The 63,093-nt window shown below is 51.0% G+C and overlaps 2 protein-coding genes across 3 annotated transcripts; both read left to right on the top strand.

Moving 5' to 3' along the window:
- The first annotated feature begins 3,539 nt into the window (after positions 1–3,539).
- Positions 3,540–16,988, top strand: LRRC15 (leucine rich repeat containing 15). Of its 2 annotated transcripts, none has more exons than XM_007195169.2 (2): positions 3,540–3,616; positions 11,376–16,988. In XM_007195169.2, exon 2 carries the CDS (start codon positions 11,381–11,383, stop codon positions 13,106–13,108), a length of 1,728 nt encoding a protein of 575 aa, XP_007195231.1. In that variant the 5' UTR covers positions 3,540–3,616; positions 11,376–11,380; the 3' UTR covers positions 13,109–16,988. The 2 variants fall into 2 exon arrangements, with proteins under 2 accessions (XP_007195231.1, XP_057402177.1); XM_057546194.1 differs by lacking the exon at positions 3,540–3,616 and adding an exon at positions 7,502–7,566.
- Positions 16,989–18,057: 1,069 nt separating this feature from the next.
- Positions 18,058–28,539, top strand: CPN2 (carboxypeptidase N subunit 2). The gene is made up of 2 exons (XM_007195170.3): positions 18,058–18,146; positions 26,605–28,539. Exons 1-2 carry the CDS (start codon positions 18,063–18,065, stop codon positions 28,255–28,257), a joined length of 1,737 nt encoding a protein of 578 aa, XP_007195232.2. The 5' UTR covers positions 18,058–18,062; the 3' UTR covers positions 28,258–28,539.
- The last annotated feature ends 34,554 nt before the right edge of the window (positions 28,540–63,093 follow it).

Genomic DNA, 63,093 nt, shown 5'->3' with positions numbered 1-63,093 from the left:
TGACGCTGGTTTACATGTTTTGAGTTTTGATATCTACTGCTCCACCAATTTATATTCCCGTTAACAGTGTGTGAGACCACCAGCATCCTTGCCAAGCCTGGGTGTCTCCATCCTTTTTATTCTGCCAATCTACCAGAGGACCTCATTGTGCAGTACTGACAGCCCCATCCTGGAAGTAGACCAAGTGGGTCATAACTTCACCTCTTGATGGTGAGGCGGAGCGGCTTCCTCCCCAGCAGGGTGGCTGGTATGGCTTGCAGTTCCCTGGATTCTGTGCTTATTCACCAAACTAGAGAAACATGCGTGGGTGGGAGTGCTGAGTTCTCTGAACCCCGAGGCAACCTGGTCCTTCTGGTTCTCCCAGAGGGGCTGGAAAGTGAACCCTGAGGTTTACAGGACCTGCGGGTAGTGAATCAGGCTTTTACCTTCACCAATAATAGATTTCACTTCTGGGGATTGAGTGGGGTCATTTTGCTTTCTCTGTAGCAGAGAGTATGCTTCTCCATGAAAGAGAGGGGCTCAGTGAGCGGAAGCTCTGAGGTCCTATAGCTGGATCCCGACAGACGCTCTTATTTTTAAATTTTTTTAATTGAAGTATAGTTGATTTACAATATTGTGTTACTTTCAATTGTATATAGCAAAGTGATTCGGTTATACACATATATATGTATATATCTATATTCTCTTCTTTTCCAATTCTTTTCCATTATCGGTGAGTACAAGATATTGAATATAGTTCCCTGTGCTATACAATAAATCTTTACACTCTTAATCTGGGGAATGGTCCTTCCTGCACGGCCTGGTTACTGTATTGAAACCCGTGTCTTTTCATGAGGACCAAAGAAAATGATAGAAGTGCTTTGAAAACTGCAAGCACCCAAGGGTCCTCCATGAAACCTGGAAACCCTGTGGTACTGCACGTCCTGCAGCGTGACTCTGACTGTGCCTCTCTCCTCCTCCAAGACCTTCGGTGGCTCCCTTCTGCCTGCAGAGGGACATCCCACTCCTCAGGGACGCATCCCAGCCCTCCCTGCTGGGTCTGTCACACACCCTGGGCTCTAGCCACACACAGTGTTTGGTTGTGAGCTCTCTCGCCTTCTTGCTCTGACTCCGTGATTGTCCTTAACTGCCCCCTCATTTCCAGATCCTGTTCATCTTTTTTTTTTTTTTAATTTAAAAAATTTATTTCTTTCTTTATTTTGGCTGCGCCACTTGGCTTGCAGGATCTTATTTCCCCAACCAGGGATTGAACCTGGGCCACGGCAGTGAAAGTGCCGAGTCCTAACCACTGGACCGCCAGGGAATTCCCCCTGCTCATCTTTTCAAGCCACCTTTTACATGAAACTCAAGCCCTATCCCTTCAAACGCACCCACAGGTATCAACCTTACCCCAAGGAAGCTTCTGTCAGTGACTTCACTCCCCTCGTCCCCGCCTAATCCTTCCTCTCCACCAATCCCAACACAACCGCACTTCTAGCTACAGTATTATGTGTGTCCGAGCACACAATGTGGTGGAAATAGCATACAATCCACAGTCTAGGATTTGAATCCTAGTTCTGCCACTTAGTGTGTGATCTTGGGGAAATTAGTTAACTGCCCAGGGCCTCAGTTTTTCTATCTGTAAAGTGGGGGCAATTACTCCCACTCGCAGGATTATTTGGTAATCAGTGGTTCTCAGTTGTGTGTGTGTGTGTGTGTGTGGGCGTGTGTTGACTCCCCAGGGGACATTTGGCCCTGTGTAGAGACATTTTTGGTTGTCACAACTTGGAAGGGATGCTACTGGCATCTAGTGGGTAGAGGCCAGGGATGCTCTAAGTACCCTATGATGTATAGGACAGCTCCCTACGACAAAGAATCCTCTGGTCCCAAATGTCAATAGTGGTGAGGCTGAGAAAGCCGGTGTAGATGAAGTAAAGTAATAAGGTGCTGTGCGCTTTCTGGCTCACAGTAGGTGCTTCACGAACAGCCTTTCTTTCTTCCTGCCCGCTGAGTGTCAGCTCTTTACGGGCAGGAAACGTATCTGATTAATCCCTGTGTTGTCTGGAGCTCCCAGCATAAGGCCTAGCACAGGGCAGCTGAATATCAGGATTGGGAAGGAAGGAAAGAAGGTAAAGAGGGAATATTCTTATTCTTTCAGGCTCTGTGGAAAGGCAGTTGAAGACCCGAATGTGGGGATATGGAGGCTCCAGGGGAGTAAGAGGGAGGGAGTTTTCCACGTGGACTATTATTTGGAAGGAAGGCTGGTGGCTAAAGAGATGGGCTGGGAGCTTGGTGGAGACCCCCTCCAAGTACCCTGCCCCTTTTGTGCCCGCATCACTTAATGGACAGGGCACTTTTTGTTTCTGCCTCTGAATCATGGGGCCACGGTGAGGAGGAATGTGGCATGATTCAGGCTGAAGGGCTTGACCATGGCAAGCTCCCCAAATGACTATTTCAGTAATAACACTATGCACTTTTATGTTTTCCTTTCATCACAGCTCTCAAAGCACAGTGCAAACATTAATTAAGGCTTTCAGCATGCCATGAGGCACTGTGTGTAAACATTAGTCTCCCCACTTGGCTGAGAGGGTAAACTGAGCCAGGGGAGGGCAGGTGGCTTAATCCAGTGTGGCTCATACCTTGTTGAGGGCTCCACCTTGGAGAAGTTGGGGTTTAACAGCCTCCCTGCCCCTCCAACTATGACTTCTTTCTCTCCTTCCCAGGCCCTCTCGGTGATACCATGAGTAGAAATGGTTTCTTATTTCCTACTGGGGCAGCAGGACGACAGCTCCAATGCAGAGGTGCAGGGCATAGGGAGCTCCGCATTCTGATATATCCCTTCACTGCCATGTGTCACCACTTCTGGGAGGGGGCAGTGAGGGGACAGAGCATGATGTCAGAAGGCAATCGAAACATCATTTTTATGGACTTCCCTGGCAGTCCAGTGGTTAAGACTCCAGGCTTCCTTTGGAGGGGGCACAGGTTCGATCCCTGGTGGTGGAACTAAGATCCCACATGCCCCGTGGCACGGCCAAAAATTTTAAAAAATAAATAAATAAAATAAAAGAAACATTGTTTTTAGGAGGGACACTGGGGGTAACTTTATCTTTCCTCGGAATTTTTCCAAAACCTTAACAACAGGTGAAGCGGGTTAAGCAAATAAGAGGGTTCCTTGTATTGTTCCTGCAAATGTTCTGTAAATTTGAAATTGCTTCCGAACTGAAAGTTTAAAAGGAAAAGAACGGATGTCTTTTCTACAACCGCAGCGGCCAATGCAGCGGAGAGAGTCCAAAAGAAACACTGGAGGAAAAGAGACAAGAGGAAAATGTGTTCTTAAAAAAGAAAAAAAAAAAAAGTCCAAAAAACTGGCAGAAGGAAACCCCTTCCGCTGAGCGCACAGGCTTGCCTCCTTGGGTGACGCCGCACCTCTGTCCTCGCACGTCGGGGCGCTGCAGTGGCGCGCGTGCCCCTCCCCACCACCGCGCCGACACTGCCCCTGGCGGTGACTCACGCCGGGCATCCTTTAAATACGGGGAGGGCCCGGCGAGCCGCACTCATGCAGCAGCCGTGAGCCGTCCCACGTCCTCCTCTCTGGCTCCCTCTGGTTGACGGCGGCCGGGCGGGCGCTGTGCTGCTGGTAAGTAGGAGGGCTGGCCTCCTGCCTCCTCCCTCCCTCCCACCGGCCTGGAAGGACCCGGCTAGCCTCCCTCTCCTTTTCTGCTGACCCCGCTCCCCCGGGAAGAGCGTCCAGAAGGGGCAGGGCTGGCGCGGTGCCTGGGGATGCTCTCAGAACGCGGCCGGTGGAGCCTGCGCTGGAGGGGCACGTGGCCGAGCTCACGCTGCCCAGGTGCCTGGGGCCACAGCCCCTCTCTGCAGATCCCTGACCAGCCTCTTACTCTTTTTGTCCTGACCCGTCCTGGATGTCGACCTGGGACGCTGAGAAGATGTTTTAGACTGGCAAAAAGTTGACTTTGAAAGTTGACTGAATATCACACCAGTTACCCACCAAGTTTACCTCTTTCGGGATACTAGCTCCACTGGGAGAAGAGTTTCTCTTTTTAAGATCCAGGTTATTTGAACCCAAGTCCTCTTCCCCAGCACTTAATATGGTGGCCAACAGCAGCCTGTCCTGTATCTGGGTCTGTTGAGGACCAATGGGGGTATCCCAGGTGACAGAGCTGTCCTCTTTTCATAGACTGACTTGTAGTTGCTACAAAAGTGGCTTCAGCAGATGTGCTGGCGCCTGGTTTGGATTTCCAATTTGGAATTCAGCTGTGGACTCAGGGTTTTCCAGATTCTAAGTTTGTGTGTGGCTTAGGCGACTTCATTCTGGCAGCTTTCCCCTCTTGCCTTGGCCACTAATGGCTTTGGGTAGGGAGAGTCAGGGCTAGAGATGGATTTGTGATGAGGCTGGTTTGCATTTAAAATTGTGACTGTTGTACCTTTACCAGATTCTCTGCTCAAATGTAGAGGCAGGAGCGGGGCCAAGGAACCACCTGTGGAAAACCAGAACTTTTCTAGAGCTTCCCACCGTGCCAAGTGTGAGAGAGCCAGTCTACCTCCAGGGCCAAATGTGTGACCTCAGGGCAGGCTGCGACTCTCTCTTGGATGACACATCATTCAGACTGAAGGTGCTAGATGCCTGTCTGTCTCGCTCTGGCTTCTCCTTTAGGATTATATCACCATATCAACCAGTGTTGGTGCCACTGGCTCTGTAATTTAGAAATTCTGTAATGGCTGTCACTTCTTATACTTTGAATCGATTGAACATCTGGGGTACATTCAGGGCCAGACAGTCCTATTTGCCTGTGGTCTTGAGTCAGCTGGGCGGGCTCTGCAGGGATGAGACAAGAATGTGAGAGAGGTCGGGGTGCGGGGAAGGCTTCTGAACAGACCCTGCAGAAAGTCAGGGCACGGAAGGCTCTCCCAGGGCTGGGGACACTACCTGGGTTTGCTCAGTAAATGGAGGGGGGGCGGGGCTGCCAGTGGAAGTAGATCCAGATGTGGAGAAATAAGGAGAGCTGGGAGAGAAGCTGTTCTAGCTCGGTCCTGCCAGCAAACACTCCCGGGGCTGTGACTACACGTGGCAGTTTTCCTCCCTAAATCCTGACCGCGAAAGACTGACTGCAGCTTCTGGTTTCACTGCCTCCCTGGGCTTTGGGGACACAGGATTTACAAACTTCTGTCAAGATGCTTTGATGAGGGGCTGGTCCATTTTATCTCAGTTGGGCCCCCCAGGTGTTACCCTGAGAAGGGGGCTGTAGCCCATGGCTTTTAAAATAAAAGCCCCAAGTGGAAGCGTCTCCCTGCTCGGTTGGCAAGTTTGTCAGTATGTCCTGCCACTTCTGGCAAGCTAATTACAGCCCTGCTCTGGCCTCTACCAGAAGCCCTACCTCCCCTAACCCCAGGGCTGGAAAGGACTTGTTTCCTCGTACTCATTTCCTTTTCTAAACAAATGGACTGAACTTTGACCTTGATGGGCCGTGAGAGATGGGGTCAGTGACTGAGCCAGGTGGCGGATAAGCGTGTGGCTGCTCTTCCCTTGGGGCTCCAGGATGTGTCTGGGGTGGAGCCCTGAGCCGGGCTGTGTGTTGAGACAATGGGATCACCCCCTTCCGGTTGAACAACCTCTTCTGTTCTTCCATCCACTCCTCCAAGCCACTCAGGTGAAACTGAGCAAACACGAGCATCAGAGCAGCCTTGAGGAAGAACATCCCTCAAACCATGCAGCCTGGGAGTTGGGAGAGGCACTTGACCTTGGCTAATCATGCTGGGCAGCTGGAGGGTGGATTGTAGATGAGCCTGAGATCATTTTAGAATGGAGGGAGAGAAGCCACCTCTTCCCCGCATCCAGGCACAGCTGGACACGTGGTTGACGAGGTCCTAAAGCCTCATGGTAAGGTTCAGGGGGGTAACCAAGCTCTATGGTTAGGTAGAGCCCTGATCTGGGTGTCTGGAATCTTCCACTGACTGTGTGAGCCCAGGCAAGGCCCCTCCTCCCTCTGGGCCCCTTAGTTTTCCCATCTACAAAATGACCAGATGGTTTGACCAGATGGGCTCAAAAGGCCTTGGCATCTCTGATGCCCTGGGCTCTAAGTTCTGCTTCTGGGAGCAGCCTCTACTGCTGGGTTCAACTTAGCACAGACCCCAGATTTCTGACAGGGACGGAGAAAGGGCCACTGAAGGACATATCGACAGAGGGGGCTGGACCCTGTCTATGGCCCGACCTTCAGCCTCCCCAATCCAGGGTTCAGTCTCTCTGTCTTGGCAGTAAATGACATAGGTCAGGAGCATGGGGTCCCAGCTGGTCTAGGCCTCAAGTGGTGCTTCCGACTGTGGGCTGTGGGACCCTGCATCAGAGTCACTTGGGGAGTTTGTTAAATGTGCAGGGTCCTGGGCCGTTCCCCCTACCCCCCAGACCTAGGGATCAGGAGCTCTGTGGGTGGAGCCTCCAGAGATTCTGATTTTACTCAACAAGATGAACAATAATTGTAAGTAACATTTATCGGGTGCTCATTTTGGGCCAAGAACAAGCCTAAGTGCTTTACATGCATTAACTCGTATAATCCTCATCACTGCAGTGCTGTGAGTTCGGTTCTATTAAGCGAGTTTCCCAGGCACTTCCAGGCGACATTTATGTACTGATCTGGGGAACACAGTGGTTACCCCCTTCAAGCGAGACGGGGAGGTCAGGATACAGTGAGCCTCTCATTCAGACAGTGGCTTCAGACCCGCTGGACCGCGCAGAGAGGAGCGGCTTGATTGAGGCTGACGCCGGCTGTGTACAGAGGAGACAACACAGCCCCGTGCCTGGCATCTCCCTCGGTGGACGGGGCAACGTCTCAACGCTGATGAGGCCATGTTTTGGGAGACCTCTGTGCGGGGAGGGCACGGGTCAGGGAGGGAGATTTCCTGTCTGGGCCTCAGTTTCCCCAGGTGCGCTGGGAGGGGGCCTCCCTAAGGCCCCCCTCTCAGCTCCGTGATCCATGAAATGGCTCTTGGCCATGTGAAGATGCGCAAGTTAACAAGTGGGGTTGCCCTGCCTGGAAAACTTTTGAAGCAAGGTTCAAAGCAAGCAAGGGCCTGAAAAGATGGATACGATGTCCTCAAGCCTCCACGTGAAGGTGGCACTGCTGGTGGTTCCACGTGACCTATAGGGGATGGTGGGAATGGCGGGGCTTCAGGCCAAATCTCCTCTCTGTCTCTGGTAAGAGATCAGAGCTGCCAAGGGCCCCTGGGAGTCTTCACAGTAGGGCAAACTGAGGTCTGCAGAATTTACCTAAACTCCGCTCCAACTTAGAGTTAAGACAGAGTAGCGCATCCGTCTCCGAGGTTCTTTCCAAAAGCTTTGCTCCATGGCATTGAAATAAGAAGGCGTCTCCTCCCAGGGAACCTCGTGTTTCGGGAATGTGATGATGGTATTAAACCCAAAAGTCCCAACCCACCAACCAACAAAGCTCAGGGCTTCGGGGCTAATTATGTGTTTGCCCATGAGTCATAGAGGCTGTTTTTGCTAGAGAGACCAGAGCCAGAGCGCCTGGTCCAAGCGCTTCCACTCCTGGGGAGGGACCACGTCAGAGTGCCCAGGTGAGCTGTCTGTCTGTCCTTCCGTGTGTCTGCGGGCTCAGTGAATTCCCTGGGCCAGCGACAGACGCGACGCTGCCCCCCCGCCCAGGACAGGGGCTGGACCAAGTCGCTGCAGTGACTAAGGACGCGTTTGGCTGCCTGGAGGAGGAGGGTGTAATTAGGGCAGCTTTGTGGGTCTTTAACTGGTGTTTGTCATGGCTGCCAAGCGGCACAGGGCAGCGTGGATTATTAGTCCACTGCGTGCTGGGCTCCTGAGGGCCTCAGGCTGCCGCGGACGCCGGCCACACTTGCTGGAAATCCAAGCGCCCGGCTGGTTGTCCACCCTGCTTCTGCGGCCCCGCCCTCCCCTGAGGGCTCTGCAGCTGGGATTGGGGTAGGCTCCCTGGAGGTCCTTTGCAGCAGTCAGTGCCAGCCGTGGCGGTAACAAGTGCTGGAAAGTAGGAAAGCAGTGCATGTGGTGCTGGAGTGGGCTCTGCAGACACGAGGATTCATAAAAGGGAAAATCTGCAAATTCTTGCAATATTCGTTAAGCTGAGTGTGGTTCGTTTTAAACAACAGTGGCTCTGTTCCCATAAGGGAGTTATCTTTTTCCTCCTCTTCCCAAGCCATGAGGCACCACCCCTGGCCGTGGGCCCTTCCTGGGGCTGGCTTGATGCCGCCTCCCCAGCTGGGGAGTGCGAACTCAGAGAGGTCTGAGATGGGTCTTCAGAGGGTTCCTTGGCCCACACCCTCATTTATAGATGGGGAAACTAGACAGAGACTGCCCTGGGCTTTTCAGGTTATGGGCACTTTAATTTAGTACCTAATACTTGGGCTACAACACCGTTTTGAAGCATCCTGGGCAGAGGAGTATACGTAGAAATTAAGTGCTAGATGGCTCATCACCAGGAGTGATGCTTCACCTTTTGTAAGTCAGTCCAGGGGGTAGATCTCTCTCACACATATATCAAGGGGATGGGCAAACACCCACAACTGTCTGCGTGGACCCCCTGGGAGCACAGGCACAATTGTCCTGGTTGATGGATCTCATATCCTTGCCCTGGGACTCAGCCTTAGAATCCTATAGTCTTGGTGATGGACAGCTGTCATCTAGTCCAATACTCTACCAGGTGTAGAATCTTCTCTCCAGCTTCCTTACCATGTTTCTGCTTAGTTTCTGCTTGAACACTTTCAGGGATGGGGAGCTTACTGCCTTATGAGGTTGTCCATTCTGACTCAGACAAGCTGTCTTTGGTGATGAACTAAAATGCACGACCCCATAGCTTCTGTGTACTAGTTTCGACCTCGAGAGCCACACTAAGGCTGTTTTCTTTATCCCAGGGCAGCCCTTCACGTACACTAAGAAAGTGCTTGCAGGCTTATCACATCTTCTCTTCGTTCCGCTATTCATCCACAGTTCCTTCAATGGATGCTCAGATGGTCTGGTTTCTGCATCCCCTCACCATCCTCTTACTCTTCTCTAGAAGGCCTTCAATAGACCAGTTTGTCTTTGGCCTTCTTGCAGTTCAGGGTGAAACTGAGAACAGCATTATAGATGTGGACTGATGAGGGCAGTGTAGAGCAATACTATCACCTCCTTTGTTCCATACTTAATACTTCTATTAATGCAGTCTAAGATCACATTAGCTTTTGTGAGCAGTCTTCTTTCTCTGCTACCATCAATAAAAAGCCCTAATATCTAAGGGTGGTTGTTAAGTCACTTTTTCAGTGCCTCCTTTCTAAGCTGTTCATTTTCTGCTCTCAAGTTTTGGATCCAACATTTATCTATACAAGTTCATTCTTTCAGATGCGTCCATAGCTTAATCTGGCCCCCTTCCTTTGAATCTAGACCCCATTGTCAAGTTGTTATTTTTCTTTCATTTCTCCACAGTTCTACATACTTATTTGAGTCTTTGATGGAAGGTACAGCAGGTCAGGGCTTGGATGGGCTGTAACTAGGGCAACAATCAAGGCCTGGGTGGGTGGGGGTTGAACTTGGGTTCTGTCCTCAGAGTAAGCTTGTTGGGGGCAGGGGAGGGGTGCATTGAATTGAGGCCAGGTTGGGAAGCCTGGATTATTCTGAGTTATGGGCCAGACTCAGGACTCCATGAGTTCAGGGGAACAAAGAAAGGCCAGAGAAATACCTTCTCCACCCAGCCAGTTTATGCCTTATAGGCCATCATTTGAAATTCCTTCTTCTGACTCAGGACTTCTGCTCATTAAAAGGACAGACACTGCAGTAACACTCACAGTTCTTATCCAGGAATCTGGAGATGCTGGCTTTAAGCTCTGAGCTTCAGCTTCCCTGCTTCCTGCATTCCCCCAAAATGATGGGCATACATGAACAGCAGTTCTTAACCCTTTGGGAGTTAGAGACCCCTTTGAATCTCAGATGGAAGTTACAGATGTTCTACACATACACAGAAATCCATAGTCCCTTGACTAAGAATGCCAAGATTAAAAGCACCTTGAGGCCTTCCTGCCTCCAAGAGTCTACAAGGGCCATGTCGTAGGGGAGCTTGGCACTTGCTCACACGTTTGCACAGAACACCCTCACAGCCTTTCTTCAATTTGCTCCTCACAACGGCCTCAGGAGGGGGCAGATGTTATCACTCTCACTTAACAGATGAGGAAGCTGAGCCTGGAGGCCTCAAGCTTCATTCGAGTCAAACAGCTGATTTGTGGTCCTTAAATATTCACGTAGGGCCCAGTCCCCATGCCCCCCATCTCCACTTTCTATTTGTATGGACCTGATCTCAAACACCAAACCTTCCATGACTTTGACTCCATTCCCAGATCAGCACCATGTCTGCGAGAGCGTCTGGGCCTACCAACTTTCAGCTCAAAGTAAATCCTAAGTTTTCTGGGACTTACTCAAGGCCACCCAATGTTTCTTTTGGAAACTGGGACTGGTACCCAGAAGGCAGACCCCAGACGTTCGGCCGACCCACAGCAGCCCCTTCCAGAGAGACAGGAAGTGGTGTGGATAGTTTCCTTTTATTGGGAAGGTGGTTTGGATTAAACCTAGATGAAGCCCCTGTGAAAGGGTTAACACAGGGGCAGGTTGGTGGTGGTGGCGATGGGGCAGTGCTGGTCGGTGTGCGGCGGGGCCCAGGGAGAGGGAAGGCTGAGCTTCCCTGCCGTCTTTTCCACCAGGTCGCAGTGTGGCCCTGCTCTGCTGGCTTCTGCTGCTCCTCCCCACAGGCGTTCATGTCTGTGGCCTCCGCATCTTCCCCTAGGTTCAGGCCCTGTTTATTTGCTCTCATTTCCTATCTTTTCCTCCTGAGGAAGCCACGTTCAACTAGCAAGTCCAGGTGCTCTGAGAGACACAGAGATGGATAAGATACTGCTCCTGACTTAAAGAACTCACAGGGACGGGACACGAACATCCCTGCCCTTGCAAAGCCTGTTGACTAGTGAAGGAGACAGACGGGGACACAGTGAATGCCATGTGTGGCTGCTGTGGCTTAGGCCATAATGGAAGTTGGGAAAATCACCTGCACGGGAGGGTAACTAAAGCTGACTCATGGAATCCTGGAAAGCTTCCTAGGGGTGACTGGCTGTGAGCTAGACTTAGAAGTGTGGGGAAGATTTGGATGAGGATGAAGAGCCCTCCAAGTGGGGCGAATTGCTTGGGCAAAGGCATGGAAATAGGAAGGCCTGGGGGAAAACGAAGAGGCTGCAGACCAGACCACAGGTAGCATGAGATGGGTATGTGGTGATGGGGTTCAAAGGCAAGCCAGTGTTTGGCACCCAAGGTTGACGTTGGCTTAAAAACAGCTGAAGCATCAGTGAGGCGGTCCTGACTCGTGCCCTTTCTCTCCTTGCAGAGGCCATGCCGCTGAGACATTATCTCCTTTTGCTGGTGGGCTGCCAAGCCTGGGCTGTGGGCTGGGCCTACCATGGCTGCCCTAGAGAGTGCACCTGCTCCAGGGCCTCCCAGGTGGAGTGCACGGGGGCGCGCATCATGGTGGTACCCACCCCGCTGCCCTGGAACGCCATGAGCCTGCAGATCCTCAACACGCACATCACCGAGCTCAACGAATCCCCGTTCCTCAACATCTCGGCCCTGATCGCCCTGCGGATTGAGAAGAATGAGCTGTCCCACATCGCGCCCAGTGCCTTCCGTAATCTGGGCTCGCTGCGCTACCTCAGCCTCGCCAACAACAAGCTTCAGGTTCTGCCCGTCAGCCTCTTCCAGGGCCTGGACAACCTAGAGTCGCTCCTCTTGTCCAGCAACCAGCTGGTGCAGATCCAGCCGACTCACTTCACCCACTTCAGCAACCTCAAGGAACTGCAGCTGCATGGCAACCACCTGGAATTTATCCCTGACGGAGTCTTCGACCACCTGGTGGGCCTCATCAAGCTCAATCTGGGCAAGAATAGCCTCACCCACCTCTCACCCAGGGTCTTCCAGCACCTGAACAACCTCCAGGTCCTCCGGCTGTACGAGAACAGGATTTCAGACCTCCCCATGGGCTGTTTTGACGGGCTTGGCAACCTCCAGGAGCTGGCCCTGCAGCAGAACCAGATTAGTATGCTGTCTCCTGGCCTCTTCCACAACAACCGTAACCTCCAGAAGCTCTATCTGTCCAACAACCACATCTCCCAGCTGCCCTCCGGCATCTTCATGCAGCTGCCCCAGCTCAACCGGCTCACGCTGTTCGGGAATTCCCTGAAGGAGCTCTCTCCGGGCATCTTTGGACCCATGCACAACCTGCGTGAGCTTTGGCTCTATGACAACCACATCACCTCCCTCCCGGACAATGTCTTCAGCAGCCTCCGCCAGTTGCAGGTCCTGGGCCTCAGCCACAACCAGATCAGCTACATCTCTCCGGATGCCTTCAATGGGCTGGTGGAGATGCGAGAGCTGTCCCTCCACACCAATGTGCTGCAGGAGCTGGACGGGAGTGTCTTCCGCATGTTGGCCAATCTGCAGAACATCTCCCTGCAGAACAACCGCCTCAGACAGCTGCCAGGCAATATCTTCGCCAATGCCAATGCCCTCATGACCATCCAGCTGCAGAACAACCAGCTGGAGAACCTGCCCTTGGGCATCTTCGATCACCTGGGGAAGCTGTGTGAGCTGCGGCTCTATGACAACCCCTGGAGGTGTGACTCAGACATCCTTCCGCTCCACAATTGGCTCCTACTCAACAAGGCCAGGCTGGGGACAGACACGCTCCCGGTGTGTTTCAGCCCAGCCAGTGTCCGAGGCCAGTCCCTCATCATCATCGACGTCAATGTTGTTGTCTCCAGTGTCCAGGGTCCAGTGGTGCCCACCCAACCAAATACACCCAGCTACTCTGACACCACCTGCATCTCCTCCACCACTGAATTCACCAGCACTATGCAGGACTACACCAGTCTGACCACCATCGGGACCACCGATAACAATAAGACACGGAGCAAAACCACTACCCAGAGCGGGCTGGCCATTGCTGCCATTGTGATTGGCATCATTGCCCTGGCCTGCTCCCTGGCTGCCTGCATCTGCTGCTGCTGCTGCAAGAAGAGGAGCCATGCAGTCCTGATGCAAATGAAGGCACCCAACGAGTGTTAAGAGAGGCAGGCTGGAGCCAGGGCTGGGGAACGGCGGGACCCCAGAGGATCCGGGATTTCATTGTTCTGCCTCCACCCCTGGGTCCACAGAGCCATCCCCTGCTCCCCCTCTCTCCGGTCCCCGAGAGAAAGGTGCCCCCACCTTTTCCTGACCTGCCTGGTTCTCCTGTAGAAGAGGTTCTTGCAGAGCCTTCTTACCAACAGGGAGACCTGACCCACTGTGGCAAAAACCCTGCGGTGTTCCCAATTCACATCCCTGGGCTTCTCTCAAGAAAGCCCCTCCTCTAAAACCTCACCAGCGCTCCTCCAAAAACCACCTTCCCTGTGTCTGCACCCCTGCCAACCTCTATAGACGCGATTATTACACACCTGCCACTTTGTGGGAATAATTCTCCACTGGGACAGCCCCGCTCCCAAGTATTATGTAAGTTGATTCCCCTTCTTTGCTCCTCTTGTTTGTGACATGGCTCTACCCTGTCCCCTCAATGAAAGGTCTCCCTTCACTTCCTACTCCTGAAGGCAAGGTGACTTCTCTCCTCGAAGAAGGCTTCAAACCGTTTAGCTATCTCTTAAGAACTGCCAAGTGCCCTGGCTTTCAGGATGCTATGAAAGAGAGAAGCGAAAAATGAGGCTGCTCAGGTCCTGGAGGCCGGACTATCATCAGCATCTCTTGTGATTTTTATCTGGAAAAGGAAGAAAGGCACCGCTGCAACAAGTTTAGCCGCTTAGAGAATGATATTTCTGAACTGCAAACTTTGCTTTGAAAATTTTAGTCCTTTAAGGAATAAAATCATGTAGAATTTGTCACCCCCCAAAAAAACTTGAAAATCAGCTTATTGGTACTGGATGGAGAAAGCAACTTGGTGCCTGGGGGTCCTTGTGTTCACCCCCAGGATTTTTCTCTTTTAACTTTTTATGGAAGTGTAATATGCATACAGAAAAGCAGGAGCATGATAGTGTATAGTTTGATGGATTTTCACAAACTTTACACACCTGTGTAATCAGCACCCAAATCAAGAAACAAGACATCGCCAGGATCCTCCATCCTGAGCTTTTACTGGAGAAGACTGGGGCTTGTGGAGGTGGCATGAACTTACCTGGGAACTGGCTCCCCATGGGTCAGGATGAGCCCCTCACTGTCCTCCACCTGCAGCCAGCCCTTGCAAAGGCCCAGCTGCCAGGGTTGGAGGAGGAGATGTAGGTACACTCTGGCCTGGATGGGAAATTGTATTAAATCCCAGACCTTGAAGCACCAGGCTTGGCCATGTCAGAGGCATCTCAACTAGAGAGGCCCATGCAACCACACACTCTACCCTGCCAACAAGCTGTCTGTTGCTCATTGGAGGCTCTTCTGCCTGGGCCTTTTATGGGCATGATATGCCTATATCTGTTTTTAATTTTCACTCTCCATTTGGGAAAGTGAAATAGCTCAGAGATGAGATCCTTTAATTGGACAGCCAAGTGTAATGGAACCCAGCAATCCCTCTGGTTGTGGTAAAATTCTCCATCGACATTACGGTCAGCTAGACACTGAACTTCAGCATTCTCATCCACAGCAGGCAACATGGGTACACAGATAGGTCACACTGGGTCAGGGCCCTCTGTGGAGCCTCTCCCTGCCTGTGGTCTGGTTATAAGAGTTGAGTTGTTTGGTCCAGAGTTGCAGTCACATGAATACCTGCCCTCGCCATCCTTCCTGCTACATATATATTCACACTGGTAAAGAAAGTACACTCAGGACAATGCATGTCTTTCTCTGGACAACTGGTATACCAGTTTAGAAGTAGAAACAGTGAAATGGAGAATTTCAGGTGTCTGTGTCTGCCCAGGAAAGAGCTGCATCCAACACTACAGGGACTTGGAAATCTGCGATCAATCCTGACTGGCCTTTACTAGTTCCCTCTGCCCCACGAGACAAATAAGAAATCCCCTTGGGCCTTAACAGCATGATGCTGAAAGGTCCCAACAAAACGAGTGTGTAAGAACTTGTGCATTTTGTAGCTTTTCACTCTCTGTCACAGGGAATCTGGGAGAGATGGGGCCTGTTAAGGCAAAAGACATAGTATCCCCAAGGTAAATTTGGGTCTCCAAAATGTTTTCAAATTATTTATAGCACCTGGCAGACATGTATCAAGGCTTGCCAGGGTCCAAAAGGACGTGAGTCCAGAACTTGGGTCATGGGCATCATTCCACTGATGGTGGCCTGCCATATTGATCCTGGGGCCCAAAGGGGCAGCTTGGCTTGGTCTCCTCCAGACAGGAAGCACGGTTTGGCACTGCATTCCTCAAGATGCTCCTTGTAAGTAGGCTCCAGTGTCTCCTTGTGCAAGGGTACAAGTGGGCCAGAGATGGCAGAGAGGTGAGGAAGGAGTCCTCGTCATCCAGTGTGTACTGCCAAGCTGAACCCAGAACCCCTGGGTATTGATGGCATTGGCCATGACCTTGGAATATCTTCCTCACTGGCCCAGGATATCACACATGTCTCCAGGCCAAAGGCTGGCCTGAGGGCAGCTGTCCTCAGATGACTCCCCAGAGGAGCACCCTGGGTGGGGGTGGTGGACCCTTTACCTGACCTTCTGAGCTTGCCTGTTCCTTTCTCCCACCAGAGTGGACTGGAAGAGCCATTGGGCCTCCTCTTCCTTGGCAGGCGTTTTGGTCTTTCTGAACCACGTTGTCTGGTCAGGGAGCTGCCAGAAAATGTGGGTGGAGTTTCCTTTCCAACAGGATGATGCATTTGCTCACTTCTTGGGGCTGGAGTGAGCTGCTTGGTCCCCCAAAAGTTGAGTTCACTTTCACCCTTTGCTCACTGGCTTCTAGTTCCCCTTGCCAGTACTCCATTTGGAGTGGAGGGTCAATGTTGGAGGAAAGATAATAAAAGCCCGCTAGAATCACTGTTTTTCAAAAATGCTTACTGTGCATGGATACCCTTCAAAGCACTTAAGAGCCATTTTCTTTTTAACCCTCACAGCACCCCTGCGCATGAGTAGTACATGTGAGAGGGTCTAAAACCACTTGTCTTCCACAACATTATTCAATAGGCTGTGGGTTTACCTTCTCTCTTTAAGCTTTGTACAAGACCTCATGGCCTGTCCTGGGCTTTCATTGTTAAACCAAAGAAAACGGGGGTCACTGTCCTGTTGCTCCGCAGTCTTAGCCATTGGAACCTCACCTGCTACTGTGTGGATCCAAAGCTTTGTGAATACAGGAAAAAATTAAACTCCTCCACCCTTTAAAGAAAAACTGGCTTCTCTCAAGGGAACTGTTGGGCTGAGTGTATATTGTTCCTCCTCGTTAGAATTTAAAGGCACAACACCCTTCTCAGAACTCTTCCTGGGCAACAATGCAATTGTCACAGATGTCTGTGTAGTGCAGTGATGGGAATCATTTCCAAACTCAGGAAGCTTGTGGCGAGCAGACAGCTAGAGACAACTAGATAACTAGAGTTGTTAAAGAGACACTGGAGGTAGCCCGGCCTTTAGCTATGAATCACTCAAAGAATTCAGCCTACAGATCCCACAGTCGGAACTGAATTGGGGCTGCTGGGGAGCCAGTGGTGGTGGTCTTGGGGAGCAGGTCTTCGCTGTGGTTCAGAGAGGCATGGGGCAGACACTCCTCCAGGCCAAACTCCTCCCAGTCTGAGCTCTCTCCTTGACCTAAGGAGAGATTGTTCTCACAAACCTGTTGCCTTCGTGCTGCCTTCAAAAGTAGATCAGTTTTGCCTGGCTTAAAGAATCATTGCAAATAGTCCCAGGTGCTTGGTGATGCATTTAGAGCTTTCTAGGCCCCCGAGGTTTTATAGAGTGTGAGCCCTGGTGGGCAAGGTTGGGGGTCTGTCTTTGCTGGATGCTGCTTGTAACAGATTTGGTGTGCAGAATCAGCAATAAATGGTATACACAAGACACGTGTGATACTGTGGGCGCCTTGGCTGGGGGATCTCACTGTTGATTCTATACTTGTCACACGAATGCAAGGCTGACCTGGACAGCCCCCCACAGAGACCAATTCCAGGCTGGGAAAGGTCTTTGGAAAGTGAGCGGGGACCAAAATGATGTCTATAGGTCACTGTGACCAGAAGGGGCCTTAAGAATAGGTTCAACCCATTTTATAGATGAAGAAAGTAAGATTGGGACAGGAAATGTCCCAATCTTATTTCCCCTAGTCACCTAGTGAACTAGTGGCTGAGCTTGCAAGACAACCAGGCTTCCAGACTCCCAGGCTGGAGTTTCTTCTATGTCTCAGAAAGGCAGTGAAGTTCACTCAGCATTCATTAAAGTGCCTGCACGCATGCATGTGCGCGTGTGCGCGCACACACACACACACACACACACACACATACACACACTCTTCACTTTGTTCTGAAGCCCCTGGATGAACACCTTCAGGGCTGTTCACTCCCTCCTCAAGCAACTGCTTTCATCTTTGGATAATCCCAGTGGTTAAAGCTCTCCATATTGGGCCAAAATTCACCTCCCTATATCATTTCCTCCTCTTAACTCAGAAAGGGTTTACAAACTTAAATAAGCATTAAATAAAGAAACAAACACAAAAGGACAGCAAACCCACAACCCTCTTAGAATTTCTCCTGGCACTGAGAGCCCACTGGTGCGTGTGGCCGGCTGTCCAGCTGCGGTCAGTCTGGCCTTGCACTGGAGGGGATGTGGGTGTGCAGCCCTGATCCCAGTCCTCAGCCCAGAGCAACTTACTGGAAACTTTCTAGGGCCTAGTGGCTGCCCTTAGGGTCCTAAAGTTGCCAAGACCATAACCTTAGCTGGATTTTGGCCCCAACGTGGATCCGTCCATGGGAACAGTTCAGGGTCATTTTGTAATCTTCAGAGGCCTTGCCTAGATTCTCTTCTGCTGTCCTGTGACCCTGGTGACATTCCGGGAACGCTCAGGCCACGTGAGGGGAGGAACCACTGCCTGGAACTTTGATCAGCACCAGGACTGCTGGGTTCATGCTGACCACTGACCACACCAGAAGCCCTTCTGCTCCTGAGGAAGAGCCAGGGCAGCTGGTCCCCAACCGTGAGCCCCTCGCGGTAGGTTTCCTGGGGTCACTACAGGGCTCTGGGGGTCTGTGGGGATGTGGGAGGAATCTGGCCTGGGATCCCAGCTTGGGGGCAGGAGATGGGCTGGCCACTTGTCCCAGGTTTCAGAGCATGTCCCCAACTCCATGTAGGCTGCACCTTCCGTGTCCCCTCGCCCGGTCAGGAGAAGCCCCTGAGGTACTCAGCCAGGGTGGTGCTGGGCTGGGGCTGGAGGCAGGTCACGGTGTGGGATTCTGAGATGAAGGTGACCCAGTCCCTGGGCACAGACAACTTCTAGTGGATGGTGGGGATAAAGTAGTGTGACCATATGTCTAGGTTTTCCTGGTCCCACCCTTGTTTATGCCTGTCATCCTGGCATAATTATCAAGAGTTCTCCTTTTATTCTCAGAAGTGTCCTGGTTTCGATGATAAAGTAGGAATAAAACATGTATGTGGCTACGTTTTAGCAAACATTTATTATTTGCCAGGCACTGCATTAAGTGCTTTATTATTTACCGTCTAATTTAGCATATTTATCATCCAACTGAGTGCTAATTTTAACACTAAGGGATGGGGTTATAACCAGGTATTGGGAAACTGAGGCTTACAGAGGGAGTGACCTGCCCAATCCCACACAGCTAGTAGATAGCGGTGTCAGAATTTAAACCCAGGGTACAGCAATGACAGCGCCCTAATCCATGAAGCAGGATGAAGGATAAGACCCTGGATACAGGCTCACGAGAGCCACAGATACATTCTGTTCAATTCGGCACCCAGGGCCTGAGCACCTCTCTGGCTCAGCCCTGGGCCAGGTGCTGGGGTGCATGGCCAGGTAAGAGATGCTGCGGTCACAAGACCGCCACCTCCCAGGGGCTCCTAGTCAGGTGGTGCAACTGACTAGAAGGCAGAGCAGAAGGGCCCACATGTTCAACAGAAGACAAGTACCTGCAGGATCCAAAAGAGGCGCAGTCCAGGAAGGCTTCCTGGGGGACGTGTGACTTGTGCTGGCCTGGAGGGTAGGGAGAATGGTAGCAACAGGGAAAGGTCAGCAAGGGCATTCTAGTGGAGGGGGCTGCCTGAGAGAGGGCTAGAGGTGGGGCCCATGGGGAGCATTTGGAGAAAGGACAGTGCCCGGTTCACAACCTCCTCTTATTTCAGAATGTTAGTGCCCTTCAGGACGCTATGACAGTGGATAAAGTTTCCTTGAGCCTCTGCAATGTAATTGCAAGGAAGGAAAGGAATCAAGGAAGCCCCTATTAGGTACTCGGAACTGTGCTGTGTGTTTTACATGATCTAAAAAATGTTTTAAATTTTTAAATTTTTTTGGCTGCTCTGTGCAGCATGTGGGATCTTAGTTCCCTGACCAGGGATCGAACCTGTGCCCCCTACATCGGAATAACAGATTCCTAACCACTGGACTGCCAGGGAATTCCCTATATTATTTTTATAATAACTTTCAACCTTATTACAACAGTGACACCTATTTATTATTTTTAAAAGTTGAAAATACATTATTAAGCCAAAGGAAAAAATTAAAATCACCTGCAATTAATTCTATTCTTCAGAGATAACCACTGCAAATGTTTTGTGTACCGTCTGAAGCTCTCTAGGGGACCATCAAAGTCACTTCAGTGACATAAACTCAGGTGTGGGTTGAAAAGAGCTTATTACGAATAACAAAACACGTTCCTCTCATCACTCAGGATATTCCAAGGGTTTTTGGAGCTCTGTGCCAGGAACCAGGAAGACCAAATATAAATTTATTATATCAGAGTATCATAAACCCACAGCCAGTTATTTCATTTAATTGCCACGATGACCCTAATGCATGATAATGCGGGTGTTATTATTATTATTATTATTATCATGATTGTTCTCAAGCTACAAATGTGGAAACTGGGACTCTGAGGGATTACTTCACTGCTTGGGATGCCCTGGGCAGCAGGGTGGGGAGGGCAGGCTGGCTGGGGAGGGGGCCAGCCCAGGTCCCACTGCCTCAGCCACTTGGCTTATTTCCCTGATTGAGAGGAAAGGAGACTGGGGTCCTGGAGACTTGGGTGAGGCAGTCAGGGGCTCCAGATAAGCCTTGGAAGCCCCTCTTCCTGCTCCCAGATGTACTAGAGCCCGAGGGGCAAAATCCAGCCACGTTGGTGAGACAGATCCTGATGTGGATACCCCAGGTCCAGGGACAAGTCCCCTGGGGGTGTCGGGCCGGGCTCTGGGCTCCCGTCACCCTCTGGAAGGAGTGAGGGTTGGCTCTGTAGTGGATGACAGATGGGCTGTGGTACAGAAATGTACCAATCCAAAAGTAATCTGAGAAGAGGAAAGAGTCCATTCACAATCAGTCACCCCTTCCACCCTCCTCCACAAAAAGCCAGGCTTCCTTGGCTTGCTGAAGGCATGGAACATTTTTGTGGGCATTTGCTGGTCTCTGCACAAATGCAGAGGTGGTTTCTCAGATGACAAGCTGGAATCTTCTGGCTGCCGCCCCACTGTCCCCTCTGCTGCCATCCTTCACAGTACCTAGGTGGGGATGTTCCCGGTCTCCAGAGCCTGTGGTGACCTGCTCTGGAGGGTGGCTCAGGGAAGAGGCCCAAGTCCAGGGCATCCTGGCCACATCAGAATCTGAGCTCCACTAAACCAAGGACAAAACAATGACCCGTTTCCCTTGGCCAGAAGAGCCAGAAAGTGCTGTAGCGAGACATCCGGCTGGCCCATAAATGAGATGTTTGAATGAGCTCACCAGTTTTTCCTTAGCTGACTCCTGTGATTACTTTACAACAGAGCTGGGGCTGGCCTGGGCTGATGTAGCTGAGTGCTCTCTGTGTACACGGCTCTGGGTTTGGAGCTTTCAACTAATTTTCTCATTCAACCCTCGGAACCACCCCTTGAGGAAGGTAGTATTGAAACTTGCTGTTTTGAAGATGAGGAAATCAAAGCACGGAGAGGTTAAGTAATTCAGCCAAAGCCACACAGCTAGTAAGGGATGGAGACAAGATTTGAACCCAGACTGTCTGACACCACAGCACAAACTCTTAGCCATTCTAGAGTGATGTGAGAGTAAGTCTTGGGCTGGGAGCGGAACATTTGGAAATTATCAGTGTTCCACACCCTCACTGTGAGTACCATCTACCACTTCCTTTGCCCCAGTAGACTGGGGCAAGAGGGTCTTGCCCTGAACTTTAGAGGCTCTGTTCTGGCTCCCCTCTCACCATGACACCCCCAAGGGGTGAGAAGTTTGCATGATCAAAGGGACATGCCCATATGGAGGCTGTGTCCCCATTTCAAATCCTGATTCAGGTACCCAGGACCCAGGGCTTGTGTGGCATGCCTCCCGAGGTCCATCTTCTCTAGGCTGACCCCGTCACAGAATTGCATTCCCTTAGGCTTGTGAGGTGCTGGGACACAGCCGTGGGTGGAATCTCTACTCACAGTACCGGAGAGAGTCCAGTGGGAAGAGAAGGGGACAGGCGGTAGGCAAGGTCCCTGTGTATGTTCACCTTGGGTCCTGAAAACGTGAGGATGGGTCTTCCTGTTCCAGAAGCCTTGTGGTGTCGCTGCAAGCACCTTGCTGACAGCTCAGGCCATCAGGACGGATCCTAGCCCCACACATCTTAGTCGTGTGCCCTTGGACCCATTGCTGTAGCTCTGGGACCCCCAGTTTCCCTGTTCTGGAAATTTCTCGATGTGCTCTGAGGATCAAGATGCAGGTGTGAGAGCTTTGGGAGCTGGCAGGTGGGTCTCGCCCCCTAGCTCAGCCCCCCACATCAGAGAAGCTTCTCCTACCTCTCCCACCGGCCACTGCCTGAGCCTAAGCTGATTTCTCTACACTTGATTTTCTGTGCCGCTGATGCCATAGTTTTGACTCAAGTCCTGAATTCTCCAGTTACATACCTTTGTTGGAAAATTCTAAAGTATATTATTTCTTTTTTTTCTGTATAACTATAATTTTTTTAATTAGTTATCTATTTTACACATATTAGTGTATATATGTAAGTCCCAATCTCCCAATTTATCCCACCACCACCCCCTGCCCCTGCTTTCCCCCCTTGGTGTCCCTACGTTTGTTCTCTACATCTGTGTCTCTATTTCTGCCTTGCAAACCAGTTCATCTGTACCATTTTTCTAGATTCCACATATATGAGTTAATATACGATATTTGTCTTTCTCCTTCTGACTTACTTCACTTACTTCACTCTGTATGACAGTCTCTAGGTCCATCCACATCTCTACAAATGACCCAATTTCATTCCTTTTTATGACTGAGTAATATTCCATTGTATATATGTACCATATCTTCTTTATCCATTCGTCTGTCGATGGGCATTTAGGTTGCTTCCATGACCTGGCTATTGTAAATAGTGCTGCAATGAACATTGGGGTGCATGTGTCTTTTTGAATTATGTTTTTCTCTGTGTATATGCTGGGTCATATGGTAGTACTATTTTTAGTTTTTTAAGGAACCACCATACTGTTCTCCATAGTGGCTGTATCAGTTTACATTCCCACCAACAGTGCGAGAAGTTTCCCTTTTCTCCACACCCTCTTCAGCATTTGTTGTTTGTAGATTTTCTGATGATGCCCATTCTAACTGGTGTGAGGTGATACCTCATGGTAGTTTTGATTAGCATTTCTCTAATAATTAGTGACTTTGAGCAGCTTTTCATGTGCCTCTTGGCTATCTGTATGTCTTCTTCGGATAAATGTCTATTTAGGTCTTCTGCCCATTTTTTGATTAGGTTGTTTGCTTTTTTAATATTGAGCTGCGTGAGCTGTTTATATATTTTGGAGATTAATCCTTTGTCCGTTGATTCATTTGCAAATATTTTCTCCCATTCTGAGGGTTGTCTTTTTGTCTTGTTTATAGTTTCCTTTGCTGTGCAAAAGCTTTGAAGTTTCATTAGGTCCCATTTGTTTATTTTTGTTTTTATTTCCATTTCTCTAGGAGGTGGGTCAAAGAAGATCTTGCTGTGATTTATGTTAAAGAGTGTCCTTCCTATGTTTTCCTCCAAGAGTTTTATAGTGTCTGGTCTTACATTTAGGTCTTTAATCCATTTTGAGTTTATTTTTGTGTATGGTGTTAGGGAGTGTTCTAATTTCATTCTTTTACATGTAGCTGCCCAGTTTTCCCAGCACCACTTATTGAAGAGACTGTCTTTTCTCCATTGTATATCCTTGCCTCCTTTGTCATAGATTAGTTGATCATAGGTGTGTGGGTTTATGTCTGGGCTTTCTATCCTGTTCCATTGATCTATATTTCTGTTTTTGTGCCAGTACCATATTGTCTTGATTACTGTAGCTTTGTAGTATAGTCTGCAGTCAGGGAGTCTGATTCCTCCAGCTCTGTTTTTTTCCCTAAGATTGCTTTGGCTATTCGGAGTCTTTTGTGTCTCCATGCAAATTTTAAGATTTTTTGTTCTAGTTCTGTATAAAATGCCATTGGTAATATGACAGGGATTGCATTGAATCTATAGATTGCTTCTAACGCATATTATTTCCAAGTGACAGTGGGTTAGAAGTTAGAGGTACGGCAGGGGCGGGTGAGGCACAGTGTCCCCATGAGGCTTTTCCTTTCACCTGTGCCTCTTGCTTTGGTCCCAGCTCTCCCAGCAGGAGTGATCAAGGAAACCAGGAGATCTGGGTTCTAACCCAGGCCCCACTGCAGACACCTGGGGACCTGGCCTCGCCCTCTCAATGAGGCTGGCCAGATGGTCCCTAGGGTCCTCATGTCCCTTCTAGTGGGATTTCTTCTGGAAACTGCCTTTGAGAACCAAGGACCAAAGGGGTTAGCAGGAAGGGGACTGGCATGTTGATAATATTATGGCACTTTACAAATAGGAATTGCTCCTCTCTTACTCTCGGTGGGGGAAGGAGGAGGGAGGGCTCAAGGCCATGTTCACACCTGGCTACGGTCATTCACTCCGGGCTGGAATCATTCCAGGGAAGGGCAGCTCTGCCTCTCAAGCTGCTCATCTCAGCCATGGACGGTTCAGTTCAACAGACCCTATCATGAATCAACACGAGCGTAGAGAGGACCACACCCCTCTTCTCACAGAAAGGACAGCTGTGAGAACCCGTCAACTGGAGGACGATGCCAGGTGCTAAGATAGAGAAACATATCAGGAGTCAGAGAAGGCTTCTGTCAGGATGCCCAGGGGTTTCGTGTAGGAGCCTAGGGACAGCCCAGGTAGCAGGTATGGGTGGGACCATGGCTACGTCATCCTTCTTCAGCCAGGCCCTCTTCTTCTTATCTGTATTCTGTGCATGCAATATCAAGAGAATAAAGTCTCACACTAAAGCTGAACTCTGTAATGCTGGTCTATGGGGTGGCAGGACCAGGAGGCTTGTCCCTTTCCCTAGTGTGTCCTGAGTGGCAGCAAGCGCCATCACTGTTATAGACCTTCCCAACCATGGTGTATAATCCACCTCCTGTGGCTTACCTATGTGGCCATCAGAGGAGCCTCAAGGGAGAGGCAGTGCTTTTTCAGGGAGAAATTGTTCCTTCTCTATTGATTAGGCAGAAAAGTTCCTGGAAAAACTGAGAGTTATTGAGTGTCTGAATGGGAAGAGGGTACAGGGGGTTTTTGTAAGCACTGTGCTTGCATGTGGAGCCTTTTGGCTGAAGCTGAATCTTGCGATGGAAGAAGCAGCCAGCAGAGAGCAGCAGAGAGGCAGGCAGTAAAGGGTGCTTGGGGCCAAGATTCCCCAACAGGGAGCCAGCTGAGTTCTTGCTGAGGACAGGTAAATTGAGAAAAATTACGATTATATTGCATGAGAATTTTCTCTTTCTTTCTGCCTTTCCTTCTTTCTGTCTGCTTTCTTTTTTTGAAGCTAAATATATTCTAGCTAAAGGGCATTTTGTTCTTCTTACTTTTTTGATGTTCAAATAATCTTTTCTGTAATGATGGTGGTTTGCGACCTTTAACAATGGTTAACATAGCTTATTAATTGCTCACACTATGTCAGACACTGTTCTAAAACCTTTACCTGTATTTACTCATTTAATCCTCCAATTACCCCAACATGGTTAGCACTAATATTATCCTCATTTTACAGATACGAAAATTGAAGCACATGCCCAAGGTCACATAGCTAGAACGTGATGGAGCTGGTATTCCAACTCACGGAACTTGAACCACTAGAAGCCATGTAAATGATGATGTGGGTGGGAGCAGTAGAGACGTGGGGGGTACAGACCCCCTAATGGGACAATTAAGGCCCCGTTGATCTCGTCATGTGGGAATGTGAACCCAATGCCCCTAAATCATCCTGAAATCTGGAAACATTTAATGTGCTATTTCTCAGTTTCTACATGCTGGCTAGTGGTTCAGACATAAAAAAGACTGAGTGGGGCTTCCCTGGTGGCGCAGTGGTTGAGAATCTGCCTGCTAATGCAGGGGACACGGGTTCGAGCCCTGCTCTGGGAAGATCCCACATGCTGCGGAGCAACTAGGCCTGTGAGCCACAAGTACTGAGCCTGCGCGTCTGGAGCCTGTGCTCCGCAACAAGAGAGGCCACGATAATGAGAGGCCCGCGAACCACGATGAAGAGTGGCCCCCGCTTGCCGCAACTAGAGAAAGCCCTAGCACAGAAAAGAAGACCCAACATAGCAATCAATCAATCAATCAATCAATCAATAAATCTTTAAAAAAAAAAAAAAGACTGAGTGGTAAGTAAAATGTGCTTCTAAGCTGTGTCACCAATTCGTGACCTGTGGTAGATGCTGGCGTTTAAAAAAAATTAATATTTAGTGAACTAAAAATTTGGTCCCCTTCCCTTATTTAAAACAAAAACCTACAGGTCTGTGGAATCCCCTCATCTGGGACCTGCCTGTCCACACAGTGTTGGAAAGTTCCATGGGCTCCAGGCTGGTGATAGGGGTGGCCGGCAGGAGGGGAGCATTTTGGTAGCAGCACTGAAGAGAAGGCGGACTCACTTCAAGATAAGAGCCCGTCTTGTCCCTGTGGCTGCTCTCAGCCTCAGCGGTGCAAAGAGCTGAGGGTAAGATCTCCTCATAATTAGGCTCTGCAATGTGCTGAGATTTGAAAACTCAGGAAGAGTTACGGTTAAAAAATTTCCAACTCAGGAATAATCTGCCCATATTTTACGTACTATCTTAAAAATTCCACAGTACCCATGGTCTCCTTTTATACCCCTGTTCCATGCCTTTTGGTCTCGGTCCCACCTCTTTCTCCAATCTGGAAAGAACACGTCAAGTCCACGAGACCAGGGTCTTGGTCCTGCCACTAACCTGCGGGGTGGGACTGTGGATTGGCCACGAGACACCCTTGCTGTCAGAAGGTTAGAACTCTGGTCCTATCGACCTTGCAAGACTGCTGTGAGGTGGTATGAAAACAACAATTAAAAACATAAACTAGCTTCCCATCTCCTGGCTCTCTGACCAGTGTGCTGGTCACCGGGCTGCCTGCCTTTGACGAAGGTGCCACTTCTGTTTTCTCTTCCCGCTCAGATCCAGGAGATGCTGTCCAGAGCCTGGCTACGCTGGGCCTGCCTCCTGCTCCTGGCCACGCTTACCCAGTCCTGCCCCAAGGGGTGTGACTGCTTCACCCGGGAGGTGTTTTGCTCCGATGAGGAGCTGGCCGCCATCCCGCTGGACATCCCGCCGCACGCCACAGACATCATCTTCGTGGAGACCTCGTTCACCATGGTGGGAGCCAGGACCTTCAGTGGCAGCCCCAACCTGACCAAGGTGGTCTTCCTCAACACCCAGGTGTGCCAGTTCGGGCCGGATGCCTTCGGGGGGCTGCCGGGGCTCCAGGACCTGGAGATCACTGGCGGTGCCTTCTCCAACCTCAGCACTGACATCTTCTCCAACCTGACCTCGCTGGGCAAGTTCACCCTCAACTTCAACATGCTGGAGGCTCTGCCCGAGGGCCTCTTCCAGCACATGGATGCCCTGGAGTCCCTCCAGCTGCAGGGCAATCGGCTCCAGACCCTGCCCGTGAGGCTCTTCCAGCCTCTGAGACGTCTGAAGACCCTCAACCTCGCTCAGAACCTCCTGGCTCAGCTGCCCGAGGAACTGTTCGCCCCCCTCTGCAGCCTGCAGACCCTGAGGCTCAGCAACAACGCACTGGCCGGCCTGCCCCGAGGGCTGTTCAGCCACCTGGGCGGCCTGCAGGAACTCTTCCTGGACGGCAACTCCATCTCTGAGCTGCCCTCGCAAGCATTCGCGGGGCTCTCCCGCCTGGAGAAGCTATGGCTGCAGCGCAACACCATCGGCCACCTGCCCCGGTCCATCTTCTCCTCCCTGGGCAAACTGACCTTCCTGAGCTTGCAGGGCAATGCGCTGCAGACGCTGCCTGCCAGCCTCTTCGCCCATTCCCCGGGCCTGGTCAGCCTGTCCCTGTCCCACAACCAGCTGGAGACCATCCCCGAGGGAGCCTTCGCCAACCTATCCAGCCTCGGGTCCCTCACGCTCTCGCACAACGCCCTCACCCATCTGCCGGCTGGCGTCTTCAGGGGCCTCGAGGGGCTGGTCAAGCTCTATCTGGGCAGCAACAACCTGACGGCCCTGCACCCAGCCCTCTTCCAGAACCTGTCCACGCTTGAGCTGCTCAGCCTCTCCAGGAACCTCCTGACCACGCTGCCCCAGGGCATCTTTGACACCAATTACAACCTGTTCAACCTGGCTCTGCACGGCAACCCCTGGCAGTGCGACTGCCACCTGGCCTATCTCTTCAGGTGGCTGCACCAGTATAGCGACCGGCTCTTCAACAGCCAGACCTACTGCTCTGGCCCCGCCTACCTGAAGGGTCAGGTGGTGCCTGCCTTGAGGGAGGAGCAGCTGGTGTGCCCGGTCACGCAGGACCACCTGGGCTTCCAGGCCCCGGGGCCGGAGGACAGGGAGCCAGGGGGCGGCTGGGATCCGGCCATGAAGGAGAAGGCGACCTGGAGCCGGTGCACCTACAGCACTCCCGAGGGCACCGTGGTGCTGGCTTGTGATGAGGCCCGGTGTCGCTGGCTGAACGTCCAGCTGTCTCCCAGGCAGGGCTCGGCCTCCCCGGGACTGATGTTCAATGCCAGTCAGGAGTGGGACTTGAAGTCCAGCTGTGGCTCTGTGAGGGTCACTGTGTCGATCGAGGCTCTGGCAGGGGAGCCCTAGGTGCAGAGCAGATGGGCTGGGAGCCTGGGCAGACAGCCTCCGGGCCCAACCAGGCAAGAGCCGGTGAGGGGAGCTGAAGCTTTGGTTCTTCAGATGCAAGGGATGGAGTTGCATCTCCCGGGTGGAGGAAGGGGGAGGAGGCTGGACCCCCGAGTCTCCGCCTCCCCCTCCTCCTTCATCCCCCCCAGTCTCTGAGTCTGAGACCTAACAGGGCCTTCCTCAAACTCTGCAAAGCACCCGTTAAAGCTGCATCGTGGTCCGGAGAATAAACTAATGCCCTTCCCCTGGTGTTTTTCTATTATTTAATACCCACCCTAATCTCATCCCCACCCTGAGATACCCTCTTACCAGTGCTCCATTTCCACAAAGTGGAGGCCACCCTCTCTTGACATCCAGTTCAAGAGCCAATGTCTGTTTCTGTTTCTCTGCCTGGAACTGTGGTTTTAATTGATAAAGACAAATAGGGGAGAGGATAAAAGCAGAGGTGACCAGAAAGATGAGGGGTGGGGGTCTGACTCCGCGTTCAGGGGACTCACGCCGTTCGTGCCCCACTCCAGCGCTTCCAGGAGAAGTCAGATGACAGGGGCTCTCTGGAGGGGAAACGCTTTGCCTGTTCAGCCGACGGGATGGCTGCTCCCTGAGGAGACGGGGGAGGACAGGGAGCTGGGTGGGCTGGGACCGATGCCCTTCAGTTCTAAGTGTCGGCGTCTGTGGGCTGCTCACTCACTGAAATGGTCCTCTCTTGGTTCTGGGGACACCACCCTCTTACCCAAGCCCAGCTGCTCTCCCAGTTTTACCCAGTCACCTCTTGCACGCTGGTCTCCTCGGGGCTGGCTGTCATTCAGGCTCCCTGGGTAATCCCTATGCAGGCCCTTGGGATCAGATGCCACCTCTACGCTGATGACCTCAAATCTCCAAAAACCTAAGCCAAATCTCAGACTCAGGTTTCTGGCTCCATGATGAGACATCTGCTTGCTCTGCCTGCAACCCCGTGTTTTATCATGACAGCCACAAACACGTCTAAACCAGACTCCGACCCCAGCTCCTTCTGGATCCCAGCAAATCGCCAAGCCCAGGAGCTGGGAGTGGTCTTCAATCTCTCCTCCCCTTATTCCTCTTGGCCAACCAGTCACTGAGTGCTTCTGAGTGCCCCTCTGTTCATTTCTCCTTTCTTGTTCCCAGCCCAGGGAAGCTCTTTGTCTCCTTGGATTGAACCATGACCCAGCCCCCTTCCTGGTTTCCCAGCCTGCAGTGTGGACTGGCTTGGCTGAAGTGCTGGGGTATGGGAGGGAGAAATAAATCAGATGTACAGCAGGCCCTCCAGGAGCTCATAGTCTGGTGGAGAGATCAGAAAAGGATGCATGGGATGAAAACACAGCAAGACGGGGTGGGCACCAAGAAGGCGCTGGGGAGTTCAGGGGAGGTGGAGGTCTGGGTGAGCACAGACCTCGGGAAGCTGCATTTGATCCCTGGGCCTTGAGATTGTGCAAGAAGAGTGTGAGCCAAGGGATGGAGACAGGCAAGTGGGTGAGGACAGGGCCATGGCCTCTGGAACAGGCTACAGGTGGGAGAGGAGATGGGGAGATAAGTAAGGCTGGAAAGCTAGCTGGAGCCTCAATAGGCCCAGGGAGGAGTTCACGTGTTCATTAAGGATGCCCAGCTGTTGCTGAAGGACTTTATGCAGAGGAGGGCCATGCTCCTGCCTGTGAAGTTTGAGGAGAGCAAGAGGCAGGGAAAACAGTAAGGATTCTTGCTTGGCTTGAGCTGAGAGCTCAAGGATGCCAAGGAAATAGAATGAAAAGTTTTCAGCATCCGAACAGCACATACACAGATGGATTAAAACACTGAAATAATTTCAGAAATGCAAATTCAAACAATATAGATATCACTTCATACCTATTAATCCCATGGAAATTAGAAAGCTGGATTATGCCCAGCGTGGGCACAGGGGAGCCTCCAGGTACCGCTGGCTGAAGCAGCCACTCCTCCAAGGACACGAGCAAGCCTGAGGCAAAGAAAGGGTTTGGTGAGGGAGTCAGGGGTCCAGTGGGCGGGGCTGGAAGATGGCGGGAGGGAGAAACCTGGGGTGACTCTCAATTTTCTCTCCTGGGAGGCAGGGAGGACAGTGAAGCCATCGACCAAGGGCAGGGGCATTTCTGGGGAAAGGGAGGAGCAAGATGCCAGCTTTAGACAAGGAAGTACAACTTCACCCTCGTGTCCAGTGACGCCCTTTTAAAAAGACATGCTTCCTGAGTGTCAAACCAGTTAAATTCTAAGGTGATGGAAGGTAGTTTGGCAGCTGTGCCAGAGGAACAGACTCTCTCTCAGATTCATTGGGTTCAGTTCCCAAAAGCATCTGGTTTAAGAATAATCCTGACCAGGTCCTCCAAGGTTGGGGAACGTTGCTTCTCCAGAAAGGAGGAGGCCCTGAGCGACTGAGGGTCCCGTGATGCCAGCCCCCAAGGTTTGTGCTCTCACTGCCCAGGCCCAAGGCTGGGCTGCAGTGGCTGCTAGCTTCCAGCTGGTTGTGAGGTCCACTGTCTGGGGAAAGGATCACCACACCAGCACACACGAGGCGCTTCCCAAATCTCCATCAAATGGATGCCCGTCTGAACTACAGCTCCTGGTCCAAATAGTCCTTGGGTCTACCGCCAGGGATAAAGGAACAAGATAATCCAGCAGACATTTCTCTTAATTATATTCCCTCCCAATATAACTCTTTGTTAGGTTAAGATATAATAATTTTTCTCTGTGCTGAATGGTGCTGGGGAAAGAGCACCGGCTGACAGGGCAAGCTGCTTGCTGGCCCTTTCAAGTTGGTTGGATGAGATCAGTCACTGTGCTCTTCGGGTAGGGTTGCCAGATTTACAGATAAGCACATACATGCTGCAAGGGACATATTTATACTAAAAAAGTGATTCGCAGTTTATTTAACTGGGTATATTATTTGGTGACCCAACCATCTGATGAAAGTGGGGAAACAATGGGGGTGGAGATGGGGGTTCGGGGGTTCTCTTCAGGGCCAGGGAGGCCAGGCCTGAGCCTGCAGTGGTGCAGGCCCTGACTACTGAGGGCTGCTAGGGTCTTGAGGTTGGAGCTGACAGGAAGCAGGGGGCGCTGAGCGTCCCCCCAGACCGAAGTGCACAGACAAAGAGGCAGCTCTGAGTGTGCTGTGCACCCAGGGCCCTCGGTCCTGCTGCCTGTTTCCTTGTGAGGTGGTCCCAGTCTGGGGCAGCAGTAGAGCTTTTGATGGGTTCTGGAAAGAATTCAGGACACTTGGCTCCCCCTTCCTTAACATTTGGCTTTTGGCAAATCATGGCTCCTCTCTGGGCCAAAGGAGGTTGGTTCTCAATGCTGACTGAATCTTAGAATCACCTGGGGGAAGTTAAAAAAGACAACAGGGGGCTTCCTTGGTGGCACAGTGGTTAAGAATCTGCCTGCCAATGCAAGGGACATGGGTTCGAGCCCTGGTCTGGGAAGATTCCACATGCCTCAGAGCAACTAAGCCCGTGTGCCACAACTACTGGGCCTGCGCTCTAGAGCCTGTGCGCCACAACCAATGAGCCTGCGCTCTAGAGCCCGCAAGCCAAACTGAGCCTGCGCACAACAACTACTGAAGCCCGCACGCAACTAGAGCCCGTGGTCTGCAACAAGAGAAGCCACCACAAAGAGAAGCCCACGCACCGCAATGAAGAGTAGCCCCTGCTTGCCGCAACTAGAGAAAGCCCGCGCATGGCAACGAAGACCCAACACAGCCAAAAATAAATAAATAAATAAATAAATAAATAAATAAATAAATAAATTTATTAGGAAAAAAAGAAAGACAACAGGGTCCCACTTCCAGAGACGATGATTCAACTAGCCTAGGGAGACCCAGATATCAGTTTAAACACACACACACACACACACACACACACACACAAAACACCCCCAGTGATTCTAATGCTCAGCCAGGCTTGAAAACTCAGGGCTCGATTTTGTCCTGTTCTAGGTCTTCCCACTATCTGTAGCTGCCCCAGGGTTGTGGAGCAAATGCTCACCTTATCAGACCCACCTGGTGTAATACTTGGGATGAATTCATGAACAAAATAAGCCACAACACTGTGTCCCAAAATATCTCACAGGTTTTTTTTTTTTTTGGCTTGTTGGTTTTATCATCCTCAGTGTTCTCAGATTTTGGAGAAACAATAAGCTTAGTGCACGCTGGCTTGTTTTCTTGCAGTACGAGGGTGGCTTATTTCCTCCAAAGCACCTCAGAGCAGATGGGAGTCCTTGCCCTGATGCCTGGAATGGTCCACAGTGCTTCAGTGATTTCCCCACCACTTGCTAGCAAGGTAACCTTGGGTGAGTTACTGAAACCCTCTGTGCCTGTTTCCTCATCCATGCTGTTTATCATGGGGGTAATAGTACCCACCTCACAGTGCTACTGGTGAAGATAAAACATTCATTCATGGAAAGAACCGAAAACAATGAGACGTGGTAAGTTCTCAAAAATGTTATCTCTTATTATTATTATTTCTAGAGAAGTGTGTGTGTGTGTGTGTGTGTGTGTGTGTGTGTGCGGGGGGAAGCAAGAACTGGCCAATCTCTTGGCCATTGCACTTGTTTCACCCGTATTCATTGGTGTTTCTGGGAGGATGTTGACATTGCTGTTTATATATCAAGATTATATTATTGGGAGGATTGGAAATGCCATTTACAAAATTATTCAGTGCTAACAGTGGATACTGGAAAAGTGGATGGTGCTGCCACAGATAGATAATTTCGCACAATACTAGTGCAGTAAGGAATTCTTTCTCACACTGTTTTCGGCCTGCCTCCATCTCTTGCATCCGCAGACAGTTCAACATCTCACAAACCTGCAAAGGTTCCCATTCTGGGTCTCAGGGCGCCCCCGCGTGACCAACTGGGAGAATGGCTTTCCGGGAAGTCACAACCACGGAGCTCCAGAAGGGACAACAGACCACATGGATGCTTCCCGGCTGGCAGCTCCTGCCGAGCTTCTGTTTCCTGCGATTCTGGAACATGCCCGCGCCCAGGGAGCAGTTGGAGCGGAGGCTGAGGTCCCGGGCGCACCTCCCGGGAGGTTTAGACATGCCGGGCGTTCAGATTTGTCCCAGTGATGTTCTGCATGGCGGGGGTGGTGCGGGGGGGAGAATCCTGCACGACTGTGTGTTGTCTTGCGTCTCCCATGGCTTCCAAACCTCCAGACACTGCTGTGGGTGAAATCCTGCCGGTGACAATCTCTGTTCATATACACTCAAAGTTGTGGTCTCTGCCTTGTTGTCTGCACACTTTTTCCAGGACTGCCCCTTAGTATATATACATTCTGGGAAGACTGTGCTTTATTTTTTTTGGAATTTTATTCAGAGTTGTTCAGGATTTTGGAAAAAAATCCCCCTTGGCAATTCTTAACCCTTATTTCAAGAAGTCGCGTATAGAGGAAAAGCAACTTCTCTTAAATTCATCCTTTACTCAGTATCTAGTTGGTGAAAGCCTCTAACTACTTCATCAAGTCTCTGGTGAAGTCTTATCCAAGCATTTACACAAAAAAATGAATATTATTTTATTATAAACTGCCTTTTGTTTCTAGTTTATGACAGTCAGAACATTTGATTTTTAAATTCTCTTTGAGATCTGATGATATCTGTGAAATTTATTTCGGGAGACTGAAGGGGGTGTTAAGATTTATTTGCTTTAAAAGCGGTGTTCGGGGGCCTTCCCTGGTGGCGCAGTGGTTAAGAATCTGCCTGCCAATGCAGGGTACACGGGTTCGAGCCCTGGTCTGGGAAGATCCCACATGCCGCGGAGCAACTATGCCCGTGAGCCACAACTACTGAGCCTGCGCGTCTGGAGCCTGTGCTCCACAACAAGAGAGGTCGCGATAGTGAGAGGCCCGCGCACCGCAATGAAGAGTGGCCCCCACTTGCCACAACTAGAGAAAGCCCTTGCACAGAAACGAAGACCCAACACAGCCATAAATAAATAAATAAATTAAATTAAAAAAAAACAAAAACAAGAAGGTTGCCAGTAATTAAAAAAAAAAAAAAGCGATGTTGGGTCTGTTGGTGATGAGCTCCACTGTTCCAAAGTAACAGAAGGAGCAAAAGCTAGATGTCAAGGTCTCCAGAGAAACAGAACCAGGAGGATATATATATACAGAGAGAGAGAGAGAGAGAGAAGGGAGATTTATTATAGGAATTGGCTCACGCAGTTATGGAGGCTGAGAGATCCCACGATTTGCTGTCTGTAAGCTTCAGAGTCCAAAGGCCGGAGAACCAGGAGCTCTGATGTCCAAAGGCAGGAGAAGACAGATGTCCCAACTCAAGCAAAAGGGTAAATTGGCCCTCCCTCCACCTTTATGTTCCGCTCAGGCCCTCAGTGGATTGGATGGTGCCCACCTGCATTGGTGAGGGCCATCTTTACCCAGTCTATGGATTCAAATGCTAATCTCTTCTGGAAACATCCTCATAGACACACCCAGAAACAGTGTTTTACCAGCTATCTGGGAATCCCTTAGTCCAGTCAAGTTGACACGTAAAATGAACCATCACAGTCTCTGTCAGTGGAGGTTTTGAAGTTATTTCCTGGCACCTTTTCCCCACAGGCAGAGACTGTGGCCCCCTTTCCCACACTGTGTGATGGTACATCTCATTTCCCCGTTGCAGAGAAGCTTTGTAAAAGGGAGTAGAGATTCAAGTTGCCTTTGGAGAGACAGAAAAGATTAGGAAGGCTCATTTGTGGCATCCGCTCTGTCTCAACCTTGCTCTGCGACTGTGAGCAAGTTACTTGCCCTCCCTGGGCCTCTGAATCTTCATCTGGTAACCAGGGGCTGAAAGTTTTGAGCACTGATGTCCTCTTCAGGTGGGTGTGTGGAAAGTCTCACCTCCTGCCCCGGCCCTCCAAGGTAGGCTCACCTGGCCTGGGGGATGCTGGGCACCTGCAGGAGGGCCCAGCCAGAGTCTAAGCTCTCAGAGCTCTGGGCCCTTGGGCCCTCGACATGCAGAGTGCCATCGGGGCCTTCCAGGCTGGCCCCGCAGGAACTGCCTACTGGTTGTGACCAGTGATGGTCAGCTCACTCTCTCCTGACACAGCCCACCTTCCCTGGGCAGCTCCAACCGTCCAAATGGGCCTCCCTGCTGGCCTGGCCAAGTGGACACTCCTGTCCCCACAGCGACCTTCAGAAATGGAAGCAGCTTTCCCATCTCCTCAATCATCCCAGCCCTTCAGTCATCCCAGCTCCAGTGTAACCATCCCCAGTCACAACTTCTCATAAGCAGCTGCTTCTCGCAGGGTGTGGTCTTCATAGAAGCCATGGTTGGGAGCCCTCATGAAAGATGTGCCCTCCTCCTGCTGTGGATGGACCACAGGTGTGGACTGTAGACCTGACCGCCTTCCCGCAGGGCTGGGCTCTGGGCCAGAGGCCCCCCTGGTAGATAGAGAAGCCGTTTTCCTGATGCCGTCATCTGATAGGTTCCCTCCATGGCTGACACCAGGGCTCGTTTTATTTCTTCCTCAGAACCATGTGGCTGGCCTGCCTGTGTGCTTTGGTTCCACTCCTGTAGGATGGATTACCCCAACAACAGCCTTGCCAGGCTTTCCTCGTCAAGCTGGATTTCATAGAAATTCCAGAGACTCTGGGGTCAGCCTTCATAGAGAGATCCTTCATGGTCAAAGACATTCCTTTTGTTGAGTGAGGAGCACTAATGACCCTGCAAGGCTGAAAAAGGTGGCATTTGCCTACAAGGCCTTTGAAGCAGGTGTGCTGATGGTCTGGAAGGCTGGTGTGCTCAGGCTGCTAGAGCTTCATGGGGCCTCACCTTGTCAGCTGCAGAAGCGGAAACTCAGTTCTGAGAACGACAAAGGAATGAGGAGAAGAGACTGTTTGATGACCTTGCTAATTAGAGAAACTGTTCTGGAATAATACTGACATTTTCTTCCTGCTCAAGGGACCAGGCTCCTGCTGACTTTTGTGTTCATGGTTGAGAGAGATCTTTGCCCTTCCCAGGAAAGCCTTTCAGAGACTGTCCCACTGAAGCCCTTCTGCTAGCAGAGACCAGGATTGGATACCACCCCTCAGGATTCGGGACAATCTAGTGTCCCATGTTGAACTGAACATTCAGCACAATGGGACTGAATTTTTTTTCTGGAAACTCCTTGAGCTGGAAGTCATGAATTTGGAGAGCAACCTTCCTGGGTGGCTCCCATATTCTGTCTTCTTTGGGCCAGTCCAGCACACAGGAGGAAACTCAGCTTTGTTTTTCATGGTCTGTATAATTTATACAAGCAACAGGGACCCAGCCTGCATCCCCTACTAATATAGAGTTCTCTCTACAAAATATAGATAATTTTGTCCCCTATGGCAGCCGGAGGGGGAGGGGAGGGAGGGTATGAGGAGGATGGTTAAGATCCATCCTCTGGGGCAGCAGAGGGCAGGCGCAGGGCCAGGCCAGAGCAGGAAGGCACTATCAGTGTTGACAGGGAGGGGTCTGCGGAGGGGCTACAGGAAAGCAACCAGGGGCTGGGGGCCCAGGAGATGGGGGTGCCTGCGTGGGGGTCAGTATATTTGGTGGGAGGGGGTTCACTAGTGTCTTTGGTAGGGGTTGAAGGTACCACCAGTGGGGGACAGGGGTTGCACAGGAGTCTCATCAATAGAAATAGGGTAAAGGTGAGAGGGTCGGGGTTGGGGTGACCTCAGGTCCTAGGAACCCAGGAGCCGAGTGGCTGCCGCGACACTCCCGCTCCAGTTATGCAATGCCCCTCCCCCAGGAGCAGGGGTCCGGGTCTGAACTCCTGCCAGCTCCGTGGTTCAGCCAAATCGCCCTTAACCAAGAAGTTGACCGTTTCTCATAATCAGATTTCACCTCTGCCTTGGGGATCATGGATTTGGGAAATTCACAGATTTCAGCGTGGGAGCCAATTCAATCACCTCTTTAGAGGTGGCGTGTTTTCTTCTCTTGCCAAATGTGAGGAGTCTCTCCCTGCAGTCATTGCGGTGGTGAGCTTGCCTCAAGGGACTTCTGTATCCCCATCGAAGCTCTAATCCATGAGGTTCTTTCCCAGATGGCCCCAGAGGAGTCCCAGGTGGGTGCAGCTGTCAGCGTCTCAGAGGGACAGCGGGTCTCGCTGAGGCTGCAGCATCCTCAGGCACATCAAGCGCCAGCCCTGCTGACCCCCCGACAACCACCTGGCCTCCCGCCTGCCTGCGGCCACATCCTCGCCAGCGCCCCCTGTGCGAACTCCAGCCCTCAAACCACACACAGTGACCACCCCTGTGACGGCACTTCATCAACCCTGATGTCCTCTGAGCAACCGTGACCCTCAAACTTTAGCCCTCCTGTCACTGCCACCTTGCCCAGAACACCAGTCTTTGCGGTCTTCATAACCATGGCCTGATCGGGGACGGAGGCACCGTGGGATATGCTTCCCTCTGCCTCGATTTAGTCCCTCTCCAGCAGGGAGCACAGTGCCATGCTGCGGGGCTGAGCCCGTCCAAGAAGGAAACTCCCATTCACCATTCGCTGCATGTCCCGGGAGGTTCTGCAGCCAAGGCCTCCCTCTCTCCCGATCAACCTTTCCCCTAACAACACCCACATGCTTCTGCCAGCCCTGTTCTCAGCAGCACAGAAAACACTCAGCTCACTGACCCCTTGTTTCTCCCCTCTGCCCCTCCCAGGGCTGCAGTGGCTTACCATCGACACACCTGCTGCAGTGTGTTCTCAGCCTGTCCCTGAAGTGTGGCTCTTTGGTGGCTTTTCCCCAGCTGTGCCATCAGCCTTGGTACCCACAGGTTGTCCCTGGTGCCTCTGAGGCTGAGAAAGTTGCCGGGGAGAGAGGCGAGCCCAGAACAGAACTCTTCCCATGGGAGGAATCCCATGGAGTTACCTGAAGCCAGTGTGGGCACACACCTCCTCCTGCCCACAGTAGGGGACATACGACTTCTTGGGAGAGGAAAGGGGTTAGACTGAACCCTAGGAGGCTGAACAAGGACATTTTTATTCAATCCCTGGTTGGATTCTATTTTTGCTCCAAAATCTGTGTGTCAGACATCGTACTTCTGGCATCTGTGAAGCTGGCAAACTTGTGAACACTCTCAGAGTCTTAAAACTTGCATTTGTGGAGTTAGCATATCCTAATAAACAGCAGGCCGAAGCCTTAGGGCAGGGGTCCCCAACCCCCAGGCCGGGGACAGTCCTCAGCCTGTTAGGAACCAGGTCACACAGCAGGAAGCGAGCGTGAGGCGGGAGCGAAGCTTCACCTGCCGCTCCCCATGGCTCCCCATCGCTCACATTACCGCCTGAACCACCTCCCACCCCCCAACCCCTAACGCCCCCCGCTCTCCCTCCCCCCCGTAAAAATTGTCTTCCACGAAACTGGTCCCTACTGCCAAAAAGGTTGGGGACCGCTGCCTTAGGGCGTTTGCAATAAGTACTATTAGATCCACTGCCTTTGCCCACAAACACGTCGTCTATTTAAACTGAAATAGAAGAACTCGTTCATACAAAATTTCACTATCCAACCTCTACACTCTCCAAATTAGAGCTCTAACCAGGAAAAAGAAAAATGTCTCACGAGCAGCCAAAATAAGTTTCCAGTGCCTTGGATGAAAGCGCGTGCATTTGCTCAAAGAAACATTCCTGCACTCAGGGTCTGTTCACTTTTATGTTAGACACAAGTCCATCACGTTTGGTCATATGGTTTCCAGACTGTAGTAGATTAAAGGCAAAAATCGTAAATTGGGAGGAGGGTGGCGGTCCTGCTGGAGACTTGCTAGCAACAAAGAGACACAAAAATGGCAGAATCAAACACGAATTCCCGAAGAGGAGGAGCTGGGCCATTTAGTGGCGGGCACTTGGGTAGCTCCCAGGGCAACACGTATTACAGCGCAGAGCTGGAGGTAAATAATAAGCCCTGATGGATAATGTTGACCCGAGCTGCCTGGAAAAGTCCACGTTACGTACAGAACTGGCTTGATTTGCGGTCCCCTGAAAGCAGAGCTTGGGGCAAGGGCTTGGATGCCGTCTAACTGGGAGGTGATCCCAGGAGGCAGGCGCATGCGACAGGGAAGGAGGAAAAACCAACATACGGACGACTGCGGAAGCTGCTCTAGGTAACGGGGCTGACTCCAGAAGGACTGCCTGAGAAGCATCCAGAACGACTCTAGGAGGCGGAGCATTTCCCCAGCAGCTCCCAGCCCCACCTCCCATCCGCCCCCGCTTCCGGAAGTGGGCACGAGGATGGCGGAGGAGGGAAAGCCCGGCGAACCCGGAAGCTGCCGCTGAGAAACGGCCCTGATGGAGGCGACTGCTGCGAGCGGCCTGTTTACAGCAGCGGCTGCGAACTCTAAGGGGTGTAAATGTTAAACGTTTTATCAGTTAACAGGGCGTGTGCTCAGTTATCCAGAAGACGAGTCAATCCAGAATGGTCCTTCATGAGGGCTCTGGGCTCGCAGTGTCCCTGGGAATGTTGAAGGAGCTCCTGTGCTGGCGGATGTGCTCCTGTCGGGGCCAGAGCCTATGGGAGCTGTTTTCAGCGGAGGCTCCTGGAGACTTTTCGTTAATCCCGGCGTCAGCCCACCGGACACTTCAGTGCCACTCCTACTGCCACCTCCTTCAGCCGCTTCTCTGGAGGCGCGATGCCTTCACTCGTCCCCAGATGTTGCCGGGTGTCTTTGGTCAGGCTCCCCAGAAGCAGACCTTGAGGTGAGGGTCCAGATGCGGGTGATTTCTCATCAGGAACTGATCCTGGGAGAGTCTGGTAAGAGAGTGGGAGAAGGTGACAGGGACGTGGTGGGAAGTCTAGCAGTATGCGACCTCAGACAGAGAACCAGCCCCAGCCCCGGCCCGCAAGAAAGCTCTGGAGTGTAAATTATTTCCCAGTTTGCCCCAGCCGGCCCCAGTGGTGGGAGGACAGCTCTGCAAAGAGCCACAGGTGCCTTGGTCAGGGGTGAAAGCACGCAGAGGCCGGGGAAGGGTGCGCGGGACCAGTGAAGGTGGCCCAGGGGATCTGGGAGCGTTGCCGTTGTCCACTACAGTTGGGTCCTCCTGTGAGCCCGGCGCTGGGCTAAGGTGTGGTTTTGCTGTGTTTACTCTCTATCCACTGGGGGAAGGAGCTGGTTCTGGTTACCCCTGCCCTCAAGTGCACAAGACCCTAGGAGACCTGAGTCCTCCACTGGGCCCTGTGACCACAGGGCCTCAGTTTCCCATATATTAACGAGGGGGATTGACTTGTAAGACAGCCTCCCGCAGTGGTCACTGAAGCCTGATGTGGTGGCGTGTGCATACGGCGAGAACGCACTTTTTAGTTGTCATTTGTCATTTCTTATCTAGAGATATATGATTAAAATTCTATTATAAGGTTGCTGATGAGACACACAGACTGTTTAATGAGATGGTAGGGTGGAATCCTAGGGGCATTTTACATCTGTAAATTCAATCCTAAGATCTAAGGAGAAAGGTTGAGGGTAGTGCCAGCGAGAAAGAGAGAGGAGGTGGGGCAGGTAGGTAATTTTAGGTGGATTTTTTAAAATTGGAATACAGTTATTTACAATGTTTCCGGTGTACAGCAAAGTGATTCAGTTATACATACATACATATATAGGTATATATATATATTCTTTTTCAGATTCTTTTCCATTATAGATTATTACAAGATATTGAATATAGTTCTCTATGCTATACAGTAGGACATTGTTGTTTATCTATTTTATATATAGTAGTGTGTATCTGTTAATCTCAAACTCCTCATTTATCCCTCCCCCACCCTCTTTCCCTTTTGGTAACCATAAGTTTGTTTTCTGTCTGTGAGTCTGTTTCTGTTTTGTAAATAAGTTCATTTGTATCACTTTTTAAGATTCCACATATAAGTGATATCACATGTATTTGTCTTTCTCTGACTTACTTAGTATGATAATCTCTAGGTCCATCCATGTTGCTGCAAATGGCATTAGTTCATTCTTTTTTATGGCTGAGTAAAATTCCATTGTATATATGCACCACATCTTCTTTATCCGTTCATCTGTCGATGGACATTTAGGTTGCTTCCATGTCTTGGCTACTGTAAATAGTGCTGCTGTGAACATAGGGGTACATGTATCTTTTTGAATTCAAGTTTTTGTCTCTCCTGGATACATGCCCTAGGTTGATGTTTTTAGGGTGGTGAGATAGTTGAGGCAAATCAGGCTTAAGAACAAAAGGCAAGAATAAAAGATAATTGCCACTTGAGGACAGGACAAAAGAAGTGTAAACAGTTGAGCAGCGGTATCCTCTGGCTGTTGCCCACCCACATTGCGCAGAGCACAAAGGCCAGCTTTTCCCGTAGAGTTACTGTTCCATGGTGAGGGAAGCTGTAGCTGTGTGGGCTCACTTGCACTTTAGAATCTACCATGACCAGATCGACCACGTGGGTGATGGCTGTAGCTCTGCTCTCCCGAGCCCATCTTGGAAGGAGGGGCTTTCTGAGTGATGAGAGTTTTCCTGCCTGTCTCTAGCATCCATAAAGTATATTGGCAGGATGCGGGGACCTCTCAAAGCTGTGTGCTCCCGGCTGACCTGTTCGATGCCTGGGAAGGACGCTGCACCCCAAAGAATGCTTGGGGCCGGGGTCGGGTCACGGGCGGAAGCCTGAATGCCAAGCAGTCATTACGGGAGATTGATGGAGGGGAGCGCCTTGCGGGGGCCCCAGAGGCCTGCCGCAGTTTCATTGCGGTTATTTATGGCCTAGCTGGGGCGTCAGCAACGGGATGACAGCTCGCCGTAAGCTGACCTGGCTGGCGCACAGCCTGCAGCCTCTGCCTGCCCATTCCTCAACCTGAGGAATGTCAGCCTCAAAGACAGTGACCAGACGTGGGAGGTGTGGAAGGAGAGATTCCAGAATGCATCCTAACCCTGAGACCTCTTTATCCAGAGAGAGGTGTGTGTGTGCGTGCACGGGACACATGCTTGTACCCCCTAAATATTTATATAAGCAAACATTTGTGAAATAGACACAGCACAGCTAACTGGATTCGTTTTTTTTTTTTTTTTTTGGGTACAGGGCAAGGGAACACAAATAATCCCAAACAGCGAGTAATCCAAAAATGGTTCTTTGTAATTGGCTTGGGGAATATATGCTAAAGGTTTTTTGTTTGTCTTCTTGGTTTGTTTGTGCTGTGTGTGTGTCTTTCGGCAACAGAAGTACCAGTCTAATCCTATTTAATTTATCTGAGCTTTGTTTTCTTAACTGACACTGCGGGTCAAGGAGGTCCAGAAATGTCCTGGGTGCTAGGGGCTAACTGACATGGTTACTGAGATGGTCAGACGTCTGTGGATGATTCAGTCCACCCCAGGGACAGACAGCAGGACCCACCACGGTGATTAGCAGCAGCCTGACTGACAGTGGCCCAAGCAGGGTGAGGGGCCAGTGGTGTGCAGCCAGAAGCCCAGGTCAGAGTCCTGGTGAGGCCACTTCCTTGTATCCCATGGGCCTTGTCACCCCTGCCGGGTCTGCCTCAATGACCCTGTGGAGATCGAGGACACGAGGCAGAGGGAAATGCTCTGAAAACTGGAAAGCACTCCTGGTGAGGTCTGTATCATGACATCTCTGCCTGGAGGGCCCTCCAGGGAAGGAAGTGCCCACCCAGAGGCAGTGGCCAGATGTCTGGTCTGGGCAACAGAGCAGCAATTCTGTGTTTGGGGCCCTGGGGAGGCGGCTCCAGGGATTCAGCCTGGGGTGGGGGGCCTGGGCCGGGCGGCTGCCTGGGGCCCTGCAGAGCCCCAGCAGGGAGTGGGGAGGGAGGACCTGATGCTCCCTGAGAAGGAGGCTGCCTTTTGTTGGAGGACAAGCTGAAATCACAGTGTGAGAAGCAGAAATGAGTATCACTTGGTAGTTCCATGAGGCCACTGAGCTGAAAAGCTGAAGGGGGATCATTGCTGTTGGGTCCCTTTATGTCTTTTCATCTGTTTACTCCACAGCAAGTGCCATAATAAGAGACCGTGGTCTAAGGTGACCAATTCATAAAACCTTAAAGCTTTAAATGGACACATTCTCCCCAATACTTCATTTATTTTAAAAACATATTTTACATCTTTAGAGCTGTAGCTCAAATATTTCTCTCACTTGGGAATTCATTTCTGATGCCCCCAAACATCTCTCTCTTACTTCCTGGGTTTCGTTGGACGCACATTTGCGGGGTGCTCCATGAGTAGCAAGCAGTGTGCCTGGTCCCCACCCCGGGTGCTCAGCCTCTGGAGGGAAGGCAGGGCTGTCAGCCAACAGTTCCAACTCTGGCGGAAAGTGCCTGACAGAGAGAAGCACAGGGGTCACAGGACTCCAGACAAGTATTTTTGTCAGTTGCTGCACAGCAAATTACCCTAAAATGTAGTGGCTTAAAGCAGCAGTAATCATTTATTATCTCTGTGGGTGTCTGCGGGCCAGCACGCAGACAGAGCGTGGTGGGGACAGTTTGCATCTACACCATCAAGTGGGGCCTGCTGGGGATGAGCTGAAGGCCCACACTCGCTGTGGGTGCCGGCTGCGGGCACTGGCTCTCCCTGTGGCCCCACGTCCTCAGAGCGTGGCGGCTGGGGTCCAAGGACAGGTGTTGAGGGGGAGAGAGAGAATATGAATGAGAACCAGGCCGAGGGCTGTCCTTTCTCTGACCTGGACCCTGAAGGCACAGGGCATCACTGTGCCCCATTGGTCAGGGCAGTCACGAGGCCCCCCCGCCCAGATCCAAGGGAGGGGACACAGACTCACCGCTCTGTGGGAGGGGTGTCTGTCCATCATACTGCCGGGAGATCCTGCAGGATGGCATAAGTACATGCGAGTGGCTGTCTTTGGAGAATACGAATGCCATGTCCATCTGGGATGGGACGGGGGCTGGGGAGGTCAGGGGAGGCTTTCTGGAGGGACTGATGCTTGAACTGAGTCTTAAAGACTGGAGAAAATAAGATGTGTGAGAGGAGAGGGAAGGAGAGAGATTCCAGGTGGAGAGGCAGCGTCCACCCAGGGCTGAGGACTTGAAGAAGCATGGAGAGTCAGTGGCAACTGCAAGAAGTTCCGTGATGCTGGGGCCGCTGGGGAGGGGCCGGGCAGGTGGGAGGTGGGGCTGCAGCGTGGAGGGGCTTAATCTGCAGTTCATGAGCCCCTGGGGTTGTCAGTTCCTCCAAGAATCAGACCCTCTCCCAGGAAAAAGTACTTACAGGGACCATTTCAGGGACCCACGTCAAGGGCCCTAACCGCAGGGGACCTCAAAGGATCCCTTCCTGTCCTGTGTTCTGTGGAGCCAGCTTGGGTCCTGCACTTGCCAGTGATCTCGCAGGTGTGTGTGATCTCAGGGGTCCCCAGGAGCACATCAGACTCAACCCAAATGCCTTTGCCCAGCCACTGGCATCACTGAGCCCCAGCTATTGCTGGCATCTTCTGGGCATCCTGGCCTTCCTGGCATAGATAGAGCCTCACTGTTCACTAAGTGCTTCTGTATGGATTCTATTCTCCCAATGGGGGAGGCATGCTCTCCACTCGACAGATGGGAAACCAAGGCTCAGAGACCATTGTTCACTCTCCCAAAGTCACACAGCTAGTCGCCATCAGAATGGGCATGATGATGTGGGTCTAACAGCCTCTCCAGGCCAGCCCATTTCCACCTTGGCATCCTTTCTCCTGATGCAGGGCCTGGCATATCACTGAGCCACCTGATACCACCTTGCCCTGCCCCACCCATGAGGCTCAGCGCCAGGACAGTGTGACTCAGGCATGAGTCAGCTTTTGCCTCTGCTGGAAAACCTCCAGCAGAGCCATGCTGATCCTTCCACACCTGCCTCTCCAGCACTCCAAGTCTGTGTTTCCGGTGCATGCCAGATACCCTTCCATGGAGGCCCCTTACTCTTCCCATGTTAAAATCTGCACTCGTCATCTTTGCTCACCCTGGATGCCTCTAGTGGTCCTGCACTAGGCATTTCCTGTATCTGGGCTTTCAAGTAGGCTTGGCCAATAGCAGGTGGGTGGAGAGACACCAGGGTATTTCTTCCCCTCTCTCTGCTCTAGGAAGCGTCTCCAGCAGGGCCTGGGTCTCCTCTGTGCCCCAGCTCCCACTGCACAGGGCTGCTCTGGTTTCTGCTGGGCTGGGTTGCTCCTGGCCTTCCGGTTCTAGTTATACTGCCTCCTCTTTTCATCCCTTCTTCTCTAGACGGTGCCAGTGGTTTTTTTCCCACTGCTAACCTCTATGCTGCCTCAACATCCTATGCAGCTTCTCAGCTTTTACATCACTCTACAACCAATCCCCTGCATTAAATTCCCTCTGTTTGAGATACCAGTGTGCTTGCTGCTGCCCAGCTGGACCCCTGACGGAGACTATTCCTTTACCCGAGGATGGTACCAAGTCAGAGCGTTCAGTCACCAACCTCTCCTACCCCTCACCCAACTAGTCACCGAGCCAGAAGACTATGCCTCTGGAATCCTCTCGAGCCCAGCCCTACCCCCCCGCCCCAAAAAACCTCCTCCCATCTGCTGCAGCCCTGGTCAAGTCCTTATCACCTCTGGCTAGGATGACCCCAGCAGCCTTCCACCAGGGCACCCTGCCAGCCCACCTTCCCCACAGTGGCCTGGGGGCTTTAGACAAGGTCCCCAGAACGTTCCCAGTCAAGCCTGACTTTAGAGCTAACCTTTCCAATCTGGTCCCATGCTACCTTCCAGCCCTGGCCATCCTCCACACCCCCTGCTCCCACCGTGCACCCTATGGCCCTCCACCTGTGTTCACCTGTTCCTTCTGCCTGGACTGCCCTGTCTTTTCTCCTGGTGAATGTCTATTGATTTTTTAAGACCTACAGCAGATACTACCGCCTCTAGGGTGAAACACATCACTCCCCATTCTGCCTTCCATGGCCCTGGGTCTGCCTCCCTAAGAGTCCTTCTCACATGAGACGTGAGTTTCTCAGGGCTGGGACCCTGTCTGAGCCCTCCTTCTACCCAGGCACCTAGCCCTTACGCAGGAGGTCAGTCAGTCTTCTATTGGCTGGAAGGGAAAGTGCTATTGGAATCAGCTGGCCTCCCAAGCCCTTGGCGATGGGGCCTGCCCAGGTCCCTTTCCTGTTTGAACAATCGGCCAGACTCAGGGGCCTCTCCTCCCCTAACACCAGGGCTGTTCATTTCAGTGACCTTTTCAATGATCCTGGTTAATGTTTAATTTCAGTTTCTTTGTTTTCTGTAAAGCAGATAATAGGGTGGTGTAGCTGGGAATGTAAAAGACCACAAGAGGAAAACAAATACCCACCCATTTTTACTTAACTACAAATTGTTTATTCCCCCCCAGATTTGGGGGGATGAATGGAAATGAAGGCAGAATGTTAAAATGTAGCCCTTCAAAATTGCTATAACCTTATACAGAACGTTGGTGATTCTCTCACCACAGGCCCTAAAGCTGGACTTTAGGAAGACTTTGCACATCAGCAATTTGCTGGACTCTAGAAAGACTCAGTCTTCCCGAAACTTCCATCAGTGTCTGTTTCCTGCATCACAACTCAAATGGCTTCCCGTGGGATCCTGGATAGAGCCCAAACTCATCAACTTTAAATTCAAGTCCCCCTTCCCCCTCTCTGTTCAGCCTCAGCTGCCTCTTTTCCAGCCAGACATCCTGTTTACAGAGCCCAGACAGGACATGGGGTGGGGTCTCACCTCTGTACCTTTTGAGGACAGGGTAGAGGAGTGGTTAGGAGTGTGAGGTCCAAATTTGGACACGTTCAAGCTCCATCCTACCCTGGCTGTGATGGCCGCGCAGCCTCCAGGAAGCCCGCTCTGAGGCCCCTGACCCACGCTGTGCATCCCTGCAATGTCCACCTGCTCCAAATGCCGTCCCTCCTCAACTCTCAGGACATCAAAACCTCCAATCCTGTGATACCGACTTCACGGTCATTTATTTGTGTTTCTCTAGTCTCTCCACCCGGACTCTGTGTGCCCCTCAGAGTGCCTGCATGAAAAATGACAAAAAAAGGATAGAAATTCACCCTGAGCTGCGGTCAGAGCTGGCCATCCAGCCTGCTTTGGGGACAGGATGCTCAGTGTATCACATCTATAAGATAGGTGCCTGTAAGATAGGCCTCTGATCTGTCTCTCTTCCCTGAGAAGTCAGAAGAATAATCATGAACAAAAAATGGGTATGAGTCTCAATGGGTGGGGTCAGTGGCTGACACTCAACTCTCAAACCTGGCCCCTCCTGAGTCATCTTGGGCAGGCCCCTTCCCACAGTGTTCTCTGTTGCAGTTTCCCTGTGTTTCCACTCCCTGCCTCAGTGCACTCCCAAGCAGACAGGACAGGAGGGACCTGGGCCTCCACAGGCCCCTCCTTGAGTTCATGAGGTGCCTGACCCGTGGATGAATAAGATCATAACTCACAAGGGCTGCCCGCTGGGGAGGAGAGGGAATGTTTATGAATATATGAAATTTGAGGTGCCCAGAGCGATTGACCCTAGGCGAGTTCCTTCCCGTCTCTGGGCCTCACTTTCCCCCATCTGTATGCAAGAGAATCGGATCAGGTAATCTGGAACGTTCCATCCAGCTCTCTGATCCAGAGATTATGGGGAGGATGTAGAGAGGTTTTCCCAGCACTCAGCACAGCCTGATCCTATGAGGCCTGACCAAATGGCGTTTAGAGCATCGCTTTACCCTAATGTCAAACGAATCGCCTACATCTAGGTAAACTGTAGATTCTGATTCACTGGATCCGAGGTGGCGCCTCAAATCTTCATTTCTAGCAAGTTCCCAGGTGCTATCAGTGCTGTTGCTGGTCCACCCATTGAGTCATGGCTGTTTAGCCCTGGTTCTCAAGGTGGGTCCTGGGAACGGGAGCATCACCATCACCTGGGAACTTGCTAGAGCTACGAAGTCAGACCTATTGGGGCAGAAACGCTGGGGTGGCGCCCGGCAATCCGTGTTTTAAAGCCTTCTAGGTGATTTTGATGCACGGTCAAAGCAGTAGAACCACTGTTTTAAGGGAACCGGTTCTGTACTTGGCTGTACATAGGAAACACCTCGAGAGTTTTAAAAAATACTGGCGCCCGGGTCCCACTCCCAGGGGCTCTAATTTAATTAAGATGGGGTACCTCCTGGGCACGGATTTTTTAAAGCGCCGCAAATGATTGTGATGTGATCCCGATGAGAGAATGTATCCAAGATGTCAGGCCCCACACCTAGGCCTGCGGGGCTCCTGGACGCGCTCTCCGCGCTATGGCCACTAGGGTGCGCTGTTGCGGCGCCTGGGAGGCCGGCCGCAGGGCGGCTCAGACTCCTGCCAGTCCGCGGCTGGAGCGGCTCCGGGGCGGGGGGAGGAGCGGGGGCGCCTGCGGGAGCGGCTCCTGGCCGAGGCGGCCAGCCCCCGTGCATCTGTACCTAGTTAGTGCTGGCCGCGGCCCCACCGCGCTTGACGTCAGTGCTGTGTTCCGTGCTGGGGAGAGGCGGCCGTTGCAGCCGCTGCGTACAAATTGCTTCACCCGGCCAGCCCTGCTGCCCCCCTCCTCCAGGCAGGACGCCAGGCTCACCCTGGGTACCGAGCCGTTGTTCACGCTCCTCGGATGACGAGGAAGCCCCTCCCGGATTCCACCCTGCTGGGGCACCAATGTCCTTTCCCATCTTCCCCGGCAGCTCCCTGCCCCTCCCCTGCCTTGTCAGGACCCTGAGGGTCCCAGGAAATTCCCCGGACCCGGGTCCCCCAGGCCAGATCCTCGGATCTGCCACGTCAGCTGCAGGAACCAAGTCTTAGCTTTCTTTCTCCTTCTGAGTTTCTCTTCTCCCTGGCTCTCCTCTGCTCCTGCCCTGCTGCCTGCTCCTCTTCTCTCTTATCTGACGTGTGTGGATCAGATATTTCAAGCTGATATGTTCTCATAGCAGGAGTGGAAGAGATGAGGCCAGAGATTGCCTTGGTTTAATATGACAGATAAGGCAGTGCTCTTTGTAAGGAACGTTGTTTGCGTTGGTGGGGAGGAGTAAGGTGAGTCCTGCTTGTTGATGAAACTTTAGTTTCAAAAAAAAAATTCTTTCCTTTAAGCAGGGGTGGGAGTTTATTCTGGAGGAGAGAGTGCACTCAGGTACAGTAATGCTCTCCTGTCTAGCTTCCCCTGCTGGCTGAGGACATCCCTGGAGTTGCTTTTCCCAGTGAGGATGCCAGAACTGCCTTTATCATAAATGCTCCATTACAGTTGTCTTTATTATGAATGCTCCATTTCACCCCTGCTCTTGCTCCCCTCCCCCGTGTTTGATCTTCTGGGCCTCTGTGTGAGATTTCATCTGGAGAAAGGCTTTGTGGGTAAAAGCAGCTTGAATGCCTCTGGTCTGGATGATGCCTGATGACCCTCTGGGTTTCAACAGCTCATAATTCTAAGAGGAGGAGAGGGAATTCTGGGAAGCAGGAGGCAGGCTTGATTCCTGCTCGAACCTTGACCTCAAGTGCCTATTCCTGGTTCCTTCCATTTGACACCCCTGCCCGCTCCCAACCATGACAGAGCAGTGAGGTGGGCATTCCCTGCAGCCCCAGAACGGGGAGAGGCTGCTGGGGTGTTGGAGAGGGACACAGACCGGCAGCACTGGGCAGGTAGCACGGAGCCAGGCCAAGTCAGATGGGGAAACCGAGGCCCAGAGCGGGAAAGGACTTGCTCAGGGTCACACAGCTGGTCTGCAGCGGATCCCTTCACAAGCTAATTCCTCAGAAGCCCCTGGCAGGGCCCCTCAGAGCTCCTACTAGGTGCCGGGTTGAACACTATCAGGAAGTGTTGAAGGACTGACCGCTGGGTGCCAGAGGGAGCCGGTTTGGTTTAATCTGAGGAATACTAATCTCTCCTTGAATCCCGATGATCGACCCCTTGCCAGAGGCAGAGGTCCTTCCAGGGCTCAGCCTGACCCTGGGGCAGCAGACCCAGCTGGGGCTCTGGCTGGAGACAACTGCCCCAGGGCTCAGAGGGGATTTCACCTGCCAGGCACCACCGGGGACAGAAAGCCAGGGAAGAGGTGTGGGAGGTCAGTATGGCTCCTGCACCTTCCAGCATAGCCTCTGAAAATAAAGGTCTGAGCCTTGAATTGGATCTCAAAAGGGCCTGGGGCAGCCAGTTTCCCTGCTGCCAGAGTTTGGGCCAGTTTCCCTACTGCCTCAGCAGCGCATCTGCCCAGAGCCCAGCGGGAAGTCAGGGACTCATGAAATAGCAGCTGGAGGAGGACCAAGGAGATTCATGCTCTTGTCTTGTGGGTAAGGAACGAGGGGCGGGTGGGGAGGAGAGGGACGGGCCCAAGGTCACCGGGTAATCAGCAGCAGAGTGGAGCTAGGACGCAGGCTCTGGACTCTGAGTGGTGTGTCCCCGCCACTGTCCAGTTTTCCGTGTGGACAGAGGCTCTGCTTTCTCTCTCTTTGGGTTGTGTAATGTGTGTGTAATGTGTGTGTGTGTGTGTGTGTGTAGACGTTTCCTGTTTTCTGTGTCTCTGCCTCCAATTCCTATCAGCTTCATAAAACCCAGAGCAAAAAATTCTATAACCTCGTTCACCTATTCCAGGATCACCATCAGGAAATCCTCTTCCCACCTCGCTCAAAGCTCCCATGCTCTAGTTTAAGTCCCTCCAGGTGGAGCTGGCAGGGTCCGTGGGACTTACTCCAAGGGCCCCAGGGAAACTGGCTGGGCCGTTTTGCGAGGAATGCTTATTTCCACTTCGCAGCCTCCAAGCACGCGCTCTCTCTGCCTGAGGTCTTGAATGTTGCTGCTTTTGGGGGTGGGGGGGCGCGGTGTGATCCCAGCTAGTGATTTATGGTCTGTTTACTCAGAAAGCGCTTGCTCATTCCTGCTGGTGGGAAGGGATGGCGGGGACGGAGGGAGGTGAACGCGTGTCCTCTGAGCTGCAGAGGGAGCCGGCAGGGATGAGTTACCCACTCCCCCTGACGGTTGGCCTCCATTTACTCCTCCTCCGTGCCTCTCTCCACAGGATGAGAAGCCGAATGCTCTTCTCCCCTACCTGGGAGGCTTCAGGCATATTTTCCGCTCAGAGGCCACTGAATGCAAAATTCCACCCAGAAGATGAGGAAGGAGGAAAGAATTTAGCTGGAGGAGCAGTACTGTGTGCAGGGTCTGTACTGGGTCCTTGTGTGGCAGCCCTAGGATGGAGGTACTGCCTCCAGTTCACAGATGAGAAAGCTGATGCTCAGGGGGCCTAAAGTGCCTGAAGTCACACAGAAGTGAATAGAGTTGGGATCCAAACTCTCGTCTGGCTAGTACCAACGCTCATGCTCTTCTTCCACCAGGGTTTCTCGAGTGTACCCTGGGCCGCCTACATTAGAACCACTTCCTCATTCAGTCCATCCTTTTACACAGGTGTTACCAACCCAGGCTGTTCCAGGCTCATGGGAGCCACCAGGAAGCTTCACAGAGCTTCCATGATTGGGGAGACCAAGACACCTATAAGAACCAAGTCAATTATATAGTTGTCTAAGTCAGCTTGACTGTAACAAAATATCACAGTCTGGGTGGCTTAAACAAACATTTATTTCCCACTGTTATGGAGGCTGAGAAGTCCAAGAGCAAAGTGCCAGCACATTTGGTGTCTGGTGAGGGCCCTCTTCATGGTTTGCAGATGGCTACCTTCTTGCTGTGTCCTTACAGGTGCAGAGAGAGTGCTGGTCTCTTCCTCTTCTTATAAGGGCACTAAGCTCATCGTGAGGGTTCCACCCTCATGACCTCATTTAAACCTAATTACCTCGCAAAGGCCCTGCCTCTGACTTCTATCACACAAGGGGTTAGGGCTTCAAGGTATGAATCTGAGGGTGAGAGGACACAAACATTCAGTCTGTAGCAATGGTATAATAGAAAGTATAATGGTATAATAGAAGGTGATAATGCTGTGACAAAAAGGAGAGCCGGGATAGGAGGTGAGAAATGGGGAGGTGGTATGTGGGTTATCATTTTGAATATAATGGTCAGGACAGGCATTACCAAGAAAGTGACATTTGAACCAAGACTTCAAAGAGATAAATGTTTCGCTATTGACCCTGCACTTCCTGTGCCCACTTCATACCTGCTCATTCAGAGCTTCTGGGAATATGTATTTTAACAAGTCTTTTATACATAGGTAAATTTGGAAATCTCTGTGTGCACCCTGGTGCTTCTTCTCCATGCAAAAGACTTTTACTTAAGCGGTCAGGAAATATTTGCCCAAATCTAGGTGTGACTTTAGGTGTTCAAGAATGAAGTTGGAATCCAGGGTCCTGATGACGATTCCCTTTGCAACTTGATAACTGGCTTATACTTAGTAACTGAAATAGGCAAAATGCACTCATGACCAGGACTGGGCCTGGAAGGATCTGTCAGTGCAGGGCAGGATGCTCATGTTGTCCAGTCAAGGTGCAGCCCAGGTTATTGGAGCAACAGGCGGGTGTCATGAGAAGAGCATGGCTCAGAAAACTTGGGCTCTAGATCACCCTCAGCTGTGGTGAGCTTGGCCAAGTCATTTGCTTCGACTTCCAGGTTTATGAAATGGAGCTGCTAAAACTTCCCCTACTTATTTCAATGCTGCCTCCACCTCTACCACCAGCCAACTTGTGTATCCATCCATCCACCTACCCATCCCATCCATTCACCCATTCTATCTATCCATCCATCAATCCTATCCATCCACCCGTTCCTCCATCCCATCCATCCATCCTGTCTATCCATCCATCCACCCACTCATCCCATCCACGCCATCCATCCATCCATCCATCCATGCATTCACCCATCCATCCACTATCACCACAACCATTAGTATCCTCATTTCATTATTATCAACATTTCTGGTTTGGCCCATATTCAGATCAACAAAATTCCATGCTAGAACTTATTGTAAAGGAATTAGGCCTGAAAAAAACAATGAAGAAAAATTGTATGGGTAATGAACTGGGATAGTGAAATCTTTCATCTGGGAAGATTTGTTTAATGAGGTCCAAAGGTGGAGTTTGTGCTGCTTGTCTGGGGGAGCCAGACAAGTGCCTTGTAACTTTAGTTGCAGTGGAAGCCGCATGAAAGGCAGCTTCAGATTTCCCCTGGTGGCTGGGAGCCCTGCCTCAGTGCCCAGCCCTATTAACTGTTGGCTTCCCAGTTGCTGAATCCAGCCAGAAACATCCTCCACTGTTTGAAGTGCTTATTGGAAAAGCAGATTTCATCTTGGCTGGAGCTCTGAGCAGTTCCTTGTGTGGGGTACTCCCCAGGGCTGTAATTGAACACAAGAAAGCATCAGCCTCCTTTTGGCATTCTTGCTTTCATCTCAAAGTCACATTTTAAAATTTATATTTAAAAAAGTTAGGGCAAGTGGCCAGCACGGCTCACGCGGCCACTGGTGCCAGAACCCCCAACACGGCAGCTCCAGGAACGAAGGCTGTGGAGGATTAGAAGGGGGAATTAGGACCATACAGTGGAGCGATGCTTCACGCCAGCTTCTGGGGGGCTCTCAAAGTGCTTTTGAGGCTGGGCCTTGGTGTGATGTGGGCTTTGCAGAGCAGGAGGCCTGAGGGTGCAGACCCGGCCCCACTTACAATAGTCCATTCGGAGGAAAATTTGCTAAAAGCCTCAGAGAACAGGAGACTCTGAAGCCTGCTTGGACACCCATACAGGGGCTGATCAGCCTGGTCAGCAGGAAGTGCTCTTTCCTCCCAATCCAAATCCATTGTGCTGCTGGGGAACTTGCTTCCAAAGGCTTCTATGGACACTGGTGACCACTGAGGGAAATGGCTTGTGCTCTGTTCTTTTTCCTCCGGATGCTCCCTTTCCCAGGAGCTGGGGCAGGATTCTGAAAACAGCAGGTGTCTAATGGATGTTTATTAGACGAGCGCTCCCACGCAGAAAGACTGTAGTTAAGTATTGCACACGCTTTTCCTACAAGCCTTAGTAAGACCATTATCTTCTCCAGGGGCCGACGTGAGACAGAAACACCAAGCTTCATGGAGGACTGAAATACAGTAGCGTCCTGGAGAAGGCAGTGCCCTCACAGTTCAGACATACACCCAGGTACCCAATCTGTGAGGCCCAGCTGCCCCCCTTGCACAGGGCTATTTGTTGCATCATCAACTTGTGCCCCACTATGACCCCTTAACCGTTTTCAGGAGGTTTTGCTAATGGGAAATCATTATTGTTTATGCAGCTGGAACTTATGTTTATCCCTGTTTGACACTAAGATCATTGATACCTTGTGTTTGCCAAAAATTAAAAATTTGAGTGCTTACAACAAGGAACATACATTCAATAAGATGATAAAAATCATCATCCTACTTTCAGGGCCACAAGAAGGAGGAGGGAAGTAAACATATAAACCCTAAAACTCTTACTAAATTTAACTCTGAGGGTCCTAGTGGCCAAGAAAAGAAGGGGAGAAGTAGGTATATTCGTTCCTTAGGGGAGATAAAATTTCTCATTTTGGGGTTCTAAAAGAAATTTTTGAGGGACTCCTGTAGAGTGAGACAGTGGGCCAGTGTGTTGACAACAGTTTTATGCTAAATGCAGAAGTAGTTTTCACAGGGATATTTTCTCTTATGGCCTTAACCAGCATTTAGGGTGACGTCTGGGATGTGGAAGGCGACCTTGAGGGTACAGTAGAGTATAGGAAACTAAGAGGACTCATAAGATCATTATGCATTCCCTACTTAAGGGCACTGGGTTGGATCTGGGGCAAAAAAAAGAAGAGAGGCAAGATAACAATGGTATAGGTCAGAATAGATCTCAGGGGAATCATTAACTCCTCACATGGCCAACCCCCTTCCCCCCACCCCCAAGAAGTGAGCAGAAAATGAGTTATCTGGTTAAATCAGCTAATGCCTAAGTTTGGCGTTGGTGCCCATGTGCACGTAGGTGTGTGAATACAAGCCCTTCCCCCATCCTACTGCCCTCCCACCCCTCAGCGTACACCCCACCCTAGAGAAGCCTCCTCCGAAGCCTGCAGTCAGCTCCTCTGTCAGTAGTTGATTTTGATAAACAGCCAAGATATAGGGTTTCTTTCAAGGTTTGAAGATCATTAACTCTTTGGAAGAACAAGAGGACAGTTTCTGAAGGCTCGGGGTGGGGATGGGGGGGGACAGCTTATGGGTGACAGCCTTAATTACCCCAAGTAAATATTCAGGAGCAGAGCCAGGCAAGGCAGCAGAATCAGGGGAAGGAGTCTTTGCTCCATGGCTGCAGGGTTCCTTGTTACACTGAATCGAGCTCCTCTGAGCTGAGCATGATTCCTGGGCCCCTACAGCCCTGCCCTTTGATGGTATTTTCCCCACTTTGGGAGGCATCGGCTTTAGAAAATTTAGCGTATTTACTCACATAGCCTTAACTGAGGACCTAGCGTGTTCCCGGCACTGTGCTAGGCCCTGGAAGTGATGACAGACAGACTCACTGCCCTGGAGAAATCCCCACCCCCACATATAGTTATGAGACATGTGATCTCACGTGTGATGAGAACATAATAGGAAATAAAAGTAAATTCTAAAATTCTTCTTTACTCAGACTGGCTTTCCTTCTCGGGAATCACAGGCCAGTTTCCTTCCTGTATCATGATCGTGACCATTACTGACACTTGGGGTGATGGCATGACTTTGGTTTACAAGCTGCATGTTTGGTTGCCATGAAGTCCCTTCTGAATTCTGAGAACAGGGCCATCACTACCGCCTGGCCAGCTTGGGGTGGGCCCCTTGCGCTCTGCTCTCTCCAGGTGCCTCTGCGGCCTGGGGCTCCATCCCCAGCAGGCCAAGCTTCCGTGGGGCCCACATGGGGGATGGGGCCCATGCCTATTCTCCTTGCATCCATGCTCCGGCTAAAAGAGCAGCTGGGGACTCCTGGCCTTATTTTGGCCCGGCTGAGATGGGGGGAGCCACCGGCGCTGGTGGAGGTGGAGTCTTGGTATTTTAGTGTGTAGTCACAGTCGGCATCAAGAAAAGCAGCAGGGAAGTTTGAGCTTGTTCCTTTGCAATAAACAGCACGTGGTTTCTTTTCGAAACCAGTTGTTCTTAACCATTGTCTCCCTTGAAACACGTGGAGAGTGTTGAGCGCAGCCCCAGGCCGGCAGCCGCAGCATCACCTCTGAACTTGTTAGAAATGCACATTCTTGACTCCCCCTTCGGAGTTACTGAATCAGAAACTCTGGGGTGGGCCCAGTGGTTTGGGCTTATCAAGCCGTCCAGGTGATTCTGAGGCCGCTCCTGTGTGAGGGCCAGTGAGTAACGATAACTCACCGTGACAGTGATTCTTGGTCAGGGAGGCTCCCCTGGGGCGTGTGCCCTAATCTCTGGAACTGGGCTTGAGGGTGACACATGTAGTTTGAAAAAGTCCCTAAAGAGATTATGATCTCTCCCTCCTCCCCTCCCCTATTTGAAAATCATTGATCTAGAAACTAATTTTGCATTGGAAGAATCATCTCATGCAAATGTCTCCGTATTTTGATGATTTTTTTTTAAGCTTCAGAAATTTCATGATACCACGGAGCATCTTGTGTCTGGCCTGGAAAAGCTCCCTCCACAGTTACACACAAAGACTTAATTTTTACACTCTGAGACTTAAAAAAGGAGAAGAGTTTCCTCATAGTGATTTTGGCAAGTCCGTCCTGTGGAGCTTGCTGATTAGAAGTTGGCTGAGGCGACAGCCCACCCCGGGGGTGGGGGAGACCCACCCTTGAACCTGTACCTCCCTCACCAGCACAGGGAGTAGGGCCCCGCAAATGGGATGTCGCTGTGCTTAGCCTCAAACGAGCATGCACGGCTGCGTGACGTTTTACACAAGCTCCTTAAAGGAAGCGGATGGCGGGAGCCTCTTTTTATCGCCCAGGACAGGGAGAAGATAAAGCTGAAGTTGTCCGGTGTTTGCAAACAGTGGTAGACCTGAGGTTTTTTTTTTTTCCTCTGAAAATGTTTTATTTGGGAAGCCTTGCTGGATTTAAAGAGAGGGTGGGTGTTTAAAAAATAAGGAGCGTTTGCTTTAATCCACCCCAGCTCACTGCTCTCTGCAGGTGTTCAAGCTGCTTGTACCTGCCAGGAAGACTCGGAGAGGAGGGAGACTGCTTCTTAGAAAGTGGGTTTTCCTGTTGAAGTGGGCAGCCCGACAAGGCCTGCTTATCTGGGTGACAGGCTCCACCTCCGCAGGAGGTAGTATTTCCCCTGCGGCTACTGAGGCAGGAAGCAGGTGGCAGGGAGCTGACCCCGCAGGGTCCCCCAGAGCGGGCGGGGCTTTGCCATCAACTGTGGCTAGTGCTGATCTCCCTGATTGCTGAGTGGTTCTGAGTCTCTCTGAGGAGATGGAATCGGCTGACGTCCTCAGCAGATCCGGTGGTGCAGGCCTGGGTGGAGACATCCGGGCCTCAGTCAGGGAACAGAGGTCTGAAAGGACCCAAAGCGGCCGCTCGCTCTTTGCGCAGAGCGGGGAGGAAGCCCACCCCCAGCGTGGACCTGGCTGGAAGGGAAGCTGGTTTTCTCATGTGATGGCCCCACCGGAGCCCTGACCTTCCCCTCACTAGGATGCAAGCTCCACAGGAGTCAGATCTGGTTGGTCTTGCTCCTCACATACCCTTAGCATCTGCAACAATGCCCGGCACATAGTAGGTTCTTAATAAATATTTGTTGACTAAGTACGTGAATTTCTCCCCCTCCCCACTCCTGCCTGCTCTCAAGCCTGACAGGGAAGGAATGAAAGGTCTTGTCCCTAGGCTGTCAGGTGCCCTGGGGACAAAGAAGGGCTCTTCTGGGAAGACTGTCACCCTTCTGCAGATGTTTCCATGGGCAGCTCCGAATGAGGGAGAGGAAGTGAGATCCCAGGACTGGATACCAGGCCAGTCTGTCACATGTTTATAAGAGTTGATGGGGCTGACACCACCCCCTTCCTGCCGCCCCTCCCTAACACTCTGGGCTGGAATCCGGCATGCAAAGTAAGGATAGACAAGGTGGCTAGGCACAGGGGCCTTTGCAGACATTTGGGGCAAGGCTTGTCTGGCAGTTTGCTTTTAAACCCACAGGTCACCCAGAAGCGGGAGACTACCTGACAGGGATGCATAAGAGGAGAGGCTCCGTGTTGGCGAGCGCTGGGCTAGATTGTGTGGAGCCCTGGAACTGCCGTGGGTTTGTGGTTCTGGCTGAGTGCAGTATGGCAGGGAACTCCCTGCCCACGGGCTCCAGGCTGTGTGGTCCTTAGATGCGGACCCAGACCCTCAGACTCGAAGGACCCTGCAGGATGCCTGTCTTACCCCGTCCCAGGCAGGACCCCCTCCTCCACCGCCCCACAGCTCTGTCTTGGACCAGGAGATTACAAACAGTTTAAACTATTAGTAATGTTAATAGAATATTAGTAATGTTTATAGAAAAATATTCCCTGGGGCTTGACTAAGCAATTGCATTTTAATGATGCCTATAAAAGGCAGTGGGTCATTGCTGTGGTTTTTGAACTTTCCCTTCTAACTATAGGTGGTATCACTGGTCCGGAGGTGTTCCTCTTGGTGGGCTCCGCAACAAATACGATGACAACAGGAGAGTGATTAGGAAAGAGAAGAAGAGCAAGGCATGGATACAAATGTGATACACTTCTCTAACCTCAAATTACATAAAAATTTTTTTATTTAACTTACATTTCACAAGGAGGCGTAAGCCCTGCCCCTTCTAAGCTTGGCAGCAAGAGAAGAAAGAACAGGGAAGAGATTTGCCTGAAGTCACATCAGGTGGCCAAAGCAGCCTTGGGATTTGACAGCTGTGGATACAAGTGTGTTAGAATGGCATGGGGCATCTGGCTGGAGACTTTAGGAAAAGACTAACGAGTTTCAGGTCCTTTGATAATTTGCCTGTTCTGAACATTCAATCAATTATTCAATCATTCATCTTCCAATAAGTGCCTTTTGAAGACCTGGTCTGTGCCCAGCACTGTGCTAGCACCAGGGGAACAGTGGTAACAAGGGACCAGGTTACTGCCCTCATGAGCTTATGGACCCACTTTCTAACCTCCTTCTCTCTTTTACTGTAGAGAAGATAAAAGCAGTCAGAAGCAATCTGCACGCCCCTTGTCTCCACATCAACCCTGCCCCACCCCGAGCCTGTGTCTGTGCCCTTGTCTTTGCCTCTGTCCTGTTACAATGGATGAACTTTCTATATCTGGCCGAGGCCAGCCCCTCCACCTGCCCGAGCCACCCCACACCAGCCTGGATTCTCAGGGACGCTGCTCCAGTGTCTCCCTTCTCTCTCTTGCCCTGCCCTTCTTTCCCTTTCTACAGGGTCTCTCCTGTAGAGCCGTGCTGTCAGTTCCCCCGTCTAAGTATACCTTCTCTTGACCCTGCTTCCTCCCCCAGAAAAATGGCCTCCGAGCTCTCCTCTTTACAGCTAAACTCTTCCAGCAGTTGTGCGTACTTGTCATCTCCACATCCTCTTCTCCCGCTCTCCCTTGAACCCACTCCAGTCAGACTGTCCCTCTCGAAACTGTCTTGACAGGATCTCTAATGTCCTCATTTTGCTAAATCCAATGACCATTTCCTGGTCCTTCCTCGTCTTGCTTGACCCATCAGCAGCATTGGACAATGGCAAGTTCTCTTTGATTCTTCTTTTAGGCTCGCACCTCACACTGATGGTGTCATCAGATCCTGTGAGCTCTACCTTCTCATCACCTTTATTGCTATCATGTCGGTCCAACCTACCATTATCTCTTGGCTAGAGCATTACAAAAGGCTCCTAACTGGTTCTTTCTGCTTCCACCCTTCCCAACAATGCCCCTCCCTGCCTTCGGGTCTATTCTGCACACAGCTTCCAGAGGAATCCTTTCAAAAAATAGGTTAGATCATGTCTCTCCCTTCTCATCTCACTTGGAGCCTCAGCCACATTCATCCCAAAGGCCCGTAGAACCCTATGCGGTCAGTCCTTCCATTACCTCTCTATCTCCTTGCTCACTCTCTCCAGCCTCAGGACCTTTGCACTTACTGTGTCTTCTGCTGGGAACTCTTTGCCTCCAAGATCTTTACTCAGATGTCCCTTTAGTAAGGTCTTCCCTGATCACCCTATTTGAAGTTGCAACCTATCCCACCCACACTCCCTATCCCCCACCCCTGCTCTATTTTCTCCAGTGTACTTATCACTCTTCAAATATGTATGTTTTTAAATTGAAGTATAGTTGATTTACAATATTGTGTTAGTTCCAGGGGCACAGCAAAGTGATTCGGTTATACATATGTATACTTTCTCAGATTATTTTCCACTATAGGTTACTATAAGATATTGAATATAGTTCCCTGTGCTACACAGTAAATACTTGTTTATGTGTTTTATGTATAGTAGTATGTATCTGTTAATCCCAAACTCCTAATTTATCCCTCCCCCCTCCCTTCCCCTTTGGTAACCGTAAGTTTGTTTTCTATGTCTGTGAGCACTTATCACTCTTTAATTCGGTGACCTACTAATTCATTGGTGGAGGTGGGGAACCTGCACTGGGTCCAGGTAATAAGGAGGTGCATCATCTGTAGAAAATTTAAAAATAATCACGAAATGTACTAAGTTGGTCTTTTTTTTTTTTTTTTTTTTAGCTCTAGAGAGTCACACAGGTTTTTTGGTTTTTTTTTTTTTAAAGCTTTATTTATTTATCGGCTGCATCGGGTCTTAGTTGGGGCACGCAGGATCTTTTGTTGCAGCACACGGGCTCTTCGTTGCGGTGCGCGGGCTTCTCTCTAGTTGTAGCACGTGGGCTTCCAGCTGGTTGTGACACGTGGGCTCCAGAGTGTGTGGGCTCCGCAACTGCAGCGCATGGGCTCTCTAGGTATGGTGCTCAGGTTCAGTAGTTGTGGTGCGTGGGCTTAGTTGCCCCGCAGCATGTGGGATCTTAGTTCCCCGACCAGGGATGGAACCGGTGTCCCCTGCATTGCAAGATGGATTCTCAACCACTGGGCCACCAGGGAAGTCCCTAAGTTGGCCTGTTTTTTATTAGCACCATGCATTGGCAATTCTAAACATTGTTATACGATACTTCTCCCCACCAGGGTGACTGTTCCTGGTAACTCTCCACTATTTAACATACTCTGTATTTCCCTTATTTATTTTCTTGTCCTTTTCTCTCCCTTAGAATGAAAGTTCTTTGGGGGCAGGATGTTTTGTCTGTCCACTGCTGTGTCCCTAATGTTTGCTGGGGTGGTAAATGCTCAGTGAACTTCAGTTAAATAAATGAAGGAAGCAGAGGGCACTCTGTGTGCCCACAGCTGAGGGTCATCAGGAGAGTTTCCTCGATGAATCCATGTCGAAGTGGTCGAGGCAGAAGGAACAGCAGGTGCAATAGCTGGGAGCATCTTCACTCTCAGGGTCACCAGCTAAGGGTAGGAGTCAGAATCCACGAGTGTCATTCAGCAGAAGTCCTTCCTTCATAATGTTGATGTTTGGTGAATGAATGTGTTCCTTTACTGGTAATTGGTTGAGGGTCCTTGTTGACATCTTACAGAGGGCCGGCTGTCACTTTCAATCAGAATGGCTATTCCCCACTCCTTCTGAAGAATTCCAGGCCTGGGAGGGGAGCACACTCTCCCACACTCCATCAGAAGCTTCTCTTATCCCTGTGTTAAGTGTGGGAGCTGGGAGACCACGTGCGAGGCTGTGGTAACCATCCCGGAGAGTGATGGATGAGAGATGGGAGCCTTCCTTTGCGAAGATGTCCCTACTTTCTCTTCCCTTTTCTGGGCAGAGCTTGTACCCTCTTCCTTTTGGCTCCTTGTTCATTTCTTTATTTTAACACTTATAACATGTTACCATCTTTATTTGCTTCCATGTTTTTATCTTCTACTGAATGTCACTACAGTAACAGAAATAATGCTGACTCACTTCTGGTCCCTAGCACAGAACCTGGCACATTGGAGGAAATCAATAAACGCATAAATAACAAGGCAGATGTTGTATAAGGTGCTATACCAATATCAAAAGAATATAATGGTTATTGTGATGATGCTTTTGAATGCCCATCATAATGAGAGTGACTAGTCCATGGTGATTATATATAATAGAGAATATATATATAATATACTTTTTTTTCTGTAAAGGTGACATGTCACATAACTGTTCTTTTAAGTTCCAGAAGCTCAGTATCATCCACAATTATTCAAGCATTATCAATGCAGGGTGCCTATTAAAGTGTCAGATATGTTATAGCTTCCAAAAAGTGTGAATTAGACCAAAAATCAACTTAAAAAAAAGATGTTAACCTAAAATACTAGTTTTATATATGTACCAAATCTGAGATGGGGAGACCAGCCCATATGCCAGTGCACTGATTTATCCACAATTGGCAGGTGGGCCCTACCCCACTGGAAATAAATCTTATAGGCTTCAGAAATCAGTCTAATGAAATCAGATTTTTAACTAGTTCAAAATCAGAGTTCAAAAACAGTTCAGTTAATATTTAAATATCAAGTTAAGACAGGAAGTTGAACAAAACTAACTTGGAAGCTTTCACAGAGTTTTAAAAAAGCAACACTTGAGTCATAAAATTGACCATTTCATTATATTCAATGGATTTGAGCATGAAATATATGTTAAAATTTTCACTTAGCAGATACCTCCCCAGACTTTTAAAACCACCACCAATAAGCATTTACATATTTACCCCTCCTCAAAGCACTTCCCCAGGTATACACAAATACCACTCATTCTGAGGTCCTGTTGCTCCAGATTAAACAGGTTCTCCTTCTATGAGGGCCCATAGGATTCTGCTCCAGCCAGAGCAAGGTCTCTGGCCCTTGGATAATTTCACCACCTCTGGTTGACTGAGCAGGGCTGGGAATCTCATTATGGAAGCCATCCACCTCCTTCCCAGGCCAGCCTGAGAGGGGATCAGCGTTGCGTCATCCGCTCTGGGCCTCAGCCCACCTTGCTTGAAACCAGCTCACCAGA

The sequence above is a fragment of the Balaenoptera acutorostrata genome, chromosome 4 (genome assembly GCF_949987535.1).
Source record: "Balaenoptera acutorostrata chromosome 4, mBalAcu1.1, whole genome shotgun sequence".
Taxonomy (NCBI): Eukaryota; Metazoa; Chordata; class Mammalia; order Artiodactyla; family Balaenopteridae; genus Balaenoptera; species Balaenoptera acutorostrata.
Note: the sequence above shows the minus strand (reverse complement) of the source record. Positions and strands in the feature narration are given on the sequence as shown.

Bases quoted from the DNA above. Each gene is read 5' to 3' on its own strand.
- LRRC15 (XM_007195169.2), top strand. From the start codon at position 11,381: ATGCCGCTGAGACATTATCTCCTTTTGCTGGTGGGCTGCCAAGCCTGG.
- CPN2 (XM_007195170.3), top strand. From the start codon at position 18,063: ATGCTGACCACTGACCACACCAGAAGCCCTTCTGCTCCTGAGGAAGAG. The intron at 18,147-26,604 runs GTAGGTTTCCTG...CTTCCCGCTCAG, and splicing joins CCAACCGTGAGCCCCTCGCG to ATCCAGGAGATGCTGTCCAG.